The sequence below is a fragment of the Ovis aries genome, chromosome 13 (assembly GCF_016772045.2).
Source record: "Ovis aries strain OAR_USU_Benz2616 breed Rambouillet chromosome 13, ARS-UI_Ramb_v3.0, whole genome shotgun sequence".
NCBI lineage: Eukaryota > Metazoa > Chordata > Mammalia > Artiodactyla > Bovidae > Ovis > Ovis aries.
Window position 1 is genome coordinate 56,727,073 of NC_056066.1, and position 71,931 is coordinate 56,799,003.

General features: G+C 48.4%; 1 protein-coding gene across 2 annotated transcripts; it reads right to left on the reverse strand.

The window, feature by feature from the left end:
* Positions 1-23,420: 23,420 nt before the first annotated feature.
* EDN3 (endothelin 3) lies at positions 23,421-58,980 on the reverse strand. 2 transcript variants are annotated; one of them, NM_001280691.1, is given in 5 exon segments: positions 34,395-34,907; positions 37,613-37,693; positions 38,771-38,947; positions 57,624-57,912; positions 58,503-58,980. In NM_001280691.1, coding segments are annotated over 5 exon segments (639 nt in total). In that variant the 5' UTR covers positions 58,555-58,980; the 3' UTR covers positions 34,395-34,867.
* Positions 58,981-71,931: the final 12,951 nt, after the last annotated feature.

The following is a 71,931-nucleotide window of genomic DNA, read 5'->3' on the forward strand; positions in this document are numbered from 1 at the left end:
TCTGTGCATCCACCCATCTGTGCATCCACCCATCCTACAAATATATCTTGCACCAACTCTGCACCAGACACTGTTCTAGGAGGTACATGCATGCTGAGTTGCTTCAGCCATGTCCAACTCTTGGAAACCCTTTGGACTGTAGCCCACCAGGCTCCTCTGTCCATGGGATTCTCCAGGCAAGAATACTGGAGTGGGTTGCCATGCCCTCCTCCAGGAGATCTTCCCAACCGAGGGATCGAACCCACAACTCTTATGTCTCCTGCATTGGCAGGAGGGTTCTTACCACTAGTGCCACCTGAGAAGCCCTCTAGGAGGTACAGTGGTGAACAATACAGACCCAGCCTTCCTGGAGCTCATTTCCTAATGATAAAATCCCACAGACACTCATTGACTGCCTAGGTTGGCCCTGAAACAGGAGAGACAGATGAAAGTGAGCAGTTGCCCCAGACCTCTAAGAGCTGGGATGGCTGCTACTGCTGCTAGGTTGCTTCAGTAGTGTCCAACTCTGTGCAACCCCATAGATGGCAGCCCACTAGGCTCCGCTGTCCCTGGGATTCTCCAGGCAAGAACACTGGAGTGGGTTGCCATGTCCTTCTCTAATGCATGAAAGTGAACAGTGAAAGTGAAGTGGCTCAGTCGTGTCTGACTCTTAGCAACCCCACGGACTGCAGCCTACCAGGCTCCTCCGTCCATGGGACTGGGGTGGGGAGACACAGAATCTAGGGGGCATCAAAGAGACCCCTGTCTCCAGCTAACATGCTCAGGAAAGGCTTCTTGGGAGAGATGCTCTGTAGGTTCTGGGCAGGGAGTGGAAGAAAACCCAGTAGGAAACACAGTCCATGCATGGGCCCTGCCCTGTCTCCCCAGCATCTAGAACAATATGGAGCATGCAGTAGGAGCTCAAGAAAACCTTGTTGCATGGGTGTCTGGTGAAAGTCAGAGAGAGGGAGAGATAGTGTTTTAGGGAACCAGAGAATCCTGTTTGGCACAGGGCCCCAGATACATTGTTAATGGAATGAAAGGAAGTTAGAGGGTAAAACTGTTAGCCTGTCTCTACAATGAGGATGAAAACAGTGCCTGCCTCACAGGGTTGTGATCAGAGTTACAGTTCTCACTAGTGGCCTGGCCCAGAGTGGTACTCAGTGTTACTGTTAGTGAAGAGTGAAAGTCAGTCAGTCATGTCCAACTCTTTGCAATCCCATGGACTGTAGTCTGTGGATTTCTCCAGGCCAGAATACTGAAGTGGGTAGCCTTTCTCTTCTCCAGGGGATCTTCCCAACCCAGGGATCGAATTCAGGTCTCCTAAATTGCAGGCAGATTCTTTAACAGCTGAGTCACAAGGGAAGCCCAAGAATCCTGGAGTGGGTAGCCTATCCCCTCTCCAGAGGATTTTCCCAACCCAGGAATCAAACCGGGGTCTCCTGCATTGCAGGCAGATTCTTTACCAACTAAGTAATTAAGGTCAATAACGATCATTAATAGCAATAGAGCAAAACAGTAATACTTGGGACTGCATTATAAGCATATAGCTGTTATTATCATCATTGAATACTGTCATCCATTACAGGGTGCTTTTCTGTATCATTTTGTAGGAGGAATTTGCTGGGGAGTCCAGAGCAGGCCCATGGCCTCATCTCCTCTCTCCCTCCTGAGCCCTGAGTGAGAGCAGGAGCTCTTAGTGGAGGATCCCCCCTTGGGCTGGGGGGACTCAGGTTTTCAGGAGGTCCTGCCATAAGCCCGACATCAGGCCATGGCAAGGGCTGCAGAAACGTGTAGGCGAGCTGGTCCCCACCTGACTGGAGCCAGGCCTCGCCCATGGCCCCATCAGTGGTGCATCCTACTCTCTAGATAATGCCATTATGGCGGTCACCCATGAATTTCACTAAAACCTTTTGGAAATTGTTTATATTTTCAGCTGATTGATCTCTTGGGGTAATGAGTTTCCATAATGACTAATGGGTGGCCCACATGCTTCCGCCAGGCAGGGTACTGCCTGCTTGGCGAGTACTGATGGCTCTTCCTGTTCATGTCCTTCTGCAGGTGAGGGTGCAGTGTGGGAAGGGCCAGGGTCTCTGGCTTTACCCCGATCACCCTGTGTAACGTGAGCCTGTCCCCACTTGGGGCTGAGGGGACAGCTGTGTCTGGCTGGAAGCTTGCAGAAAGCACGCCTGGATCCTGACTGGGGGGCTCCAGGGCTATCTCTGCAGCTAAGCAAGGGGGCAAGCTTGCAACGCAAGAAATTGAGGGTATAAATCAAAGTGTCATCATCCATGTCTGGGCTTCTTTCTCTGTCTGCTGTTCCTGGAGGTGGGGGAAGAAGAGAAGAAATTTACAGAGACCCCGACAGACCACCTCCAGTGGAGGTGGGTTTTAAAATAGAATGGGTCACCTCTGACTTGCAGTAAACATGTTGCCAGCCAGCATACCCCAGCCCAAAACCAGGAAGCCCCAGTCAGGCCCTCTCCCAGCCTGAAATTGGGAAGACTGGGGTCAGTTTCCAGCCTGGAGCACTCTCAAGCACAGTGCCCACCAGAGGGCCAGAGGGGATGTGCTGCACTGTACTTGGTCGCTCAGTCATGCCCAGCTCTTTGCCACCCCATGGACTGCAGCTCACCATGCTCCTCTGTCCATGGGATTCTCCAGGCAAGAATACTGGAGTGGCTTGCCATGCCCTCCTCCAGGGGGTCTTCCCAACCCAGGGATCGAACCGAGGTCTCCCCCATTGCAGGCGGATTCTTTACAGATGAGTCACTAGGGAAGCCCAGAGGGGATAGATGATCCTAAATTGTTTTCCACAGGCAGAGGTGAGCTGATGGGCAGCTCTTAATGAAGGATTAAAAGCCCAGGAAGCACCCAGCAGAAGTCCATGGCCTCAGAAAAACTCTCTCTTTCTGTCTTGGGAGTCACATGCCTCTCACCAGAACTGAGCTCCTAGTGCCAGTTTCAGCTCCTCACTCTCAGGGGCCTTGGTCACCGACAAGGTGAGGTGGGCCCATCGACCCTGAAGTCCTTTCTGCCAGAATCAGAGGCCATCGGACACCTGCTACCTCCTTTACAAATCCAGAGTTGCCTGGAGAGTGCCCCCAGGGTGGAGACCCTACTAATAGCTGCCAGGAGGACCCTCCCAGGGCGATCAAACCACTGGGACTTCTGTTCGCTCCCTCGTCTGCAAAATGAGAAGCTCTAGAGAGATGAGCCCAGACTCATAAAATGTCATGGCTAAAAAAGCCCCATGATGATAACTAGGCTCTGCCCCAGAACATCTGAAACTCAGAGAGCGTTCATTCATTCGCTTCAATGATGTTTTTGAACACCTTCTTTGTGACAGACAAGGGGCCAGGTATGCCAATGCAAGGATGAAAGGGCATGTTCTAGTGGGGCAGGAGGAACATAAGCAGGTAAACAAACGGAATAAAATTCCAGGCTATGATAAGGCGTGATGCCGTATGAAGGGAGACAATGTAACCTGGAAAAGTGACCACTGAGTTGAGGATTAAAGAATATGACAGATTGGCCATGGGCAGATCAGAGCATCTCAGTCAGAGGAATCAGCATGTGCAAAGGGCCTGGGGTGGGAACCTACTCAGAGAGTACCACCAGCTAAACAAAGCCCATAGTGGCTTAGGAGAGTGAAGGGGGAAGGGGAGGCATGGGTGCAGGCAGAGAGGACAGGGGAGGACCTGGGCCACTGTCCCCACCCCTGGCTTCATTCCCAGTGAGTTTGGAGCTGCTGGTGAGTTCTAAGCCAGGGTTTATAGTTTAAGGTTCATTTTGTGAAAAGCGTGGATGTAGGAGACAGAGAGGAACTGACCTCTGGAGATGCTGAATCATGGCTCTTGGGCAGAGCCAGGCTGTCAATATTTCTGTAGAGTTAAGCGCTCGGGCAGAGGTGGACCACTCTGCAGGCTCCAGTCCCTCAGCCGTGGACACTAGCAAACTGAGACCCTGAAGGATCAGCAACGCTCTGAAGACAGGCCCAGGGCTGCTGGCTTCTCTGCCTTCCCTAGGCACAGAAGTGAAGCTGTGCCAACAGAGGTGAGAACTCAGATGCAAGAAACTTTCTAAGACTCTGTTAGTCGTGCCTCAAGCAGAAAGGAAGAAAAGAGCTCAGAAATGAGGGAGGGGGGTCGACAAGCCACATAAAATTGGGCTTATGAAAGAAAAATCAATTTGTGCTCCTTTGCAGGAAGAGGGCTGCATGTGGCCCAAATTACTCCTCTGGGTTATTCGGTTTTGCCTTCAAATTAGAAAATTGTAGTTATTACAGCCCCAGGATTGACTGGCACGGAGGCAGCTTCAGGTCAGCACCTCTGGCTTTGTCTCTCCAGGTGCAGCTGGGAAGTGGGTCTCATTTCCTTCCTGGTATGGTCCTCTCCAGGGTGATGAAGAAGGGAGGGCAAAGGCTGGGCATCTCCAAGCGGCTGATGAAGCAGCAACAGTTCCCAGTATGCACTTGGCTGCTGGCTGTGTGGTACTGAAGCTCTGGCTCCTTGGATTTGGCACATGCTGACACATTGCATACCTCTGATAGTCAAAGGGGTGCAGTCACAGCAGCCCCTCTCTGAAGCCCCTGCCCACAAGGCTGTGTGCTGTCCCCCACTCCAGCATGGCAGTAATTGCCCATTGATCATCCACAGGCTTTAACCTTAATTCCCTTAAGCCTCAGTAAATAGCCCTTAATTCACAATCACCTGAAATGCTATTGATTTTTTTAAAAAATTTAACCTGTAGGAAGTCTCCAGCCCACTGCCTCCCAGAAGGAAGTAGATGATTTCAAACCCCTTCCCCAGAGCCATTAAAACACCTCCACTCCACACCCCCATCCCCAAATAAAATCACATCTCTCAAGCACAAAATAGATGTATTTTTTGGTCTTTTTTTTTTTTTTTCCAGAAACCAACTCATTTAAGATTTCTTTACAGTCTTGTGACTCCTTTACCAACAAATGTTATATTATTGCAAGATTGTAGTTCAGTTTTCTCTTTGTTAAAACTGATCTTAGAATATTCAGTCTTTTCCCTAAAATGTGGATGAAATCTTTGTTTACATTGTGGGTTGTCTGCCCAAATAGCAGAGGTCTCATATTTCTTCCAAATAACTTGTGCTTTGTGCTAACGTTGGCGTGTTTTGGTCATTATTTATTGTAGTTCAATGACCTTTTAAATTCCTAACAGCTCCAAGAACAAAGACAAGGGGCTAGAGTATGTTAGTTTTGCAATTTGTTATTAATTTGCAGTCCTTGGATGTGAGCAGCTACCTTCCCTCTGGTGTGAGGGGGGCCTCATTTTTGTTCAGTTGCTAAGTCATGTCCGACTCTTTGTGACCCCCTATGGACTGCAGCACGCCAGGTTTCTCTGTCCTCCACTATCTCCCAGAGTTTGCTCAAAATCATGTCCACTGAGTCAATGATGCCATCTAATTATCTCATTCTCTGCCGTCCCTTATCCTTTGCTGTCAATATTTCCCAGCATCAGAGTCTTTTCCAATGAGTCGGCTCTTTGCATCAGGTGGCCAAAGTATTGGAGCTTCAGCTTCAGCATCAGTTCTTCCAATGAATACTCAGGGTTGATTTCCTTTAGGACTGACTGGTTTGATCTCCTTGCAGTCCAACCCTCATCCTGTGTGAGGTGGGTTTCCATTTGCCAGCGGTTCTCCCCTGACCCTGACTGTCCCTGGTCACTTTTGCCCACCCTATTAGACTAGAGACATGTGTCAAAGAGCCCCTTCTCCATGACACTCCACCTGTTCAGGTACATTAAGGCCATGCCCAGACAGGAAGACACGTGCACCACACTGATTTTTTCCCTAAAGCTCTGTTCTTTTCATATCATCTTTAGAGGAGATAAATTGATAAGAAGACTTTTTTTTTTTTTTTAACCACAAACTGTGTTTGTTGTTCGAGCGCTAAATTCATCCACTAGTCAAGTTCCCACATATTAATCATGTTCCCAACTGGGAGGCGGGTGTATATTGGAAAGCCTAGAGGGGCAGGTAGAGTATGCAGGCATCTGAATTTGATATTGCTTGGCTTGGCCACTTACTAGCTCTATCATCTTGGACAAGTCCCTTTAGCCTCTCTACAGTGTGTTTTCCTCATCTATGAAAAGGATATCAGAGTGACAAAACTGAATAGAACCACACACACATATGCACACACACACACACACACACACACACAAATGGTGCATGAAAAAGCAGTGATTTCTGAATAATGGCTGCAGATTCAACCAGCGTCAAGATTCCTGCTTTCAATACTATACTGTGGTCACATAAGATACCACCCTTTGGGGGAAGCTGGGTGAAGGGTACATGAGACCCCTCTGTTCTTTGTTTGCAGTTTCCTGTCTATTTCAAAATTTAAAGTTGCTTTTCATAAGCAACAAGTTCCTATTGTTTAGTGCATAGCTATATTCAATATCCTATAATAAACCATAACAGAAAAGAATATGAAAAAGAATACACATTTTTGTATAACTGAATCACTTTGCTGTGAGTAGAAATTAACACAACATTGAAAATCAACTATACTCAATAAAATAAAAAATTTTTTTAAAAGATTGTTTTCCTAAGGACATAACAGCATAGATTTCACCAGAGCTGGATGGGATTCAGAGAACTAAGTCCATGCAGAGTGCTGAGTGCCAAGCCTGGCATTAGTATGTGTTTAATACATGGGATTTATTTTTGACCTACCAGTCTATGCATTTAAACCACTGGCGGCTCCTTTTCCCGTTAGGAGTGCCCAGAAAATCAGAACAGTTTGTTGAAAGGGTGTCTGCCCTGCTTGGCAAAAGTGAAACTATTCCTTTTGTGGATTCATTTATTGTCAAGGTTAATTGTTGCTAATTCGCCAACAGGTGTCAAAACACCAGCTCAATTAGATGTGCTGGTTGTTCATTGGCTCCTACGAAGTGAGCAGGGAACAAGCAGAGCCTTGGGGAGAGTTTGGGCTCAGCAAGTCAAGACAAATAAAGTATGAGTAAGGTATGGAGGACCTTGGCTGCTGGCTGTGTGGTACTTGTTGTCCCTCCTACCCTGTAGGAAATCAGGGAGCCCTTTGCAAAGCAAAGTCCATCTCAGATAGAAATAAAGCTCTGCCCTCATTTCCACTCTTAAGTACTAGGCATCACCTTCTGCAGACACCGACAGCTCTGCTCCTAACCTCTGATAAAGACAAGCCCCTGCTGCTCCTTTTTAAGCCCTTCAGTTGTTCACACTGACAGGCAGCTGAAGTGCCACAGGCAAAGCTGCACCCAGATTCACACTCACATCCCATCATTGCTGTGTGACCTTGTGCAGCTTCCTTAACCTCTCTGGGCCTAAACTTTCTCTTAGAGACTGTTCATTAAAAACACTTTGATGTTAACACAAGGGAAAACTGGCTCAGGGGGCCTATAGGAATACTATTTTTGCCACTGTTTTCTAAGTCTCAACTGATCTAAAAATTAAAAGTAAAAACAAATTTAACCTGAGTGCTAATCCGAGCACTAACTTCCTAGGTCGTCTGAGGACTGAAGATGACAAATGTGAAGTTGCTTGGCACGTACTCGGCAATCGCTAGCTTTTATGCAGAAGAAACAAACAGCCCAAACATCGCTTCATCTTTTTTTTCCCCCTCTACCCTCTGCTGTACTCTGTTTCAGATTAGGAAAACAGATTGATCCAGCTCTAAAGGGGTGATGTAAACTAAAGAAGCTGATGGTATACGAAAGCACAGTGGCGATTCCCTGAAGGGAGGCATGTTTCTTCCCCTTGGAGTTACAATCACAACCTTAAAAACAAATTCCTGGGGCCACCCGCTGAACGCACTGCCACTTCTCCCAAATGAGGGATTTAGGCCCACCTTCTCCCCAGGGCCATGCCAGATAGGAGATATAGTGGGGGCTGGCATTAGACCCACCTGGTGAGACTAGGAGGAGGCTGAGCATCTTCCCGTGGCTGATCTCCTAGGCGCTCCTGGCAAGTTTAACGCTCTGTGTTGTTCTGGATCCTGGGGACAGGTGAAAAATGCCCTGTATCATTTCCGCTATTAAAGCAGGAGGGGTCCCTGATTATACTTACAGGGAGAGTTGGCAAGGGGAAGGCAATTCAATTAAACCAAAGGCAGGACACAGGGGAAGTTTGGAAGGAGGGTTGATGGCTGAAATGCTTCATCCACACACAATTCCGTCCCCAACTGGAGGCCGCAGAGAAGCCACGTCCTGCCCAAGATTTACAGCCCAGAGCGTTGCCTCCACAGGGTAATAAACTGTGTCTTCTAATCGATGCTGGCGCTGGCTGCTGTCTGCAGCCTGGCCACCCATTTAGCAAAATCACTGAGTAATGGAAAACGCAATCAAGTTGCATAATGAGTCTGGGTAATTAGATGGACCGGGCCGAATGGCCCAGCTAAATATATTCAGGCCAGCGTATTAATTAAAAGGTTGACACTACAAGCGCCGCCGGAAGTGCCCCATTAATTATTCTTTGAATCCAAAGGTCAGACATAGTGGGAGAATTACAGGACGTCGATCACATTGCTCAATGCTGGGCCTTTGCGGTGAGCATCCACCATCCACCATCCACCATCCACTGCGGCGTGGCCTGGACTGACCTGTGGCTCCCGAGGAGGTGGGCTGCCAGCTCATCTCTGTCACCTGGGCACCCTCACTGCTGGATCTGGTGGGGGGAGTGGGGGTGAAGGGCTGGCACCTGCCAGAAGCACTGACCCAGTTCAGCCCCCACGTGGGCCTGGGGCCACATTCACCCAAAAGCTGAGTCTCCCCAGCATGGGCCCAAGGAGCCGTCTCACCCCATTAGCCGTCTCATCTGTGAGCTCCGCAGGCACACACAGGTGAAGGGACTTGCCCAGAGTCAGCAGGTGAGGATTCAAACACAGGCTGGCTGTCTCCACAGCCATACATTGGTGCCAAGTCACTTCAGTCCTGTCTGACTTACTGCAACGCCATAGACTATACCCCACCAGGCTCCTCTATCCATGCATGAGACTCTTCAGGCAAGAATACTGGAGTGGGTTGCCATGCCCTCTTCCAGGGGATCTTCCCAACCCAGGGACTGAAACTGCGTTTCCTGTGTCTCTCGCATTGCATGCAGCTTCTTTACGGCTGAGCCACTGGGGAAGTCCCCACAGCGATAACGTGGTTCTTCTTTCATATAAGAAAAAAACAGGGATTTTGTGCTCAAAGCAAAAAATGGAGCTTCCCCTGGGAACCTGACAAGCTGGGTGATCTTGGGCAAGTCACTTTGCCTTGCTAGGCCCCTGTTCGCCTGAAAATGAACAGACCACCTCAACTCCGGGACTTGAAACCACTTCACAGAGGAGTGGACCGTCAGGAGGGATGGCCCCACTTAGTGGCTGCCCATGGGGCTTCAAAACACTCCTTAAAGTAAGTACAAGGGCTCAGTCCATGTCAGCTAGAAGAGCAGCAGGCTCTAGAGTCTTCCATCTCTACCATGCTATGTCTCTCAAGCCCGGAGGGTCAGGTGGAAGGACTGTCTGTCTAAGACTCTGGGGAAAACCAAAACCTGTGCCAAGAGTCAAGGATGAGCTATCTCTTCAGATGGGTCAGCAATATGGTAATATCCATCAGAACTAATGACCTAGCCCGTCTGAACTGGGGACTCCTCCTCCAGGAATCCATCCTTCCTATTCACGGTTTATGCATCTAAGAAGCAAGGGGCTGCCAAAGCAGAATTTCTCACAACCCCTATTGCCAGCTCCATAGGGCCCTAAGAACCACAAGAGGGTGTCACATCATGAGAACCCCACAGCCAGCCAATAAGGAAGCTCATCTGTACTCCTTCACTCTTCCCAAATATTTCCTGGGGGCTACTTGGAGCCAGGTGCTTAGCTAGTGAGCAAGGTAGGGCCTCCCCACCTCTGGGCTAATATGGGAAGAAGTCCCAGTAGATTCAGAGGAGAAAAAGCTAGTGGGAACCAGCACACAAGCAGTTCCACTCTAGTTGTTAAAATATAAGATACATACACACAGGTGCGTAGACATGGAAGACTTTCAGAAAATGTAATGTCAGGGTGAAGAAAGGGGGAACATTTTTTCTTTTTATCATATTTCGTTCGATCATGATTAATTTGTTTTTGTACTGTCACGAACACGTATTTTATAATCCTTTGAAAATCAGTTTGAATTTTAAAACTTCCATGACCAACTCAGAAGTCTGTGGATGAGACAGAATTCCTCCCCCCTCCCGGAATGCACCCCCCTCCCAGAATGCACCCCCCACCCCACCCCCTGGGCTCTGAGTGAACCGCACACACATCAGAGTTCAGAAGCCATCAACCCCCAGGAGGGGGCAACCAGGCGGTATTCTGAGCCTGGCTGGCCCTTGAAACCGCCTATTTATTTAACTGATGGCGGCTGTCTTCATTCAAATGATGTCCTCCCCATAAGCAATGAATGTCCCAAATCTGTCACCGTGACAAAGTGCACCTGTGTGTACCCTTCTGCCACCAAGCTGAGAGTTTAAGATTTTGTACATTAATTTTAAACACCTTTTTAAAAATGGATCTTCAGTGAGGACATCCAGGGCACATCACATAGGGTCTCCTCACTTCTTCCCTCTCCCGGGATTCAGCTGGAGGTGGTGGAGACACACTGAGGAGCCCTGCTGTTAGAACAAAGGTCATGTTCCCCCCAAGCTGTGGCCAGTGGGCAAAGAGAGGCAGGTGACCTTCCTAACAGTGAGACGCCACCCCGGCTTATGCCCAGATGCATGTGCCTCCAGGATGAACATCCCACTGTCCTTGGAAAACGCCCAAACCTTGCTGAGGCCCCTGGGCTGCCTTCTCCCCTCACTCAGCCCATGCTGGCCACATGAGCACCATCTCTACTCCTGGTCTTATCCCCTCTACAAATGTTCACCAGGCAAGCTAATTTATTCTCCATGAGTCTCTGACACATCCTGTTTTGTTCAGTCACTCAGTCATGTCTGACTCTTTGCGACCCCATGGACTGCAGCATACCAGACTTCCCTGTCCTTCACTATCTCCTAGTTTTCTCAGACTCGTGTCCATTGAGTCGGTGATGCCATCCAACCCTCTCATCTATAAGGAGGGACCCTGTTGTGTCAGCTCATTCATTCATTCTCAGCCTGTATGAAGCTCCTGCTGTGGGCCAAGTACTATGTTGGGTCTGGGGACCTGGTGATGAACCATCACACGGGAAAGCCCATCCACAGGAAAGAGGCAGTCTTCCCAGGTCTGGTGGGTACTCAGGAATGGACGCCCCCTCCACTACTGCCCCCATGTTGCTGGAAACCAAACAGTGCTCAGGACATGTGAACAGTTGGATTTGAAGGCGAGGGGAGACCGCCAGGGTGCCCACGGAGTTTTCACAGTTTCTGGGGGCTGGAGCTGCACCGACCTCAGTGGTGTGCACCTCACCGTGTCCCGTGCACCTTGGCTCACACTGAGTGGACCTCATCCTTAGACCCTTCCCCACTCACTGCCTGCACAGGCTCCCTTCAGCCCTTGAACTCCCTGCTGCCTCGCTACCTGATTCCCCCAATGGGGACGGGGCAGCTCCTGCATTCAAGTGTGGCTGGCTGCCCCTAAGCCCTGTTTGTGCTGTGTCCCCACTGGTTGCTAGTCAGCCCAGCAACTGACACGGCCAGTTTCAGCTCTGCCTCCACGACCCCGAGGAGGAAACCAAGACTCAAAGAGGCCAAGGAACAGCCAAGGCCACATGGCCACTGAGCAGTACAGCTGGGATTTGAATAGTCACGTCCGACCTGAACGCCGATGGCCTTGACCACCCTGCTTCCCCTGTGGACGGGGGTGGGGATATGCTGGGCTGCTATGTTTGGAGGCCAGGGTTTCATACAACCAGGCTCCCCTTCAGCTTCCTTCCTTCTGTCTGAGGTCCAGCCTGCATCCGGTCAGCATGAAATACACCACAGATGACCTCGTCCCCGTTTCCGGCCAGGATGTGGCCTTGGGGCAGTGCCGAGAGGGGGTCCAAAGCTGGGCCACAGAGGAACCCCTGAGAGCAGGTTTCCCGGGTTTTCCCAGAATTGCAGCTCAAGCTCATGTGAGAGCCCACCAGGCGGAGGCAGGGGCCCCCTCCATGTCTGGCGAGAACTCCTGGCATTTCATCTCAGCCTTTTGTTTCTCAGAGGGCGGGTGCTGTGAGCAGGTGGGGACAGGGAGACAGACGTGGAGAAAGAGGGGGTAGCTGTCCTGGGGACAATGGTGAGCAAAGAAAGAAACCTGGCCCCGATTTCCATGGAGCTGAGTGGGGCGGGGGAGGTGCGCAGAGGTCAGGAAGGCCAGGCAGCACTTCCCTTCTGCTGTCCTGGACTCCAGGAGCCCCTCAGCACACGTCCCTGTGGTTCCCTTGGGGCCATGCCCGAGGCCCTGCATCCCAGTGATAAGTCCGTGATAATGGGGGCTCCCCTGAGGCCCACTTTCCCCTTCCCTGTGTGCACTGTTAATAATAACACTGAGGATATTCAAAATAGCTGCTTCCTGAGCCCTGGCCATGATTCTACCAGACACTCTGGGAGAGGCGCTGTAGTCACACCCATTTTTCAGGTGCATAAACTGAGGCTCCAGGAGTCCAGCAGCCCACTGTCCAAGGTCATCCAGCTGGGGCAGCAACACTGAGCCTGTGACCCTGCCTATTGTTTGCTTCACCAGTCAACTCAGTGATTAGACCCACTGTGGACGAATCTTTCCACTTAGAAAGGATCCCCAGATAGGCCTGCCTCCCCAGTGAGAGCAGGCTCACCCGAACCAAAGGTCCCAGGCCCGTGATGCTGGGCAGTTTGTTGTTGTTCACTCAGTCATGTCTTACTCTTTGCAACCCCATGGACTGCAGCACACCAGACTTCCCTGTCCTTTACCATCTCCCAGAGCTTGCTCAAACTCATGTCCATTGAGTCGGTGATGCCTTCCAACCATCTCATCCTCTGTCATCCCCTTTTCCTCCTGCCCTCAACCTTTCGCAGCATGAGGGTCTTTACCAATGAGTTGGCTGTTCGTATCAGGTAGCCAAAGTATTGGAGCTTCAGCTTCAGCTTGGCAGTTCCAGAGGCCCAAACTCAAACAGTTTATATCCGATCTCAGCTTTATTAGGTAATACCATACATTTGTATAATTATACTTCATTGAAGGGGATCACAGCAAACTGTGGGAAATTCTGAAAGAGATGGGAATACCAGACCACCTGACCTGCCTCCTGAGAAATCTATATGCAGGTCAAGAAGCAACAGTTAGAACTGGGCATGGAACAACAGACAGGTTCCGAATTGGGAAAGGAGTATGTCAAGGCTGTATATTGTCACCCTGCATATTTAACTTACATGCAGAGTACATCATAAGAAATGCTAGACTTGCTGAAGCACAAGCTGGAATCAAGATTGCCAGCAGAAATATCAATAACCTCAGATATGCAGATGACACAATCCTTACGGCAGAAAATGAAGAAGAACTAAAGAACCTCTTGATGAACATGAAAGAGGAGAGTGGAAAAGTTGGCTTAAAACTCAACATTCAGAAAACTAAGATCACGGCATCTGGTCCCATTTCTTCATGGCAAATAGATGGGGAAACAATGGCAACAGTGACAGACTTTACTTTGGGGGACTCCAAAATCACTGCAGATGGTGACTGAGGCCATGAAATTAAAAGATACTTAGAAGAAAAGTTATGACCAACCTAGACAGCATATTAAAAAGCAGAGACATTACTTTGCCAACAAAGGTCTGTCTAGTGAAAGCTTTGATTTTTCCAGCAGTCGTGTATGGATGTGAGAGTTGGACTATAAAGAAAGCTGAGCGCCGAAGAATGGATGCTTTTGAACTGTGGTGTTGGAGAAGACTCTTGAGAGTCCCTTGGACTGCAAGGAGATCCAGCCAGTCTATCCTAAAGGAAATCAATCCTGAATATTCATTGGAAGGACTGATGCTGAAGCTGAAACTCCAATACTTTGGCCACGTGATGTGAAGAACTGACTCATTTGAAAAGACCCTGATTCTGGCAATGATTGAAGGCTGGAGAAGGGGACAACAGAGGATGAGCTGGTTGAATGGCACCATCGAATCAATGGACATCAGTTTGAGTAAGCTCTGGGAGTTGGTGATGGACAGGGAAGCCTGGCGTGCTGCAGTCCATGGGGTCGCAAAGAGTCGGACATGACTCAGCAACTGAACTGAACTGAAGGGGAAGTGGATTTTATCACAAAAGGCATACTTCTGATTTTGCTTTTTCATTTAAAAAGTTCCATTCATTTAAAAAAGCAAAATTAAAGGCCTAAGGGGACAGCGAAAGGGGTACTTTGGCTGAGGCAGGAAGAGCCAGCCAGGTGAGTGTGTTGGGGAGAGCACATCAGGCAGAGGGCACAGTCGTGACTCTCATGTGGGCCAGCAGGGCTCTGGCTAAGGAGACAGGGACCACCAGTCTCTGCTCTGTGCAGGCAGAATGAAACAAATGGCCGTAGCAGTGGCCAGCTGGGGTCAGCGAAATCTGCTGTGGATGACTATTTTAAGAAATGACCAACTAACACTATCTGGGGAGGCCAAGCCCCGTGAAGAGCAGAGAACAGGGTTACCCAAGGAGACCCCCAGAACCATCACTGAAAAAACAGAACCAGCAGAATCCAGCGGGCCCAAGTGAAGGGCAGAGGGCAGCATGCTCCACAAGAAGGGGAGGAGCCCCGCCATCTCCTGGGAACAAATTACTAATGACCCAGATCATTCCGGTGGCACCAGGCCTGGATTCCTTGAACGATTCAGTGCTGAGTCGGGTTGAGGCTCGGGTGGATGAACACCACCCACCTGCCCTGGGAGGAGGCGTAGAGCATCCGCCCATCCTCAGGTGAAGGGTTTCAAGACAAGAGTGGCACAGTTGCTGCCACACTCCACCAGGGAAAGCAAGTTTCAACCACTCCAAGCCCTCCAAGGGATTATGAAATGCCACCGCGGTTCCAGAGGGAGAGAAAGCCATTTTTCTGTTTGTTTCTTTTTTGCTCCTTAAACTTCACTTCACTTGCTAAGGCTTGCACAACAGTCTCCTGCTGGCAGCTGGGGTACCAACTCAGCAAGCTGGCACACATGCCTCACCCACCCCAACATGCTTCTCCCACCTGCCTCGCTCTGCCCCTGCACTACCCTGCCCGCAGGAGAATGGGCCCTCCCTCCCCTGCGTCCCCACGACCTGTTACCACCCTTCATACGACTGAGCTGAAAAAGAGATATTGATTTGATTGTCCTTTCCCACCATGATTAGCGACAGACCTCTCGAAGGATCACCACTGTATTCCTAAGGGCTTCGTGTGAAGATCACACGGAGGTACTCAGTGGTACTGGATGGGTAGATCAAAGGAAGGAAGCAAGGAAGACTTGCTGATAATTAAAGCAGCGTCATCCAATTTTAGTGTACAGATGCCTCATCTCCAACATGGAAATACTGGGATGTCCCTGGTGGTCCAATGGCCATGACTCCACTCTTCCAATGCAGTGGATGCAGGTTCAATCCTTGGTCAGGGAACTAAGATATCACATGCCTTAGGGCAAGGCCAATAAATAAATAAAACGAAAATCCTGCCTCTGAGTCAGGGGCATTGTTGCCTCCAGTTTACTGATGAGAGTGCTGAGGCTTCAAGAACCCAGGATCTATCAGGAGACAGCATAGCCCCAGCCTACCTGGTGATGAGACACACTCAGCTCTTGTGCCCTGACACTCAAGTCTAGGTGGGGAGGGAGCTGGGCTCCTGGCTAATTTGTTCTCTGGCTGCCGCTGGGTTAAGGATGTGGGAGAAGCAGAGCAGAAGGCAAGGGAAGGGTTAAGGAGGCACTAGTAATTGGCAGAGTAAAGAACCCACCTGTCAATGCAGGAGACGTAACAGACTTGGGTTGGCTCCCTGGGTCAGAAAGATCCCCTGAAGAAGGGAATGGTAACCACACCAGTACTCTTACCTGGAGAATCCCATAGACAGAGGAGACTGGTGGGCTACAGTCCTTGGGGTTGCAAGAGTCAAACATGACTGAAGTGACTTAGCATGCATGGACAGGTTACTCAGATAGCTGTAGAATGGTGGCCTGGCCCAGTCAATCTGTCAACACCGTCACCTCTTGGAAGGGCAGGTGGTGAGGAGGAATTCCTACAAAAGAGCTGAGGGCTACTCTGAACTTGCCCCGGGTCGTCTTGTCTTAGCTGACATCTTTAAGAGCCAGATTGTCTTCTGGGTGTCCGGCTGAAGCACAGACCCATAGCCTTTCTGATACATTAAATGGTTCCCCCATTAAAGATGTCAGTTTGGCTGTAGATCTTCAGGGGAGAAAAGGAAAGTTGCATGATGCCATCTGTACAGAGAATGACAAACAGCCCAGCGCCTTGGGCAGGCCACATTAAATGTGCATGTCATCATGCCTTTTTGTTCCTTACATATTTGCTTAGATTACAATATAATCCCTGGAAAAGGTAAAAGGCCGTTACAGAATACATGTTCAAGATCCATTAGGAAAACCCTGCCATATTCAAATAGAAAAATAGAACTTCAGTGAGTGACCGGCTTACCTGTGTTTATTTTATCTTGGTGTCCTAGGGTGCCAGTGTTGGTAGCAGCCTGGATGGCCCTTTCCCTGTGTTTTACAGAGGAGGAAGCTGATGCTTTCTGGACAGTAGATTTGTCACTGTTAGGTGGCATAAGCAAAGAGGGGAGGGAGGTGAAAGTGATCCATGAAGTAGTGGGTTATACTTGGAAATACAACGGGGAATTTCAGTAAACAGCTACCCTAGTTTTTCTAGCAGCTCAGCCACTGTCCATCAAGAGCCTGACACATAACAGGTATGTGCTAAGTGCTGGGAGGAAGGAGGTTTGGTGTTTGAAAGGCCTAATGTAACCTCTGTCCATAATCTGTCGTTTGGTTTTCAAGGTCAAGTGTAACTATCTTCCTTTCACCACAAGGAAAATGAGGCTCTGAAAACTTAACTGACAACTGCCAAGAGGCAGGAGACAACCTGACCTGAAGTCCATGCTCGTGACTTTGAGGCCACACTTTTGTACAGGCCTGTCCATCTTTCTGGACACCATTCCCTTGCTTCTCTGCCTCGTGGGTAAGCAGAGTTATTATCTCACATTACAATGGAAAAGTCAGGACTCATGCAAGTCCTGAGGGTGGCAGTGGGTCCAGGCCAGGATTCAGGACTCCCGACCACATTCCCCCGGACTCCCCTTTGCTTGGCAGAGCCTTGATTTCCAGGGGCCATGTGGACACAGAAGAGCATTCACACCCATTGCCCTCAGTTGCACCTTCTAGAACTGTGAGCTCCTCCCAGCCACGTGCTTCACCAAACGAGTTTTGCTGTTACTCCAATTAGTGCTGCTTTTGGAATCATTGTCTGTGTTGTGTTTCTCTCGCCTCAGTGCAGCCCAATATGTTCATTTCTATGAGCCAGAAGCCCCCACGCAGTGCTAAGAAACAGAGTCTGAGCTACAAACATGCCTGATGTTCTCTCACTGCTCAGCCTGGGAGACAAGGGCCACTGCAGAGACTCCGGGCCACGAGCAGTCAAGACGTGATGCTGCTTCTTCCTCTGGCAAGATTTTTTAGGTTATTGAAACAAACCTCCTATTGACTCTGGTGCTGTTATTACAGGGACTGGCTCCACTGGAGCTGGAGACTACACACGACCCAGCATCCACCAGTTGTGTGATTAGGGGTTGTCACACAGTGACAGTGGTCTCCTCTGTTTCCTGTACATCAGATAGTATTTGCTGCATAACAAACAAGCCCCAGACTTGCTCCCTCTGTGTCTACTTCCTCTCATCTTCCAGGAACACTGGGTCCCTAAATATGAATATGCATCTGGGCCTGAACGTGGCCAGTGCCATGAGGTTCTGGGGTTTGCCTTTACCTGATTGGTGGGCTACCAGTGGGCACTGAATTGCTCTCAACTTTCCATTATTCACCAGGCCTGGGATGGGCAACCTTGGGCATATATGCCTGCACTTCTGAGGGGTTTCTTCCTGGAGGTGAACCACCAGATCCAAGAATACACCAACTCCATGTCTTGGCCCCAGCCATTGATGACCCTCCAGAAAGAAGGCCATCACTCTGGCTTCTCCCAGCTGTGTATCAAGGTGTCTACCTCCTCACACTCTTTCCTATAGCATGCAGGCAACTTTCAAGACCCCTGGGATTTCGCCCCATGCCTGACCTTTTGAACAGCCTAACCTGAATGCAACCAGTGCCTTGATAATGTGGAACAGGAAGGGGCTGAAGGTGTATGGAAATCCCCCAAGACTAACTCAGGCTCTGAGGCAGTGCCAGTGAAACAAAATATGAATCAGAGAGGCACATGCAAGTCTCAACCCTTGGGAGACTTTTGCCCACAGCCTGACCAAGGCATGTCACAGCCCAGCAGGTCAGACCCACAGGGAGGGTGGGTGCTGGGGATGGGTTGGAGGAAAGGGGGCAGTGGAGGCCCTCTGAGGTCACCTTAGCCTCCCTAAGGCATGAGATCTCAGCCAGGATTGATTTTGCCCCCAGGGCACATCTGGCCGATCTGTGGACAGTTTGGTTGCCACAAGTGTTGGGGGGTACTACTGGCATCTCATGGGTAGAGGCCAGGGATGCTGCTAAACACCCTGCATACACAAACAGCCCCACAATGGGGAAGGACCCAAAACAAAACATCAGCAGCAGCGGGGCTGAGAAACCCTGGTCTGCAGAACGGGTTCAAGGTCCACAGTTCAATATTAGCCCCTACCCGTTCTCCTGAATCCCTCTCCTTTCCTGTTTCCTTGCCTAGGAGACATAGATGGGCTTCCAGGTGGCACTAGTGGTAAAGAATCCACCTACCAATGCAGGAGACACAAGAGACGGGAGTTCGATCTGATGAAACAGGCAGCTGGGACCTTAGCCCAGAACAAATGACAAGGACCCCCATCACCAAGACCCGTGTCTCTGAGCAGATGCTCAAGTGGCTGTTCCCAGACAAATGTGCAGTTCATGCTGAGAAGCGAAAACAAGACAGACTCAAAGCAGATGCCACTGCCCTGTGACCTCCCCAGAACACCTCGTCCCCATCTTTGGGGACAAGCATCTTGAGGCCACACTAAAGGCTGCCTTCTCCAGGAAGCTCTCTGGATGCCTTCCCCCAATCCCAGGGCAGAACAATAACCAGGAGCTTGAGGCAGTTTTCCAAACACTTAGATGATTATCTCATTTAACCGTCACAAAAATCACAGATGAGTACACTAGCACAGAGAAGCTGAGTAACTTGCCCTAAGTCACAGAGCCAGTAAATGGGGAGCCCAGCCGCCCATCAGATGGCGGTCACCACGCTGCCAGGCAGCACTTTCTTTGACAAAGGAACTCGGGGCTCTGGAGTTTTCTGGGAAAGAATCTGTATTTCATGTACATCTGAGTTCAGCAGCAGCCAAGCTCCCTCCACATGGGACAGGCCAGGAGAGAGACACATCACACTGTGACCTGTGGACCTCTCTTGAGCAGACTTGCGAGCATGCCAGCAGCCCCCAGCCTTTGTTACCTCGTACCCAGCTGGGCTGTTGTTGCAGTGCCCGAGGGTCTCTGGGGCTCTGTCTAAACCCACCACCACTGGTGAGGAATTCCAAAAGCGCCCCTTCTAGAGTGAACCTAACTTCTCTCCTCCCCCCAACTTTATGGCTGCCCAAGGAGGCTCATCCTTTGAGGCCTCACTACGGGCTGCCTTCCCACAATCCCAGGGGAGAACAATAACAGGGAGCTTGTGCCAGTTTTCCAAACACGTAGATGTAGTACCTCATTTAACACTCACAAAAACCACCAGCTGAGGAACTTGCCCCAAGTCAGAGAACCAGTAAATGGGGAGCCCAGATTTACGCCCTGGCCATTAGGCTTTGGGCTTAAAGGCTTAATGACTATCCTACACTGTGGTCTCCAGAATGCTTATCACCCTGCCCCCAAGTCCGTTGCTGTATCTTAAACTTTGATCATGCTCCCTATGGCTCCTGGATACCTCTAAGGGATTCTAGTAGGCAAGGCCCAGCACCAGAGCTCCAGGGCTGAGCCCAGAGCCTGGCACCCAGTCAGTTCTGAACTGTTTCCACCAGGCCCTTTGGTTTCTGTGTGATTCTGAGTTGTTTGAAGGATGAGCTGGGAGACTCCCCTTTCATCAGCATCCATCTCCCCAGCTGCTCCCAGGCAGGCACCCCCAGCCTCACCACGAGGCTGAAGCAGCACACTGCCCCTTATGAGCGAACCCCAGCGCCCCTCAGGTGAGCACCCTGCCTCCTGCTGGTCTTTCAACACATGACTCTTTGCAGAGATGACCAGTCGGGGACTCCTGGCTGCCCCAGCGCACATTGTTCCCATAATCCAGATCAGGCTGGGGCTTACCGCGGCCAGAGGGGACTTCTCATGCCACACAAGGTGGGCCACCGGATGGTGAAGGGCTGCAAGACAGACAGACACACAAAAGTGCTACAGGCACAGACCACGGCACAGACCCTGCTAAGCACTTACAAGCACCAGCTCCCGTAGCCCTCATAACCATCCTACAAGGAAGTGTCCTTACTGACTCCACTTTACAGATGGGGAAACTGAGGCAGAGAGAGGTCGAGGCACTGGCTGTGGGCACCTAGAGATATGAGGAGACCAGGTTTCTGGTTCTGAGCCCTCGGACCTCCCGGGGTGCTGCTGATTAAGGTGATGCTCGGATGTCCGGGCTGCACCCCAGCCCAGCTTTTGACAGCAGGGCATCAGTGCTGCCTCCCAGCTTCTGCCCCCACCTGCACAGGTAGAATTTCTTGGAGTCCCCACGGCCCTCTCAAGTTCTGCAGACACAAGGCCATACACAGCCTCTAGCAGAACACCGGCCCTGCTTCCTTTCCCTGAACTTCCAGGAGAAAATCCATCCTTAGAGAAAGACCTTGCTGGGCAGATGTTGAAGGTGCCCAGAACCACATGGTGGTTTTAGTAGGTACCAGGCACTTTCTCCTTACTGGTCCCCTTCTTCTACAAAAAAAGTATTGAATAGCATATTTTACAACTGCGTTGGTATAAGGATGAATGTAATCCAGGTGGGATCTGTTATTACTTATTTTCCTAATGTTCTTTTTTATTCTGACTTTAAATGTCAGCATTGTCAAAGGGACCTGGAAGCCCTACATGCCCCTGTGCTCTGCTCACTGCGTCTAGCGGGGGTGCTGGCCCTGAACTCCAGGCTTGAAGCACAAATAGGGTAGAAGCCCTATCCTGAACCCTGGCCCCCGGAGCTGACTCCACAGTCTTGTGAAACTGCAGCTCAAGTCCACAGGCAACAGAAAGGGAGATCAGGGAGACTCCACAGAACCCTCATGCCTTGTCTCTGCCCTACAGGAAAGCCTCTGTTGCCCCAAACTCTTTCATGCACATCAACATTATAGGGAACCCACAGCCCATCAATTCCCCAAATGTGAGGCAATGCTGTAGATTCCAGCCTCAGTTTGGCCAGACCACCGTTTACCCCCACCCTTCCCCTGTCCCCCAGCATTCCAGGATTTGGCAAGCCTGTGACTGCCTTGGCAACAGGGAGCCTCACCCCATGCTGGAATTGAAACCACAAGAGCACCCTCCCAGTGCACCACTGCCAGCCTGACCTGAGCCTGTCTGGAGCCCTTACACCACCTCAGATGTCATTAGGCAAAACTGGTGTTCCTGATGGGTTATTCGTGAAAGGAATTTTCAATGCATTTTATACGTCTCCTAAGACACCAATCCAATACTCTGATTTCATTTCTATGAGCGTAAGTCGCCGGGTCAAGGAATCAGAGCTGATGGTGTGTGAGTGAGCTCTGAACGGTAAAGCGGCCGGTGCGTCTGCAGGAGGAGCCCCTCTGAACATGGACAGTCGCCTCCGAATGTCAGCCCCAGGATGACAACAGCCCAACCAGAAGACTACATGCTCGTTTATTTTTTCTAACCCCACCAAAATCTTTGATAGCCATCATCAGATTCCTTGCTTCTTGCTAGAAAATTTTGGAGGAATATTTCAAATTATGCAACAGGTTCCAACCCTCCCCCCCCCCCACCCGCCAAGGTTTTTTGCTACTTTGAGTAACATAGTGATGAATACCTTTGTGATCAAAGTTCAGGGTATGAACATTTGCAAGTTCTCCTATCATTTCGACAGACTGTTTACAGATGGATCATTTCAGTTTGCACTTCTGCCAGGATGCGATGCAAATGGTAATTCCTCTGTATTCCTGTCAGGTTTGGTAATTGCCAAAGTCAGTTCTATACTCAGAAAACTGCTGTTTCATTTTGTTTTCCAATTAGGGAGTAAAGGGGCTGAACCACACCAGAGACAGACATCTGTTGGAAAGCGCAGAATGAAATCCCCTCGATCTTGGGTTACCAGAAGAAATATAGGACACACAGTTCAGTTTGAATTTCAGATAAACAACCGGTAATTTTTCGGCATAGTATGTCCCAAAGATTGTATGGAATAGACTTCTACTAAAAATGTATTGTTTATCTGAAATTCAAATTGCACTGGGTTTCCCACACTTTAGTTTGCTAAATCTAGCAACCCAAACCCCATTTTATCTGCTCTTTTCCTTCACACATCAGGGCAAAGCTCACTACCTCTAACATTTACGTGCTCTTACACTATGCTAAGACCATCCTAAGCACTTCTCCAACATTGACTCATTTCATCCTCAGACTAACCCTATTGGTCAGTATTACTATTAGCAGTATTTTTTTGGCTTACAATAATTAAGCAGTTTATTATCTTAAAAGTTTCTGGTTAAGAATCCTCATTCTAAAATGCAGGAAACAGAGGTTCCATCCCTGGTCAGGGAACTAAGATCCCACATGGCTTGGAGCAACTAAGCCTAAGAAATGCAACTAAGGCCCAATGCAGTCAAATAAATAAAAACTTTTTAGAAAAGCTTCTGGGAGTCAGGAATGTAGGAGGCTTAGTTGAGTGGTTCCTGCTTGGGGGTCTTTCCTGAGGCTGCCGTCAAGATTGGCCCTGGGCTGCAGGCTTCTGACTCGAGGCTGGAGGATCCACCCCTAAAGTGGTCCTTCTGGCCAACCTGGCATATTGCTTATGACTGTTGGCAGAAGGCCTTATTATTCCCCATTTTACAGGTGGAAAAGTTGAGGCTCAGAAAAGGTAAGGAATCAACCAGGGCAGCAGGTAGCAGAACTGGGGCTGGAACCCAGGCCACTTGACTCTGGACACGAGCCCTAAATTCCTTCTCAGTTTCACTGTGGACTTACTATTCCCAGTGCATCAAAAAGGAAACAGTTGTAATGAGCTACATCAAGTGCTTCTGTGTGTGACTCAAGGCACAACCAAAACCAAGAGCATGTTGCCCACCAGAATCCTGATCAACTTGGAAAAGACTCATCAGTAATTACCCTATTAATTTACAACACAGTAACAGATGTGCAGAAAGGGCATGGACTTTGTTTCTATAGGCATGTCCCATGCCATCAGGATTATGCTCTTTATTTGCTTTTTCACAGATAATTGGAAAATCCAATCTGTTCCCTGCTAGAACAATTACAAACTCGAAATTTATGGAGCCCGCATTACCCAGTGTGGGCCACACAATTCTCCAGGTGCAGAAAATCTGACGTCAGGAGATGATTTAATTTAAACCTGAGTTCGAAATAGTGCAAATTCTCCTGTTCCGGACCTTATTACTAATTAACCCTGAGGCTCTGGGAGGCTTGCAGGCTGAACATCCATCTCCCTAATCCTTTCAACATACAGTTGTTTTCCAGCTTCCTCCGTATTCCCCCACAACTCCCCAGTGGGAGATGGTGGGCCACTCCTCCCCAGCGAGGTTGGGGTAAATGTGAGAACCAGAGCAGGTGGGCACCGCTTGTGGTTGGCTCCAATTCCAGGCGCACAGCTGCCGCCCAGCTGCAGGGAGCCAAGTCCCAAAGTTTTCTGAGGATTTTCCCAGCATCTGGGTTCAGGAACACCCCGGCCCAGAAGCTTTCTCGTGAGCCAAAAGGGTCCGAGTGTCCCATTTCGGATGTAACCAGTGCCATTCCCTGCCCATTCCTGACCCCAAGAACATTTTAATCCTCTCCCACCAAGGCCCCACCCCCTCCGCCTCCTCCTGTAGCAGTGAGGCCCCATCTGTTTTTCAGCAAGGGCTGTCCATCAGAAGACAGGCTTCTGCCCAGACCTTCATCCGTGCCTGGTTCAGAAAGAGCTTGGAACCTCTCCAGTGGTAGGTTACCCTTTTTATCACCGTGGTTTTTCATTCTATCAGAGAAAAGAAGAGCTGACTCGTTGGAAAAGACCCTGTTGCTGGGAAAGATGGTGGGCAGGAGGAGAACGGGGTAACAAAGGTTGGATGGCATCATTGATTCAATGGATGTGAATTTAAACAAACTCTGGGAGATGGTGAAGGACAGGGAAGCCTGGTGCGCTGAAGTCCATGGGGTCATAAAGAGTCAGATATGACTGAGCGACTGAACAACAACAAGAGATAAGCATCATCTCAGATTTCTCAGAAAAAGTCCTTTTCCCATCCTTAGAAGCCTCGGGTTATTCACCCATTAGCTTTGTAGCAGCCCAGACATTCAACACGCAACAGGGTGCCAGGGCTCTGTGTCGTTCCTCAAGAGACCCCCGGAGCCTGGCCAACCGTCCTTGCCTTCTTTTCCTGGCCTGCACTCCATTGCTCCGCTCTTGAGGAGCAGGTCTCAAATCATTTGCTCATTCATTCAGCAGACCTCCTCAGGCACAGACGTGGTGCTAGGCTCCAGAGGGGGCCTGCAAAACAGCAAGAACAGTTATATTTATTGAAGACGTTAATGAGCATGTCAAGCCCTCAGCATATATCACCCAAGTCCACATGGCAGCCCTCTGAGGGAGACAACACTGCCACTCCATCTTGAAAACAACCGGAATTCAGAAGATTGATTCATTGGCTCAAAGGCAGACAGCTAGTGAAAAGGAGAGGTACAAACCCCAGAGCCCAAGTCCTCTGCTAAGACTTCGGAATCAACATTAACGCTTGACCACCACGCCACTCAATGCAGGCAAATGCACATTTTGCATCTTTGCCACTTGACATAAGGTCCAGGCAACATAAATTGCATCATACGGGACAGACAGAATTGGGGTATAGTGAAGTTCCATTTCTTGCCAGAGCTAAAGGTTTCGTTGAAATATGAAACATGAATGAGGGATTTGCTGTTCATCTCTGATAAATACAGAACTGTAACTCCAATTTTCCACCTCTCTCCATATCCACGCCCTTTGCAACAGGATTTTAGAGCCCCTAATATCCAGAAAGAGAGATCGTTTCTGGAATCCTTGAATCCAAGCTGCCTTGTACTTTGCTTTCAGGAGCTGAGGCACCCCCAGATACCCTGCATCACCCCTCTCTCACACTCCTGCTTCCAGCAGGAGGCCAACCTATGGAAAGACAAGTGACCACATGGAAAGGAGCCAGGTCAGCTCAGCCAAGGCCATGCTAGCTCAGCCAGCCCCGAGCCAGGCCACCAGCTGATGGAACATTATAAGCCAACCTGCAGACAGCAGCCAAGCCTGGTCAATAGAACCACACAGATGGTTTACAGACTTGTGGGGAAAATAACAAATAACTAATTTTTTAATCCAATAAATTTTAGGATGATCTGCTACAAAGTAGGCTTTCCTGGTGGCTCAGACAGTAAAGAATATGCCTGCAATGTGGAAGACCCGGGTTTGATCCCTTGGTTGGGAAGATCTCCTAGAAAAGGGAATGGCAACCCATTCCAGTATTCCTGCCTGGAAAATTCCATGGACAGAGAAGCCTGGTGGGCTACAGTCCATGGGGGTCGCAAAGCAATGGCTAACTGAACTGTTCACAGAAGCTAACCAAGAATCATGTTGCTTTATTTCCCAAGACAGATAATTTGAATGTAGGCAGTTCTTGGAGCTGTAATAATTAAGAACCCAAGTAGCAAAAAGAAAAAGAAAAAAAGAATCCAAATGGCAATCTGGAGCCATTTTACCCTGAAGCACTTCCTTATAGGAGCAAGGCTTTGAGTGAGAAAACTTCCAAGGGACCGCATTTCAGGGCTGAAAACAAAATGAAATCTACTGGCTCAAAAATACAAACAAACCTTGCAAAACAGAATTGATAAATGCTTCATTACATACCTTCAAAACATAGCATTGTGTCAACTAGTAACTGCAACTCTACCATATCCACACGTAACTGTGAGAATTAATTCAAATTCAACACACCCAAGCCTAATGAATAATTGCTTCTTAATAAAATCCAAAATGCTGAAAATCATGAGAGTTTACATTGTGATCTTTTCCACCTCCACTGAACCTAATTCCAGATACCTGTCCAAAGAAAAACAAACCTTTTAGGGAATTTTACAGCCCCCGTAAAGTCATCCTGTGTGGCTGCAGGCGCACTTTCAAGTAGTCGGCACAAAGTAACCCAAGACTGTTGACAGTGACAGTGACCGAGGCCTGTGGAAGCCTATGAACAGCTCTGGGAAAGCACCCTCATTTTTCAGATGAAAAAAGTGAGAACTTAAGAGGCTAATTGCCCCTAAGGGGACATTAGCACTGATCTGAATCAATTAACATGCCAGAATGTGGGGACTCTTGGTGAGAGAGTGGAAGAGCCCCGCGGTTGGCAGGTACCTGTTAGGTGCCCCGGAGAAGAGGTCTGTTTGGTCCTTGCTCCTGTAGCATCCTACAGGTCACCGAGCTCCCAGGCTGATCATGCTCTGTCTGTTGGCTTGCTTTCTGCTGGATGGTGGTGCACCCTCCAGGCAGGGACCAGACAGTGCTTCCTGTGATCACTAAGTGGTGGTCTGAGTGCTGTGGTTATGCCGTGAACACAGCAGACTTCAACTCTACCTGATGAAGGCGACAATAAGCAAAATGACAAAGGAAGTGTGTGCAGGGCAAAGTACCCATGAATGAACAAGGAGCCCTGCACCCTCAACTTTACTTCTCCCTCTGGCTCCTGACCGACCCGCCCCGAAGGGTGAACCCTTCATAGGCCAGCTGTCTGGGCCCTCTGGGGGATGGCCCTGGGGAGAGGCTCTCAGCTCATGGGGGATGTAGAGAAGGTGAGAGCAGGTGCAGGTGTGCGGGGAGATGCTGACAGGTGTCGATCTGCTCAGTCTCCCTTCCCCACATCTGGGAGATTCAAGTAAAGGACTCAAGTCTTTCAGATCACTGAGTTGTGCCTCTTTGTAGCTCCCTCCTGAGACAGGACCATGTGGATGAGGACTTGGTGTGCATAGTGAAGGTCACTAGCAGGAGAGGAATTTAGGAAGCTGCAAGGAGTCTTTTGTGGCTGGAGCATCAGGAGTAACTGGGCAAGATGAGCTTGTTATATTAATAGATAAATATCAGGCATTTGCTATAGAGCACAGGGACCTATAGTCAATATCTTATAATAACCTGTAATGGAAAATGATCTGAAATTATATACCTGAAAGTAAGACTGTGTATGTTGTCCATCAATGATAGTTAAATTTTAAAAATAATTAAAAAGATGACAATGTGGATGAACAAGGGCCAGATGAAATATGGGCTCACAGCCACATGAAGGATCTGCACTCACTTTACCTTAAGAGTATCTGGTAAATAGTGCATTCTTAGGAACTGACTTTTTCCCCCCGAAATACTGACTTAATGTTTATAGAAACCAAGTCAAAAGTGAAACTGTTAGCTGCTCAGTCGTGTCTGACTCTTTGCGGCTTCATAAACTGTAGCCTGCCAGGCTCCTCTAGTCCATAGAATTCTCCAGGCAAGGATACTGGAGTGGATTGCCATTCCCTTCTCCAGGGGATTTTCCCGACCCTGGGATCGAACCCAGGTCTCCTCCACTGCAGGCAGATTCTTTACCATCTGAGCCACAAAGGAAGACCAAGAGAAAAGGTAAAAACCTCTAGAACTCATCCTATCCCAATTCTAAGCTGGGATCACAATTAAACTTCCTGAGCCAGTCGGAAGTCCCTCTGTTACCAAATAACTCTGAAGAAGATTCAAGAGTAATTCTGATTCATACTGCTGCTTTCTTATCTCTAACCTCTACCTGCATTTAGGACTCCTTGATCCCAAGTAAATCTATTCGTTATTAGGAAAATGTTTCCCCTGATTTTTGGTTCAAGCAACTGAGTACACAAGTAATTAAAATACGAAAGGTTTGACTTTTGAAACTCGACATTCTGACCCTGCGTATGACTTGGGTATGGTTGTAGGTGATAGTTTTTTGGGTAACCCCGTAGAGGTTACACATACATACATACTCATTGATTTCATTGCTGTTTGAGAGGCAGTCTCCTCTAATATACTTTTCTTAAAAAGAAGGCATATTTTCCCTTTGAGTTTTCTCTTTCCTCCAATTAAAGTCTAAGGCTCTTTCTTGGGTCACAGGGCATGGCGAGAAATAAAGATGGCACCAGGTCTCTTCTGATGAGAAATGCTAGATGTGCCTGGAAAGAAGTCCCTGAATAGGATGGGGAACACATGTACACCCATGGCTGATTCATGTCAGTGTATGGCAAAAACCACTACAATATTGTAAAGTAATTAGCCTCCAATTAAAATAAATAAATTTTAAAAAATAAAAAAAGAAGTTCCTAAATATGCCTGTCAAGATGCATTTCACATGGGCAGGCTGGAAACTGATGAAAACCATAGTTTCTCTTGCAAGCACTTAGTTCCCTTAATTCAAGGCAGACATGATGCCTTAATCAACACCCTTGGGTTATAGCCCCCTGCAATAGAGCCCTATGCATTTAGCTGCCCATATCTCATTTCCCTCAACTTCTGAGAAGAGCATCTAAACTTCCTTCGGTCCCTGAGCAGAGCGAGTATCAGAGCCCAGGCCAATTCTTATATTGTATCCTCTTGACCCAGTAACTGGTTCAGCTATAGACCAATGATCCAATTTGGTCCAGTCCCAATGGATGCAAGACTTTATAGGACCAATGGGCTCAAAGCTCTCTCTTTTCCCTTAGACTTGAAGCCATAAGAACTGATAATTACTGGATCCTCTTTGGAGGAGATGCCCAGATTAGAACTTGTATCCCATTACATGAGCTTCAGGAACTGGGGGGATTTTTCTAAGAGAAGAACATGCTATTTTATAAAATCCAAGTGTAAAATACAGCCAACCAGTGATCACAATAAGTAGAGCCAGAGACAAAGCATCACCAAGAACCAGGCTTCATGCTCTCATGCCTCTTGCTAAGGACTTCATCTAAGGGAAAAAAAGGGAGCCCCTCTTGAGAATATCATAATTCAAGAAAATACATGCACCAAAGAACTAATGCTTTTGAACTTTGGTGCTGGAAAAGACTCTTGAGAGTCCCTTGAACTGCAAGGAGATCAAACCCGTCAATCCTAAAGGAAATCAACCCTGAATATTCATTGATAGGACTGGTGCTGAAGCTCTAATACTTTCACCACCTGATTTGAAGAGCTGACTCATTGGAAAAGGCCCTGATGCTGGGAAAGATTGAGGGCAGGAGGAGAAGGGGGCCAAAGAGGATAAGATGGCTAGATAGCATCACAGACTCAGTGGACATGAGTTTGAGCAAACTCCAGAGACAGTGAAGGATAGGGAAGCTTGGCATCCTGCAGTCCGTGGGGTCACAGAGAATCAGATTCAACTTAACAATTGAACAACAGCAACAACAATGGTCATAGCAGCACTATTTACAACAGCCAAGACATGAAAGCAACCTAATTGTCCATCGACAGAGGAATGGATAAAGATGTGGTCCATACATACAATGGAGTATTATTCAGTCATAAAAAAGGACGAAATAATGCCATTTGCAGCAACATGGATGGACCTGGAAATTATCACACTAAGTCAGTCAGACAAAGACAAATATAGTATATATTTGTCTTATAGTATCATTTACATTTGGAATCTAAAAATCATGATACAAATGACCTAATATTCAAAGCAGAAACAGACTCCCAGGCTCTATGAAAAAAAAACTTGTGGTTACCAAAGGAGAAAGGGAAGGAAGGGATAAATTCGGAGTTCCGGATTAATGTATACATACTACTATACATAAAATAGATAGCCAACAAGGATCTACTGTATAGTACAAGGAACTATACTCAGTATTTTGTAATAACCTATAAGGGAAAGGAATCTGAAAAAGAATATATCTATATATATGTTATATATAGATATGTGTATATAATGGATGACTGAATCATTTTACTATACACCTGAAACTATACAACATTGTAAATCAAACTATACTTCAGTAAGAAATATACCTTAAAAATGAAATTCAATTAAGAGGCACTCCTGAGAGATAGAATGGCAGAACAGCAGTATTGGGGGCAGAGCAAAAAGCCTTCCAGAAACTTTAAAAACAGGAGATGGATGGGAGAGATCCCCAGATTGGAAATAGATACCAAGTACTAATTGATACAAACTGGAGGGGGGAAAAAATCCCCAGCTTGACCCTTGCTACTGAAACTGCAAACCATCAAGGATAAGGAGAAAATTCCTAAATCAACAGAGAGGAGAGACAAATTATGTACACAAGAAAGGCACTCTTAGAAATTTTCCACCATTAATAACCGACGCCAGGAGAGAATGAAATAACATCTTCAAGCAACTGAGAGAATACAGCTGTCAACCTAAAATTCTATCCCCAGCCAAACTATAATCTATAAATTCCAAAATAAAGACGTTTCAGATGGACAAGAACATAGAAAATTCACTCCTCATGGAGTACTCCAGTGCAAGGGTTGGCAAACTGCAGCTCACTGACTGTTTTGGCAAATGAAGCTTTACTGGAACACAGCCAAACCTTCTCGTCCACTCACATACGTATTATCAGGGGTTGTTTTCCAGTTAAAACAGCAGAGTAGCTGCAACAGACACTATATGGCCCAGATGGCCAAAGGCATTTAGTATCTGGTCCTTTTCAGGAAAGTTTTGCTGATCCCTGCTCTGTAAGACTCAATATTTACATGTGTATTTATTCATCCAACACATGTTAGATAAGCACCGGCCATGTGTGCCAGACCCAAATGAAGGATGGCAGGTTCATGGTCCAGGCAGACAGAAGCTTAGCAACTGCTGTGCTCAACAGCCACCCCTCTTTTCTGGGAGATGGTGCCAGGGAGCACCTCAGGAGGTGGAGCCCACAGACATGTCTGAAAACAGCAAAATAGAGAACTGTCTTGACCTAGACAACTCAGTCCCCTTTGAAGCTCATGTTTCAGACAGGGAGCTGGCACTCTGAGATGGCTCAAGGGCCGTGGAGTTTGCTTTGCTGCCTTGTGTCATGGACATGGCCACGAATTCCTCATCTCTCTCTTTCCAGCAACGTCTGCTCTCTCTCACCTCACCCCAGGGCACAGCTGGTGCTAGAAGAGCCCAAGCTGCCTGGCCTTTCCCCAGCACAGTGCCCCACATGGACCTTCCTTCCCCAAACCTCTGCTGAGGCTCTACCCATCACTTGGGGTGTCTGTACTCCATTGCCTGGCTTGGCTTACTCTTACTTATCTCCTCCCCAAGGAAGTTTTCCTCACCTGCAGGCTGAGTCAATACCCACTTCTTCATCCCATTATATATTACATTATAAGCAGCTCTGAAGTGCCTCTATTGCTTATCTCTGTGTCCAGGTGGGCTTTCTCTCACTTTCTGAGACTGATACACATCTAACACCACAATAGCCAAAGGGGACATTCACACTATGCAATCTACCGTGGAGGAAGACATGGAAAGCCTTTGCTGTGAATACCTTACATGAGATGAACAGAAGTGTGCTAGAGAAAGTTCTAATGCTTCTGCAGATGGTACAAAATACCTCCCCTCACCATGCCAGCTCCCTCAGGTGGTGTTGGAGGGGAGCTGATGCTGGGCACCAGACTTGACCCTGGTGGTTCTTGCCAGTTGTATAGATATATAGGAATTGACATACTCCATAATGGAGGTCTGTTCAAAGATGAGAGAGGAGAAGGGAGGAAGGAAGAGAGGGGAGGTGATGAGCTTGTGTTCGATACACGACCTCCCCAGTCCCAAGGGGCTCTTTCCCCCGTCATGAATTCTTGATCCCTCTGCCTCTTCCGTTCCTCGCCCACCTCTTGTCACTTAGAGCATCATTCTGGAATGCTGCAAGGATTAATGACACACGCCTGGCAGAAAGTTGCTTGCATTCATTCATTCCAGCCCCCCGCAGTTATTAATTCTTACAATTTCCCCGCACTCAATACCACTCAGATCTCAACAATTCTGAGCGTTCCTGCCAGTGAAGAGAAAAGAAATCACATCTTCAGTGACAGAAGGACCCAAGTGGATTCATAATGGTGTGAATAACAGGTAACTTGATTTGCTTCAGCTTTGAGATACTTAAGAATTCATATAAAAGGATTTGGGGCTTTAGAGAATACATGTCTTCCGGGGGTGGGGTGGGATGATTGACTATCCTGACAATTTCTATAAGTCAAATTCCATTACTTTGAAGAACGTTCAAAGATACACTTCCGTAAGAAACTTTTAAGTAAAAATAGGAGTGACTAAAGTTCAGGGCAAACTTTGAAGACTCTATCTTTTTCCTTGTGTGAGATTAGGATTAAAAAAATAATTGCCTATGTACATCATTTCTTTCCATTTGGCCTCCTAATAAGGCCGATAGATAAGCGGTGGCCAGTGATCACATCCATTTATAAATGAGGAAACTGAGACTCAGTATAAAGTTTGTTCCCTGTGGGGATTTGGCAGGCAGCAAAGGCAGGTCTCCAGCTCGAAAAGCCCCTTATGCTGGACTTCCCAGGCCTGCAACCTGGCCAGGTGATGGACCCCATGCTCAGAAGGGCTCCTAGTTTGGGTCCACCATCGCCATCTTGAAATTCTCAGTAATTTTGAACTGTGTTTGTTCAGTGTTGCTGAACCAGTGTCCGACCCACAAACCAAAACGCTAAGATGCAAAGATGCAGCAAAGAAAGTGTTTACTCACATGGCAGCCAGGTGAGGAGATGAGAGACCGACTCCCAGGCGACCCTTTCTGGAGGCAAGGGGTTTGGGGTTTTCATGGGATAAAAAAAAAGTGCAGTCTTAGGCGAGGGCAGCATGGGGAAAGCTGGTTGGAAAAAGGTGCAGTAACTGTCACCTGCACAGTGTAACCAAGCTTCAGGCCTCTGCATGTTAACAGGTGGAGGTGGGCTTTTCAGCTTCCTGACATCACAAGGTCACCAGGCAGACACTCACACATAGCCAGTTGGAGGGGTGGTGTTCCCATCCAGTCTTAACCGACTTAGCTTGAACTAGACACAGCTGACTCCAAGTTCTTGGAACATATGCAAATTTCTTGTTGTTTAGGCTCTGTGCCCCTTGGAGGACAAGCAATGATTTAAATGACCTTGATGTGTGAAGGCAGGTTACAGGTGTAATGGATTTAACTAATGAGTACCTATGGTTTCACAAGGAGTCCTGCATGGGTGTTCTGCACTGGATCCTGCAAGCCCTGTAGCCCATTTCACACACAACTCCATGGACTCTCCTTCTAGACCTCCACACAGATCCCGGGAGCACTGGGACTCTCTCTCCCCCAGCTCCTGGGACTCCTTGACCCTCCTCCTCCTCTCTGGGTCTGCAGCAGCTACAAGGTCTCAGAGCCCAGGAGGAGTGCTTCCCATGAACACTGACAGCTCCTCCTGTGCTGCCGAACAGCCTGAAGGGTAAATCAGTGCCCAATTCTATCAGTTCATCAAAGTCGAAACTCTCTAAAGTTTGTCTAATTAAAACAAGAAGCTCCTGGGCTTTCTCAGGTTAGATGTGCTCAAATCCCAGAATACTAGATTTCTCCTGGCTCTCTGGCTAAGTGTCTTTGTTCCATTCCCTGATGGTCTCCAACGCTTGACTCAAAAGAAAGAAGGAGGGGAAGAGAGAAGAGCCTAGCACTCCCACCCGCACCCCTCCGCCAGTTGTCTTTTAAGTCTTGAAGGCTTAAAAATATTGTAATTGATAGAGTAGATCAACCAAACATGGTCACTTCTGGCTTTTAATTCTCAAGAATCGTGAGTAGCAAGGCAAAATAAAATGTGAAGATCCACTGTTGGCTGTTGGCTACGACTGTCCTCTCCCTGGGATCCTGCTCAATACCTCTGTGCCTGTGGGGCCAGCAGACAAAGGTGTGCACCGCTAAAAGCTGACAAGGGTGGCACCAGGGGAAGGAGCCATTGCTCCCCCAAATCTCTCTTCCCAACCACCTTGAATGTTTTACCTTCCTCAGACAGTCCCCCAGATCCGCTCCTTCCTTCCAATTCCAGCAGCCCCCTTGCTCATCTTGCTCCATAATTGACTTTAGATGAACCTACTTCTGGAACTGGAACTGTTTTCTGTCCTCTCCCAGGGCCCACAGAAAGCAGATGTGTAACAACGCATATCACACCAGCCAGAAAAACCCACAAATCAGAGCAAACTTTCAGATTTTTTTATTTTGCATTTTACAGGATTTTCTGAGTGTTAGCACAATGAATGCGTTTCCGAGATACCATCCTGCCACAGAGCCAAACAGTGCTTAGGCGTTTTAAAAAAAAATGTAATTCAAGCCCTAAGGAACATGAGCTGGGATTCAGAACAGAATTTAACATCTCTATGTACAGAGATTCTGCTGCAAACACATCCACTGAAAGGAGTTGATGTAGAGACCAGTTTCACAATAAATAATTGCTTCTCTAAACTGTATACCATCTCGCTGGCACATCAGTCCTTTCCATTTCCTTATGATGGATATTCACACTCGTACCTTATAATACTCATTGAGAATTTAGCATTTGGTCAAGGCTAACACCTCAGCATCCACCATTCAACACCTTGGCAGGGGAAAGGGGAGGGGATGGGCGGCCTCTCCCCATCCCTGCTGTTGAAAAACACCATCTTCTTCAGCTGCTCAGTAATCTCAGCGTAGCCACTAGAGCGCAGCTGAAAGAGATTGCGAACTGTCAGGCATTACAATTCCCAGTTGTTGCCAATTATATAGATAAATAGAAATTTACATAATTTACAAAGCGCTTGTGTCTGCGGCTTATTTTGAAGCCATTCCCCAAAGATCCACATTTCTTCCTGAAAACAAATATCACCCTAATAGCCTCGCGCTGGGGCTGCCTTCACAGTGGCTTCCAGGGAACCAGGTCTATGGTTCATCTGTGTGCCTGTTGGCAAAGGGCACAGAAGTCCCTCTGCCACAGGGCCTGGGGTCCAACACCTGAGGGTATTCATTTCCTTATCACAAACATCAAGAATCCTTTCTTTCTTCCTTTCCTTTTCTTTTTTAGATGTATTCTTTTAGTGGGTACCAAGCACAGCTGAAAATGTCTGTCTAAATCCCATAAGCTTCAAACTCATCAGCTCCTGTAGAGCTGTGATCTGCTGACCCACCCCTGGTGCCTGCCCCCTGTGATGGGTTGGACGTCGACATGCTCCGACGGAGCCTGCATCTGTTCCCAGATGGACATGGGTTTACATTTGCAAAGAGTTAGCTTGGGGTCCACTCACTCCCAGAGAGAAGTGGCTTTGCGACGTGCCATACCTCTCCAAAAACAATTTCCTGAGTGAAACCCGAGCCTTGGGCTGCGGGCCCTGAGGCACAGCTGGGATCGTTTTACCCATTAGGGAAGCTGGGGTCTTTGGATGGGGCATTCTTGGGAAAGGGCTGTATTGTTAAGTGAGGACCCTTTGAGTGGGTTTTCTCTCCCAGGCAAAACTCGTTTCTTGTCCTCAAAGAGGTGGAAATGTGAGCCAAGGAGGAGCCGTAACTGAGGCCTTCCTGCTGCAGGCCCTTCTCCCCAGGGAGCTCCCGAAGGGCCAGTGGAGGGGCAAGCAGACTGCGGGGCGGGGACGTCCACTTTGATGGAGGTCTAAAGCCTACTTGCTTTGTCTGGCCTTGACTTCAGCCTACCTCAGAAAAGGCGGGAGGGATATGCAAAAGAGAAGAAAGAAGCCTATAACAAAAGCCAACCTCTCTACTACCTGAAAGGGAGCCACCCCATCCCTCTTCAGCCTATTCCTTGTTTTGGCAGAGCTTCTTGGCAATTTCAGAGCCTCCCATTTGCCTGAAGGTGTACACACAGTCATCGCTGTCAACAGAGCCTTAGGAGCTCTCCTCTTGCAGCCTAGTCCCATCTTTGAGGATCACAAGCTCAGGACGGGAGCAAGTTCCACTCTGAAAATGTCAATCTAGGGATGGCTAACTCCAGTCTTGCAAGAAAGTCGGGACCATGCTTATAAGGAAAGACTTTTCCTTTCCAAGTAAAGCTTCTTACAGGAGCTTGACATGCAACATTGTAAAGCCTAGAAGCAGATCCTTTCCAGGCCCGGGTGGAACATCTGTGCCAATGTCCTCACCTCCTGAACATCAACACAGGATAATGACAACAGCACTGGCCTCCCCTGGCTTCCCAGAACGCGCCCAGCACAGCACGTTCCTACTGCAGGGCCTATGCACTTACCCTGCCCTGTCTGACACCCTCTTCCCTTCCTCATCACTCTGGCTCACCCCGTCCCACTTCCTCTAGGTCATTATGCCACTGTCACGTGGCCAGTGAGACCACCCAACCTGCAACCACCCCCAAAACTCCCTACCCCCAGCCTGCTTCCTGCTCTCCTTCACATGCCCTGCTTTACATTTTATGTACTGGTTTGCGATCTGCTTCTCCCACTATTTAAGTGCCAGGAAGGCTGAACTTTTGCCGTATTCTCGGTAGTGTCCCCAGCATTTAGGATGGTGCCCTGTACATCACAGGTGCTCAATGAATCCTTGCTGAATTGAGTAAACGACATGATAGGTGGATGGTTTAATCACACTACTCCCTCACTGAGAGTGGTTTGGGTTTGGGGTAAGGAAGAAGAGGCAAAGCGGGGACTGGTGGGGGCCTAACTCATCCTCTCCAGGGTCTGCCTCTGTCGCTCCTCTGCGTTTTTATTGTGGATGCTGACAGAGTCCTCTCCAGATGACTCGAAGCGATCTGCCACCAATTTGGAATGTCTTGTATATATCCAGAAGGGTTTAACCCTTCCTTGATCAGACCATGTAGGAACCCAAACCCCCTTCAGGCCACTGCTATGAACATAAATTACCATCCCATTGCAGATGTGTAGACAACTCATTAATAACAGTTTCTGATTGATAGAATGACAAATAAACCCAGTTGGACTGCTGGAAGCCCACAGGATCATACAAAAACCACAAACGGGTTAAAAAAACTTATGAACTGGAGGACTTGGAGAACCTGGCGCCCAGCTGCTATAATTCATCTCTGTCCAGAATCAGCTGCTGAAAAGAAGAAATGATTCTTTTTCTAAAGATCATATTTTGCTATGGGAGTAGAAGCACAACATGGGCTCTAGCAGATGAGCCTGCAGGGGTTCCAAGAAGCAGTGGTTGGTGAGCTTTATCCAGACCTGGTGAAATCCAGGGCTGGACATCACTGCTCAAAAGCTATAGGGAATGCAGGGGTCAGCTCCTAAGACAGGGGGCAGGCTGTCCACAATTTTGGCTGCTCTGACCCCAGGGGACAAAGCAACCCCCCACATGCAGTGGGGTTCCTGCTAGCCACCTGCACAGACCAAATGCGCCCCGCATGTCCTCCATGCCGCCCAAGGGGCAGCAACTCAGAAAGCAACTTCACCTCCTCGGACGCACACCCCCCAGGGCACCACCAGTGTGCTTTTCCACTTCTTTGTCAGGTGTTTGTGCCGACCTTGAATTCCTGTGGGGAGAGAGCCAGTTCAAATGAATCAACCTGCATTTCCATGTGGCTGGTTTTTCAGCATCCAGTAAGGCTTGTCTTTCCACCAGTATAAGCATGGTCCCCCAGGACCGCCTCTCAGATATAGTTTCCGAAGGCTGAGCACGCGGGGGTGGAGTCCCACTAAAATCCAGCCTCCACCCACACTCCTCAGTTACCCACTGGACATTAAGGAGCCAAGAAGAAAAATGTGGTTGTGCTGGTGGTTCCAGACAGCAGGCCCTGGGTCCCTGGTTGGGGTGGGTTGCCGCATAGAGAGCCCCTTTGCTGGCGCTTACTTGCCCAGGAAGCACCTGGAGGTGCCATCCCACCAGCGACGGCTCTCAGAAGAGGCTCAGCAAGGTAGCTCTGACTGGCAGGGTCTTGGTCCAAATTAATGAAAAACAGGAGCGAGGAGCATTAATAGGAATGGCTATTAGGTAAAACCCAACTTAAATGGCCACCACAAAGCAGACCTAGGGCCTGCTGATTTATCTGAGTCCACACTGACTCACAAGCTTCTCCAGATGCTTGTAGGAGACTACAGGGTCTCCAACTCAGGGACCGGGGAGGGAGCCACAAAGTAAGACGATGAGTAACGCAGGTGAACGGACATTGCACATCTCACTCATGGCCTTCACTCGGTACCAGCCTATCTGGCCACGCGGGCATGTGGGCTGGTGAGACCAGATGCTCCCATTTGTTACTTTTGAAGAAGCTAAAAATGTGCATTTGTGGGAGTGGTGGTGGTATTCTTCAATTTTTAAGAGTTACCAACTTACTCAGATTTTGGCGAATTGCTATGCAATCCAGAAGAAATACCTCTGGAGACCAGATAAGGCCACGGCCATTTAATAGTCTCTGCTCTGACAGGCAGTGAGGGGATGGGATACCATGCCCACGGCCCTCCAGGAGCCAGGGCTCCTCTTCCCCTCTGCGCAGTCCCCACCCTCACCACGCATCAGATGGTATCCCTCAGGATAAGCCGAGCCCTCCTGTACCCACACTGCCTAGGGCAAGGATCTCTGGAAGTGCGGAAAGCCAGGGAGGGGGTCATACCCGCGGGCAGCCAGGGACCAGGTGCAGAACTGCAAGCAGGCGTCATCATCGCTCTCCGTGCAGGCACAGCGCAGTGTCCCCTTCACCGGCTGTGGGCTCTGCGGGAACTGCCCAGCCGACCTCCTGCCCCTGCTTCCGCTGCCTCTGTAGCTGGACAGTCCATAGGGCACAGTCCGTCTGCAAAGAAAAGAGCAACGTCAGGGCCACTTCTGGGCGAGCCGCCTGGGTCTCTCTGCTCTTGGACGCCAGCAGGTGTGGAGTTGGCAAAGGGGTGGAAGATGGTGGACGCAAGGTGGGTGAGGCAGGCCATGCAGCCACGTCCCAGGATCTGGTGTCCACACCCTCCCCACACTTTGAGCCTTGGAAAGGTTCTAGAGTGAACCCTTCACCCTGTTACCCCCACTCCCTGCCCCCTGCTCCCCCCTAAGCCCCAGGCAGTACGCTGGAGCCTCAGGGTTGGAAAGATGGGAAGTCCTGGTGGAGGATGGAGGATGGCCTGTTTGCACCCTCCCAGCAGCCAGCCCTGTCTGGGCGGGAGCCAGCAATGCCAGGTGTGTGCGTGTGTGCATTTTCCGTCTTTTCAAGACCTAACCTCAGCAAGCATACCTCCCGTCCTGGATCCTTGCAGGGCAGTTCTGATTTCCCCTTCCTGCATCCAAACCCTTGACATGGACATTCCCACTGGCCCAAATGCTGATCCCAGTCTTCATCCTTCAGCCAGCAGCACCTGAGCCTGGTCATCCATACCAATAAGATGCCTTCCTACCCCGCAGCCCAAGGCCTGGTTTGTTCCTGCCCCGCCAGCCACCAAATTTCTTCTGTGCATACATCAAATTTGTAGTCTGTGCTAACTGGAATACAAATTCAGTTATGGCCATTGAAACACATTGTGGCCTTGGAACAAGACTTCCTTAAAGACACAGACATGGAAGCCTCTGTGCCCTGAGAGATATATAGCTGAAGACAGAAACGGCCTTGGGAAAAGTCTTCTTATGAAGAAATAAATGCCTGAAACTATTTACCCATTTCATTTTATGGTTGGAGCTGGCATGAGGGTGGTGGTGTCACTTGAAACAATAAATGTTTAATCTGTTTCTTATGCTCATGTCCATCCAAACCAGTGCTCTCCAGGGATGGGAGGACACTACCAAGCAATTCAGTGGGAAAAAGTTAAAAGCAGCTGCTTAATTCATTAGCACTACTGAATAGGATTGGGGGCAGATTAATAATAGCTAGAGGAAACACACGTGGCCAAAAGTTACTTTTCCAATAAATTCTGGCTTTCCTTCCAGTCCCCAAGATTAACCACCTTGGTTTCTGGGAGCCCCATGAAGTATCACCAATCAGCCACCTCAAAGGGGGTTCTGACATCCTCTGTGTGCTTTCAAAATAACATCAAATTGAATTTCCTTTAATTTAAAACACATGCCATGGTGCCTTTTGGGGGTGGTGAGGACAAAGTGGGGGGGTGCCTCATCCTGACCTGATGCTTGGGAGAAACCTGCTCCCTGCTGGACTGGAGACTGGAGCTGAGAACATAACCACCCCCACCCTCTTTCTCTTCCCCTCTCCCCACTCGCTCCTACCCGAGTTAGTTATGAAATGGTTCCTGGATCCAGGCAGCCCCAGTACGGAGCAGTCTGTGCTCACAGGATGGAGAAAGCAAGCAGGGGCCCTTCCCATTCTTAGCTGTGCATGTGTTTTCAATCACTCAATTGTGTCTGACTCTTTGTGACCCCATGGACTGTAGCCCACCAGGCTCCTCTGTCCATGGGATTCTCTAGGCAAGAATACTGTAGTGGGCTGCCATTTCCTTCTCCAGAGGATCTTCCCGACCCAGGAATTGAACCCTAGTCTCCTGTGTCTCCTGCGCTGGCAGGCAGATTCTTTACCCCTGAGCTGCCTGGGAAGGCCCTGTTCTGAGTGGAATCTTTGCTAAAACCTCATCTTTTCTCAGGAATAGGAAATGGTGGGGGTGGGATAAAGACAATACCGACATTGTAGGGAGGCAGGATTTGGCTAAAGGTATAGATTTCCAGTAATAGGGCCACATTAAGTCTCTAGGTGTTGACATTAAACCCAGGCCCCCATTCCTTGGTGAAAATTACACACAAGGATTAACAACCACGGCTCCCATTTTTCCACCAACAGCAAGACCTGCAATTTTGAAGTTGCTGTCAGCTGATTAGGAATTTGTGTGCTCAGAGCCACTCAACTTCACAAAAAGTGTTTTAAGTGAGGAAACAGGGCGACCTGGTATTCTTTAACAGAACTGCTAAGCACTTTCCCAGCAGCCTAGTGGGAGGAGCTAGTATGCAAATAAGCCCTTGAAACTTTCCAGGAATGTTCATGGAGGGAGAAAACCCTGCTCCAAGCCTGGGTGTTCTAGGTGTGCACTCTGCTGGCTGACCTGGGAGCCAGTAGCAGGTGATGCAAGCTGAGAACCAGAGGACTTAGGATATAGTCCTGCCCACCGAAGGCCTACCCTCTGCTCCCCTCCTTCCCACAATAACAATTCCAGCTCCAACGAAGGCCCACTTCCAATAGGTTGAAAATTTAAAGGTTTTTAAAATCTGATAAGCGCTTAGTGGCTCAGATGGTAAAACATCTGTCTACAATGCGGGAGACCCGGGTTTGATCCCTGGGTCGGGAAGATCCCCTGGAGAAGGAAATGGCAACCCCCTCCAGTACTATTGCCTGGAAAATCCCATGGATGGAGGAGCCTGGTAGGCTACAGTCCATGGGGTCGCAAAGAGTCGGACACGACTTAGCGACTTCACTTCACTTCACTTCAAGCGCTTAAATAAGAGTTTGGCTTCAGAATACCTTGGAAATTAGAACTTGATTTTAGGATTCTGAGGCTCCTTGGAGTTCTGTGTTGCAACATGGCAGCACTGGGAGACTCGGCACTTCAGCTTCCCATCCTGCTTGCTCACAAGTGCACCCCAAGCTCCACCCATCCCCACCCCCCAGCTGCAAGCAGCTGCGCCTTGGCTGCCCTGTAGGCCTTGGTAGATGTGCCCTAAGCCCTGTTCTGTCCATAGATGTCAGACCCTGAAGTGGGCTCAGAGACACCTGAGGAGGGGGCGATTCCAGAATCATAAATACTCGGTGTATGGCCTAGAAGAAGGAGCATATGGCTTTCAGTCCCATAGACTCCTTGCAGTGGGTAGGAGATAGGGCCAGAGGAGGGTCAGAGATGCCCTCTACCCCACAAAACCAGGGCAGGGGTCTTTCTTGTCCAGCTCTTACAGTGGACACCAGCTCCAAGAGAGTAGAAGACAGGGCTCCGTCTTTTGCACCTGCTGTGGACCCAGCACAAGGCTGAAAACATGAAGACTATTAATTAAGTAACTGGCTGTTGAGCGTGAGATAAACTAGACCAGTAAGACTGGATTCTCTCCAACCTACAATGTTCAACAACCACAAAATTCCAACATTTGCCAAGCATCCACTATATCTGGAAATACCTTATTTTACTGCACTTCACAGATAATATGAATTTTACAAATTGAAGTTTTGTGGCCACATGCATTAGATGATGATTGGAATTTTTAGCAATAAAGCAGTTTTAAGGGCTGTATATTTTTTAGATACGCTGCTGCTGCTACTGCTGCTAAGTCACTTCGGTTGTGTCTGACTCTCTGCGACCCCATAGACAGCAGCCCACTAGGCTCCTCTGTCCCTGGGGTTCTCCAGGCAAGAATACTGGAGTGGGGTTGCCATTTCCTTCTCCAATGCATGAAAATGAAAAGTGAAAGTGAAGTCGCTCAGTCGTGCCTGACTCTTAGCGACCCCATGGACTGCAGCCTACCAGGCTCCTCTGTCCATGAGATTTTTCAGGCAAGGGTACTGGAGTGGGGTGCCATTGCCTTCTCCTTAGATATGCTATTGCATACCTAATATATGGCAGTATAACATAAACAAAAGTTTCATAAGTGTTAAGAAACCAAAAAATTCGTGTGACTTGCTTTTTCACTTTGTTGAGGTAGCCTGGAACCACATGTGCAGTATTTCCAAGGTCTGCCTGTATCTCCCTGGTATTATGCCAAGTGTGATGAGGATGCAGAAAGGCCTTCGGGCATTCACACACTACTGGTGTGTGAAAACAGTACAGGATAAAGAAACCCTATAAGCCTATATGCACAGGTATGTACAAGGTACACAGAGCACAGAGAAAGGTTACCTGGTGATCCCATTATTATGCTGTATAGCACTTACATGATGATCACACCACCTGTTCCAGTTTCCTGATTTACAAAAGTCGCTGGACTGAAGGATACACTGCACTGCATGAAAAGTACTTAGCAAAGAGCTCCTAGCAGTGAATGGATGTGGCTTCTGCTGTTGCATTTTTGGTCTGGGAATTCAAGCGAGTTGTACCAGGCATAAAAAACCCTATCTACCAGCCCTGCATTTAAGATGTGTGACTAAGGAAGAAAGACAAGTAAGAAGGAACCAGAATGCCACCTGACAGAGCAGTGCCATTCTTTGTCAGGCTTCCTTTGGCTGGGCCATCTCTCTACACTGTCTGCCCAATAAGCACTCATGTTTTAGTTATTGCCTTGGTACACTTGTCATTTCTTGAATGATAAAGAAACGAAAGTCTCTTGAATGGTGAATTGGGAGGAACTAATGAAGGAACCCTGAAAATGAAGTTAAATTGGCTGAGAACTTTGACCAGCACACCGTCTGACCTGTGGTTTAGCCTCCTGTTCTACAGTGGGGCTTAAAGAACAAAGTTCTTTGTAAAAGTAGGCAGCATTTCAACCTGCTAATGTTCCAGTTGTAACACAGAGCTCCATACAAAAGAGAAGCAGGTAAGATCAGTACAAATGCTCTTAGACAAAAGAAAACACCCCAAAACAATCATATTGACAATGTCTAGTGTTGTGTGTCTTTGTATATTAAATTGTCCTCAGCTTATACTCAGAACATTCATTATTTGATCAGTGATGGTGATGCCAAGATCATACTTATCACAGTGTTCCTTAGTTCCCATTTTCTCCCGGCTGTCATACATAAACGTTAGTAAATACTAAACTTTCAAATCTCCTGTATTCATTCTCCATCTGCATCATCACCCAGCCAGACTCTAAATTCTCAGCAAAGATGATCGAATTGTCCTAGAAAGCCCAGTTTTCATAACCCCACCTACCCACCCTGAACTGAATAGCACTCAACAAATATTTGCAGAGTGGTTTCCAATGTACGGGCCTGGACTAGACTTCTGATGATTCATGATGGGCCCATGGCCCCGTACACACACAGTTTAATCTAGTACAGAGGTTAGAAAATTGGCATTTCTGTAGGCTTCATCCAATCACAAGAGGGTGGTGTTTTTGTTTTTGTTAACTTGAAAATTTCACACAAATATCCCAATTTCCATCTTCTCTCAGTTATACTCACTCCAGTCCCACACTCCAACATAGCAGCAGCTGTCTGAAGCTGAGTGGTACCATCAAAGCCTGGCTCAAACACTCTTATTTGGCCCCAGTCCCTACGCCTGTCCTTCTCTGCTTGCTTTTCTTACCTGTCTGGCCTTCATGGGTATCTCAGGGTACAATCCCTGTTCTAGTGGCTTGTTCCATAAAGCAAAGCCAGACAGATCATGTGACATGGTGACAAAATTAGCACCAGCTACTATTTTTCCAAACTGTTGTCATTTTCAGTTTTAAAAAGCCCAGGTTCTGGTGAGTGTCTTCCCAACAAACAGAACATTTTCACTTCACACTCAGACATCAAGATGATGCTGTCTCCTCCGCTTCACATTTTCCTTCTGAAATGGAAGAGCAAGATCAGGACTATCTTTGGGACACATCGTACAGGAGGCACGATGCTGCTGACCGGTCCTGCAGCTGAAACGAAGAGGAACAACTGTTTGCCAGTGGCAGGCAGACGGCAGGGCCCCCCCAGCTGCCAGGCACCAGCGGTCATTAGATACTGCCCCTCACAACTCCCCGGAGAATCAACTTCTAGACTCCAACAGGCTTTCTAACTAAGGCTCAATTTCAGATTTTATTGGGCAGGGAAGAAAATGTGGATCAACTTCATTGACTGTCTTTGTAAAACTTAATCAGAAAAAAGTGTGAACTAAGAATTATGTTAGAAGAATGAGACAGAATGAAGTAACTACAGAAAGTGACTGAATATTCAAAGGCCTGTAAAAGCATCCATTCACCTCAAGAAACATCTAGTGGACTGCCCCCTCCCCACTTCCACTTTGCACAAAGACATAGAGACAAGGAGGAAACAATAGCTCAGACACAGAAATACCCGCCTTAAAAAACTTAAAAGCCCAGGATTCTCTAGAGCCTGAGTTCAATGCTGGCTGTTTTCATCTCCTGGAATCAAATCTCTTGTCTTTCCCCTGGGGAATGGTCCCTCTTTCCCTGTGTGAGGTCTTGATGAGACTGTCAATCACTGTATCTCACCTTCCCACACCTTAAGACTCATCAGGTGACCCAAGCTGGCTCATGGCACCCTCTCCTTCCCAAGACACCTGAGAAAACCAATTCGAGGTCGGAAAATAGTTTGGATGGGAATTCCCTGATGGTCCAGCAGTTGGGACTCTGAGCTTCCCCTGTAGGGGACACAGGTTCGATCCCTGGTCTGGGAACTAAGATCCCTCATGCCACATAGTGCAACCAAAATTTTTTAAAAAAGAAAATAGTCTGGAGCTGCTACTAACCATCCTGCCTTGTCTGTTTGTGCCCTGGGACCCGCAGTCCTGTCCTGGTTTCTCTCTCTTTCTAAGCTTGGTCCTGCCTCCTATGCTGTGTGAGCTACATTTAAGTTTCTGTTGCTTGCAACCAGTGACCTCAAGCTGACCCTGGAACTCACTCAAGACGGATGCAACCATGATCTCTTGGGTTCCATAGAAAGACCAGGAGTCTCTGCAGCTGCCAAGGACAAGTAGAGATTTTCTTCATTGCAACAAAATACAAAAGAATGTGTTCCAAGTCAGGACAAACAAAGCTAGCTTTCTTCCCAGGTGTGCCCACTGTGAAATGTTTGGTTTGGATCACACTGTCCTTTGGGCAGGTGGGAGCAAGCATACAACCTCATGATGCTCAGAGATACTTGGCTAACCACCTCAAGAGGCTTATCCTACAGTGAATTTACTCCTTGTCCACTCATCAAATGCCTGTGAAAGTTGGCTTGGGACAGGCCTCATGCCAGACAACCACTGGGTGCCCTTCCAACCTCTAGGAAAGAAAATAACCAGGAAATGCATCTCCTTAGTGACCTCATTGTACAAGCAGAAACACAAGCTTTCTGGTTCTAAAGAACACGACATGAACTTCCATGAACTTCCCAAAACAAACAACATAAAGGGAACTGGCAATCTACAGCTTTGCTTCTGCAGAAAATTGCTGCATCTCTAAGTGGGAGGCCCCCAAGGCAGACTGTTCCTCCACCAGCCACCAAAGGAGGAAGTCCTCCTGCAGCCTCAGAAATAGCCAATGACCAGAATATTTAGAATATCAAAAGAGTGAGCAATGTGCTGTGAGTTGGTAGTTAACTTTTTAAAAAAAGATATCCCCCCCCACCCCCCGCTCAAAGAAAGCAAACCACAACTTATGAGTTTACCCAGGACTTGGTTTGGGGGGAATTTTACCAGAATTACATGTATTTTCAAAGAAAACATTGACCCCCATCAGTCGGACCCAAGAAGAAGGGGTGTTTCCTCACCTGGGCTGCAGGTGTGGCTTCCTTCCTGTCCCCTGGGGTAGGTAACAGCTGACCTCTGCCTGTCCACCTCAGCATCCAGGGAAGCCCAGGCAGTGCCTGGCTCGGAGCAGGTGCATAATAATACTGCTGCTGCTGCTGCTAAGTTGCTTCAGTCGTGTCCGACTCTGTGCGACCCCATAGACGGCAGCCCACCAGGCTCCCCCATCCCTGGGATTCTCCAGGCAAGAACACTGGAGTGGGTGGCCATTTCCTTCTCCAATGCATGAAAGTGAAAAGTGAAAGTGGAGTTGCTCAGTCGTGTCCAACTCTTAGCGACCCCATGGACTACAGTGCATCAGGCTCCTCCATCCATGAGATTTTCTAGGCAAGAGCACTGGAGTGGGGTGCCATTGCCTTCTCCGATAATAATACTAATCTCAATAACAAGGGTCTGCTATGTGAAGAAAGGAGGGAGGGAAAGTGAAGTGAAAATTGCTCAGTTGTGTCCGACTCTTTGCGACTCCACGGACTAAACAGTCCATGGAATTCTCCAGGCCAGAATACTGGAGTGGGTAGACTTTCTCTTCTCTAGGGGATCTTCCCAAACCAGGGACTGAACCCAGGTCTCCCACATTACAGGCAGATTTTTTACCAGCTGAGCCACAAGGGAAGCCCAAGAATACTGGAGTGCATAGCCTATCCCTTCTCCAGGGTGTCTTCCCGACCCAGGAATTGAACAGGACTTCCCTGGTGGCTCAGAGGGTAAAGCATCTGCCTGCAATGTGGGAGACCCAGGTTCGATCCCTGGGTTGGGAAGATCCCCTGGAGAAGGAAATGGCAACCCACTCCAGTACTCTTGCCTGGAAAATCCCATGGATGGAGGAATCTGGTAGGCTACAGTCCATGGGGTCTCAAAGAGTCAGACATGATTGAGCGACTTCACTTTCACTTTCTCCTGCATTGCTGGTGGATTCTTTACCAACTAAGGTATCAGGGAAGCTATCAGGGAAGGAGAGAAGGAAGGAGGTCTTAATTGGCCGTTACTTCTCATCCAAACCCAATCTCCCAAATGCTTAGAATTCTTAGCTGATGTATTGGATTTCTACTATCATTGTCCTAGAGGGAATATGGTCTCTAGATCACTTAAAATGGAAAAACCACATCTTGATAGCAACTTCTGCAGACACATGAGGAAAAAACAGGCTGCCTGGAAGGATGAATCTCAAAGACAAAACCAGGGGCCTCTCTAGGCTGACAGACCTAGGATATTGGTCCAAACTGAAGACTAGCTCCCAGAGAGGCCCTGGCTGAGTGGTTTCTTTCCAGGGCTGAGAAATGAAAGGGCTGGACCTTTGGAGACTCCGTCCAACTCCAAATTCCATGGAGAGATTCCCAAATGCCCTCACTGTTACACCTGAGCATCTCCGAATAGCACATATGCTAGCGTAGGGCTTCTCTCCAGCAATGAAACCACAATGAAATGTGGGGTCTTTACCCACCCCTAAGTGGAGAGAGTCCCAGGATCTTACCAATTGTTTTCAGAAAGCTTCATCCAAAGAGTAGGGCTCTTCCACATCCTACCGCCATATAACTGAGCTTAGAAATAACCCCAAAGCCAAAGATTGAATCGTGCCATCAGGTCCCTGAACACAGTAGCCTCCTCCCCTCACACAGGCACATGGGCTCTGAATGAAGTCTATTTAGAGGAAGCACAAGTGGTCAAAGCAACAGAGAGTAACAGAAACATCCTTCTGCGTGTGTTGTGTGTGGGGTGGAATTTCCAAGACTGACAGCTCAAAAAATAACCAAGAAGTTAGGGCAACAAATGCCTGCAATATTTGCAACTGAAGCCATTTAGGGAATCCGACAGGTTAGCCGGTTTCCCCCCTGTCTGCTACAACCCAAATGCGTCCATGTGAGTTAGGTTAGAGTTTCCCTCCCCAACCCCCAGTGACCCTAACACATTCCAGGTCAAATGTAGGCATGAGCAATCCACGTCTGTCTGGCACAGGCTCATTATAACTTTATGCAAAGCTGCAGACAGATGTGGCTCAAAATAGTTACCAGCAGTGGAAACAGAAGGAGTAAAATAAGGACCAGGTATTTTTTTAAGGATGGGGGTATGTGTAGGGGGATTAAAAAAAAAAAGTTCAGACGCCATCACACATCCCTTTAAACAACCCTCAGAAAGAAGAGAAGACACCCTCACTAACTTTCAGAAGATTTCATCTTTAGGATGGAAAAACCTTACTGAATGAAGACATACTTGCCATGGCAACAAAAATAAAGACACCCATTTCCTTCCTAATCTAATTTTTTGCATTGTTGTGGTCACTCTGATCACTTGATTGCTTACCTCAAACTAAGAAAACTTAAGTCCCTCTAGAGACACAGGCTCTATCCCCAAAAGAGAACCAAGCAGAGTCAGATCCTGTCTTTATCAGAAATGTTGGTATTTAGTTGATTATGATACTTCTGCACTGATTTTCATTTTTAAAAAACATCGCATTCCCTTTTATTTAACTTCATGGCATCCCCTTCAAGTTTGCACCTGAAAGAGTATGTCATGAGCCTCACCCTATCTTGCCACCCTACAAGAAATCTGCGGAAATCAGATGTAGAAAAACCCGGAAAAGCTACAGACACCTCTGCTCTCTCACAGACTTGCTTCTGGCTTTTGGCAAAGCTGTTCACTGCTCCCCAAGTTGTGGGCCAGTCATGTCATCACCAAGCAACAGAGGACCGCAACACCTCAGCCACATCTGACAGCCTCTGAGCCTTTCTCATAGGTGCATGAATCCGTTTCTGTTCTTTAAATTACTGGGCCAAGCACAGGGCTCGCTGGCTGCCGCATCCTAGTGTTACTGTTTATTAAGGCCTCCTGCTAAGTTGGCCCTGAGAGGTCATAAAGTAAGGGAAGACCTGTGCCTCCAGGGCTCTGAACATCGCTAGGTTCTCCAAATGCTCTTGGCTCTCCTGAGACTCCAAACTGGGGCAGATGAGAAAGGATGGGGATGCCCTGTTCTGCTATCTGTTCCTGGGGGCTTGGTGGGGCAACAGGACTCTAGAAGCCCCTGGAACCCTGTCTGGACCAGCAGCTCATCTACATTGTGGCCATTCCCTGGATTTATTTTCCTTCTAAATAAAATTGGTTCCTGTCCCAAATAGAGGGAAATGGTGTGCGCGCACGTATGTGTCCCATTTTAAGGAATTCTGTTTCCACTGAAACATGGCTTAGACTGAGAGGGTTTCTTTCTGTTAAACAGTGAATCTACTAATGTACTCCAAAGCTGAGCAATGGTTACAGGGAACTACCTGGAGGGAGGAAGTGGAGCACAGGCAGCCCCCATCAAACTTGCTGAGATGCTGTGGATCCGGGACGGGATTGCGATCTGGCGCTACAAAGCCTGTGAGTTCCAACCGGCTGTGGGGCCCCCCTAAGGAAAGCACTGTTTGCTTCCCAGCTTCCTTTGTTTTAAATTCTTGCAGGAACAAACCACACCAGAGATGTCACAGCCTTTCATCTGCCTTCAGATTTAAGGCCAAGTTCCTAGTTGCAACATCCTCTGCATCTAGCAAAAATCCAAGTTTTCCCTTCGGGGGCACACAGGGTCATGACCTTCTCGATGCAAATCAACCTGCTTTCCAGCCTCAAGTCTCTTTCTTATCCAGTCGGGATCAGCTGCATTTCAACAAACCCATCTTTGCCCCCAGACATCTCACCTCCTCACATCCATTCTGGGGTAGAAAAGGAGACTTTAGGTCCAGCTGAACCCAGCCAGGAGGTCACCTTTCGTGAGCTGACCTTGCCAATAAACTCTGAAATTTAGCCCCAGGGCTATCAAACTTTAAAAATGCATCTTGCCGTGAAATGTTCTGAGCTACTGCTACCCAGACTCAAAACTGGAATGTAAACATGTACAGATTTCTAAGCGGGAGAGGGTTACATGGGAGGGAAATGACTCAGAGTAAAAACATGATCAGTCAGAAACCTGAGTTCAAGATCACTTTTAGTCTGGCTGATACTGTCTTCTCTTTCTATTATTATTATTTTGGCTGCACCCCACGATGTGTAGGATCTTAGTTCCCTGACCAGGGATCAAACCTGCAACCCTTGAATTGAAAGCGGGAGTCTTAACCACTGGACCATCAGGGAAGTCCCAATAACCATCTTTTTTTATGTGTTCTTATTTATTTACCATTTTTGGTAAACAAATTCTGTAGTTATTTCCTGGGATCCCTTCCTGGTGGCCCACACTCAGGTCTTGGGTACTGAGACCCAGGTGCTGTGTACAATGAGAAATGACTGAAAGGCATTGTGTTTACTCTGTTGGGACTCAGCCTTACTAAGATTTCATCATTTAACAAAGGGGTTCCAAACAGATCATTCAAATTATCCTGACATGCCCGGTGGCTCAGATGTAAAGAATCTGCCTGCAATGCAGGAGACCTGGGTTCAATCCCTGGGATGGGAAGATCCTCCAAAGGAGGGCATGGCAACAAAGGAGGGCATGGCAACCTATTCGAATATTCTGGCCTGGAGAAAAGGAAGAGGAACCAGTGATCAAATTGCCAACATCCGCTGGATCACCAAAAAAGCAAAAGCATTCCAGAAAAACATCTATTTCTGCTTTATTGACTATGCCAAAGCCTTTGACTGTGTGGATCACAATAAACTGTGGAAAATTCTGAAAGAGATGAGAATACCAGACCACCTGACCTGCCTCTTGAGAAACCTATATGCGGGTCAGGAAGCAACAGTTAGAACTGGACAAGGAACAACAGACTGGTTCCAAATAGGAAAAGGAGTATGTCAAGGCTGTATATTGTCACCCTGCTTATTTAACTTACATGCAGAGTATATCATGAGAAACGCTGGACTGGAAGAAGCACAAGCTGGAATCATGATTGCCGGGAGAAATATCAATAACCTCAGATATGCAGATGACACCACCCTTATGGCAGAAAATGAAGAACTAAAAAGCCTCTTGATGAAAGTGAAAGAGGAGAGTGAAAACGTTGGCTTAAAGCTCAACATTCAGAAAACGAAGATCATGGCATCTGGTCCCATCACTTCATGGGAAATAGATGGTGAAACAGTGGAAACAGTGTCAGACTTTATTTTGGGGGGCTCCAAAATCACTTCAGATGGTGATTGCAGCCATGAAATTAAAAAACACTTACCTTGGAAGGAAAGTTATGACCAACCTAGATAGCATATTCAAAAGCAGAGACATTACTTTGCCAACAAAGTTCCATCTAGTCAAGGCTATGGTTTTTCCAGTAGTCACGTATGGATGTGAGAGTTGGACTATAAAGAAAGCTGAGCGCCAAAGAATTGATGCTTTTGAGCTGTGGTGTTGGAGAAGACTCTTGGGAGTCCCTTGGGCTGCAAAGAGATCCAACCAGTCCATCTTAAAGGAGATTGGTCCTGGGTGTTCATTGGAAGGTCTGATGTTGAAGCTGAAACTCCAATACTTTGGCCACCTGATGCAGAGAGCTGATTCATTTGAAAAGACCCTGATGCTGGGAAAGATTGCGGGCAGGAGGAGAAGGGGACGACAGAGGATGAGATGGTGGATGGCATCACTGACTCAATGGACATGAGTTTGGGTAAACCCTGGGAGTTGGTGATGGACAGGGAGGCCTGGAGTGCTGCAGTTCATGGGGTCTCAGAGTTGGTCACGACTGAGCGACTGAACTGAACTGAACTGAACTGGAGAATCCCCATGGCAGAGGAGCCTGAAAGGCTACAACCTCAGACACAACTGAGCGACTAAGCCCAGCACAGCCAGACCCGCTACCACGCTGCCACATCACCCTAGCCCTCCCCCCACCCCCACTGTCACTGTACCCACCTGCTTATTTAGCACAGGGAGCCCCAGAGCAATGCCTTCAGAGAACACCATGCCCCTTTCCCCAAACATTCCAATTATTCACCAGGGAAGCAAACAACAAAGGAGGGGCAGAAAAGGGCAGGACCAAACCTCATCAAGCCTCAACAACCTTTGGCCACCAGGGTGCTTATCAAGCTGCTTATCAGCAGGGCAGTCAGCCAGACACACCTTTTCCCAGGGTCTGTAAACCTGACGCAGAACAAATGCTAAGAGATTGCCCACCAAGAGGCATAGCGCAGGGAAAAACTGGGGTACCCGGGTGCAAGCTCCTCAGTGTCACTGCAGGAAGCTGGGTAAGACCATGGTTTAAGGGTCCAAGGAAGCCAACTTCAGCAGGACTTGAGCTTCTTCATCCCAGGCTCCTCCAATCACAGACTGTGTGGAGCGACAGGGAAGGTTATGCAGCCCCCAGGGTTGTACACTTATCCACATGGTCCTGTGGTCCTGAGGTACGGAGCCCACTAGAGTGGGCTGTGCTCAGATACTGTGCTCAGATACTGTGCTGAGAACACTCCACACACTCTCTCATGTCATCCTCACATGTCTTTACTCACAGGAGTCATGGTCAACATCAGTGTGGACCATTGCCTGCAAGATCATGATCATGCTCAAAAGACTATCCCTCTGCCTCAAAAGCTGTATCTCCAGCAATGGTACTCCCAGTCCTGACTTGCGGGTCACATGATTGTTATTGGGATCCCTGTGATCACACAGTGGGTGGACAGCCAGTCCCACATCAGCGGGAGGCTGGAGAACCAGATCCATCCCTTCCACTGGGATGTTCTCAAACTTAAAATGTCCCCTCCCTAGAAACATGTGGCATACCTCTCTTGAACAACAGGAGGGGCAAAGATGACTCTGTTGAATTGTTGCCTTTTTGTGGTAGAATATATTGAATAATTATTATTATTTTTACACCACTTCTTTGGGGAAAAATATCATTCCTACTGGCTGAGTCAGTGTGGCCAGGCTGGTCACCTTGTTAGGTCACCATCCTAGAGTCACACTTTTGCCTGCACCTTACCTGGGGGCACGGGGAGAGGGCGGTACCATCCCCAGGCCATGCAGCGAATCACAGACAGGACACCGGGCAGAGCTCCTGGGGCTGGAGTCTTCTCAAGAGTCTACAGAGCCCAGATTTTCCACCATAGCCGTGACTCCAAACATCCTGCACTGCTCTTTCCAGAAATGCATTCCTGCTTGTCAGACCATGTGGCTCAGACTTTTGTTTGGAAACACTGTCGCTGCCACAGCATCACAGTGCCTCTGTCATTACATCCTTGGAGGGATTAACAGATGGCAGGGCCACTCAGCTCTCAGGAACGAAGTGGGACAGACTGAGCAGGGCTCCTTGCTGGGGGCCCTGCAGCTTCATCGGCTGTCAGAGCTAGTGGTTTCACTCTGCGGCCAGGTGGATGGATGGTAGCACGGGCAGAGGGGCTGCCCTGCTGAGGGTATGGTTAGCACTGAGAACTCTGTGATGGTTAATTGTATGTGTCAACTTGACTGGGCCACAGTACCCAGATCTGTGACCAAAAGCCAGTCTAGATGTTGCCAGGAAGGTATATTTTAGATGCAATTAACACTTAAATCAGTAGATGTTGAGTAAAGCAGATTACCCTTTATAATGTGGGTGGGCCTCATCTAATCAGGTGAAGGCTCTGACAGAGAGAAATGAGATGCCCTAAGTAGGAAGGGAATTCAGCCTTCAGGATGCCTCAGATTGCAGACTGTAACATCAGTTCCTCTGTGTGTGTGTGTAGTGTGTTTATATACACATAAAGATCTGTATATACACATCCTATTAGTTCCGTCTTTCTGGAAACACCAACAGAGACAATCCTTCACCATGTCACAAGACACTCCTGTTTTTGAACTATTCTTGTGGAACAGCCCCGAGTGCACAGGGATTTAAGTATGTGGCCTGCTGCTGCTGCTGCTGCTGCTAAGTCACTTCAGTCGTGTCCTACTTGTCCCTATTTCTCTCCTTATGATCTTATTCTTGGCATATTTTCCATGACCATGAGATGAGATGAGTATTTCCTCTGAGGTGGGGCTTTGTTTTCATTGGCAATGGTGGGGTTGCTGGGGATGGGGGAAGGCACAGTGGCTTCCTAACAGGACCAAGGAGAGCCATGAACATCCCTCGCCTCGTGGGCGGGCAGCCGTCTCCGCTGCCTCCCCAGGTCTAAGAAGGCAGCTGCCTGAGATGCAGTTGGCTCATTTCTCTTTGGGGCCTGAGATCTTCTGGAGGAAACAATGGAAGTTATGAGCAACAGCCCCGGAAAAATCCACATTCCTGCACATGTCTCTAGGGATGTAAGACCTCTGGGACAGGACACCTCATTCGTGGGAGAAAGTCCTGCAGATAGAACCTCAGTGACAGCAAAGACCAGCATTACTGAGCATTTACTATGTGCTGGGTGCAGATCAAGCTCAGATCTGGAAAAGCTAAGTGCTTAGAAGGATGCGAGGAAACCAGAGAACTTGGATCTCATGCCTGGAAAACACCTCTGGGAGCAGCTACTCTCTACTCTCTACAGCCTTAACTTTCCACATGACATGCAAGAACAACATCCCCCCTTAAGCAGCCTGCAGGTCCTTAAACGCAGCTGAAATGACCTTCTCCAAGAAGGCCTTACAACTTCTCGAGCATCATTCTGAGATAAAGCAGGATTGTTGCCTCTACCTCCGTGCAACTGGAAGGCAGAAGAAGGAAAGACACCGGAAGCTAAAAATCACCCAGCGTTCCAGACTCTCAATTTAGGCATGAAGACCCAGACTCCTGTGGTCTCCCAGCGCAGCCAGTGGTGGGGATAGGATGAAACTCATACTTGGAGAAGTCTCAGGAGATGAGGAAGGTCTGCTGAAGAAGAGGGATGACAGCTAAGAGAGAGGAGCCCTCAACATAGGGCTCTGATGGTAGGTTGGGGAGGGAATGGGAAACAGAACCTGGAAAAGTCCTGGTGGGTCACCCTGCCCTTTAGTTCAATCCAGTCATTTTCAGATGCTTCCATTTCTCCGAAAGCCCGAGTTCCCTAAAGCCCACCCCTCACTTTGCAATCTTGTCCAAGATGTTTTAAAGTTTGCCAGTGAAGTTGCCCATACAGGAACAATTTTCAGAAGGAAGGAAAGAGCGAAGGAGGGAGGAAGGGAAAGAAAGGAAAGCAGAGAGAGACCATCTGGGAACATCTTCCGTATAAAGGTTACGTTGCTTGTCTGACTTTAAAATGCTCAAGTCTGGCTATTGTCATTTTCTGTTTCCCAGGGTAGCTCATGAAACTCCCAAACACCATATTTAATCCTTCCCTCTTGTGTTTAAAATGAATCAGGGTCTGGGAAGAAGGGAAGAGGTAAATCAAGCTGTGAGGGGAACATTAGCAAGTTGGATATCCTGGGAAAAGCCAAAGACCCATGGCTTCATCCCAGGTCATACATGATAGCTCAGAATGGGGAGACAGGATTCCCACCAGGTCATGGGGACGGAGCAAGTGCTTCCATGCAGCGAGTGCTCAGAGCTTGGCAACAGGCAGAAAACTAAGGTGGTCTCCCAATATCCTCTCCTCTCTCCCCTCCTATCCTCTGCAAAGTCCCCTTCCCCTAACTGGCTTTGCTTTCTTCTTTCTCCTTCTAGAACCACAGCCTGGGATTCCTGCCAAGGTTGCCCAGGGTTCTGTGAAGCTAATTTAGTCAGAGGACGATGCCAGGAGGATAAGAATCAGAGAGGACAAGTATCAGGATGATGGAGACTGCAGGAGAAGCTGGCCCTGACCGCTGTCTGGGAATAGAAGGCTGTCAGTGGCAGCCTGTCCAGGAGTCCCTCCCCAGCACACCTCTCTTTTTAAGATCTGGTCTGGTCATCCCTCTGTGTGCTGACCAGACATAACCCAGCAAGCAAGTTCTGGCATCGGGGTCAGCTCTCTATTGGGTGGCCTGGGATAAAATGCAAATGTAGAGCCCTTGCTTCAAAGAATATTAAGCATTTCATTGTGCTGTACACCTGAAACTAACACAATACTGTACATCAACTATACTTGAATTTTAAAAAGTATTAAGCATTTCAAGACATCAACTCTATACACTTTATACTATGAGGGTCCTTCTGAGCTGGGACCTTGTACACGTGTCCAGGCTCCTGGGTGGAGCCAGTCCTGCCTGCCATGCAGGACAGCAGGGTGACTTTCCAGACCAGATGCACTCAGAGGACTCACGACCTGGTTTTGAAAGATATCTGACCCCCTAGGTTCAGTCTCCTTTGCACTTCATCCTCAGGGTATCGGTAAAACAAGGTGGCTATGTGCGGCCCATCAAGCTGTCACCCAGGGTGCTCAGAGGTCACATGGCTCAGGGACAAAGGAACCCCTGGATCAAGGGGACCCAAACACCGAAGCAAAGTTGCCTGTCCAGGTCCAGGGCTCTGGAAAGGCTAAGCAGGATGCCCAAGGTATCCCAAGAATACCCAGAGACACCTAGAGACGTCTGGTCCAAGTCCTGGAATTTAGAGACCAGGAAAGCAAATTCCAAAGGCTAGTGATCAGATTGAGGTCAGGCACTCTTCACAGTTTGCAGGAGGATGTTTCTTTAGAAGGGGTTCCTAAGCTGAGTCATTACCCACGGCCTCGGAGAGGGGGTACTTTACATTAAGGAGACTCCACGAGGGACTCAGGTGGCACTGTCTCAGTTTTGCAGTAAGAGAGTTCTTACCGACTGGAGGAGAGAAGGGGAGCTGTTGGGTGCAGGGGTGACATGGGAGAGAGGAGGAACTGTGGGTTCACCACCCAGGAGGTAAGGAGCCTGAATTCCACGGAATTTCACCCCGTGGGGGAGGTTTCACTAGGCCCTGCCTAGCCCACCCCTGCACTCCCCAGAGAACAGGCTGCTTTCAAGGAATTTGAAACTCCTTGGAGCCTGGCAGGGTCAGCAGAGGGGCAGGACCCACATGGCCCGGGGGCAGGAGTAACTTTCAAGGCTTCCTCCCCCCAGAGGGACTTCTCAGGTGTCTAATCCCTCTGGCTGGTTCATTTCAATCGCCCCTCCACCAGTTCAGACACTCTGGGCTTGGGTTTCTCCCAGGCCAGGCCCTCAGAGGAGATGAGAGTCACACCCTTGACCTGCAGAGCCAACCTGGGTTGGCAGGAGGGCTGAAGGCTGTGCCAAGTGGGCTCTGGGCTGACTGGGCTCAGAAGGAACTAGGTCCTCCTTCAGTGTGAAGAGAGGTGCCTAAGCCAGGAGCCCCCCTCCCCTCCCCCTGGGACAACTCCCCCACCCCAGGGCTGACTCACTCAGGAGTGTTGATCCAGATGATGTCCAGGTGGCAATAGTAGACGCACTCTTTGTCCTTGTAGGTAAAACATGTACAGCGCCGGGCTCGGTGGTGCACAGGGACCCCCTCGGCCCCCTGCTTCCCAAACTGACTTGGTCCCTGCTCCCGCCAAGGGCTTCTGGGGCTTGGACCCCGGACTGCCATGGTGGCCACCGTCTCCTTGGTGTCCCCCTCCGATCTGGCTGCAGAGGGGGCCCGGGGCATGCTGCTCCTGCCAGCATCCCCAGACTGGGGGTGAGGCACCCATCCTGCAGGAGGCAGATGGAGGGGCTCCTGAGTTCCTAGGAATGCAGACCCTTACACCCACCATCCCATAGAACCTGGGGAAGGGGACAACCAAACTTTCTGCCAAGTCTGCAAGCTAAGGGCACTTTTTGTTAAGTCTCCAAGCTACTCCCAACGTTTGGAAAATTTTGCAAAGCTATGTGCAGCAGTTTCTCAAAAGCTTGCAAGTTGTGTGCACACTTTGTGACAATCTTGGGAGCTCTTCTCACTTACTCCACAGCGTGCAAGCAATCTGCACCCGCTGAAAACGTGCAAGCATTGTGCAGGCTTTCTGAACACTTTGCAATCATTTTGCACAGTTTCTGAATCGTTTGCAAACTTTTGGAAAAGTTCCCGACTTCATGAAAAATTGACCAAGTCGGCCCCGGGCCCCAGGTCTGCCTGCGTGTGGGCTGCAACCTCCCGGGCCCGCGGGGTGGTCCGTGCCCTCAGCTTCTGCCCTCTAGCCGGCCCCCAGGCCGCTCCCCTGGGGAGGCACCCTCCCCGCGCCCCCGATCCGGGGTCCTTTTGTGTGCGCTCGCGCCAGGAGACGCGCGCCGCCCGGCCCGCTTACCTGCGGCGGAGGTCACAGCGAGCCCGAAAAGGAAGCACAGCCCCAGCTCCATGAACCCGGATCGGGCGCGGGCGCACCGCGCCGGAGGACTGGCGCCTGTGGCAGCCAAAGGGCGCTCGGGCCGGGCACAGCGGGCCTCACCCTCCAACTGCAGATGCTTCGAGGCGGGCCGCTGGCTCGCCGCGTCCCAGGCTGCGGCCAGGAGTCGGTTGCGACCGTCACAAACTTCAGAGCGCGCTGCCCATCCCGGCTCAGGGCTGCCGGCTGTGGGTTAGGGCTTTTCTGGCTCCCGCACCACCCCTTTCGCCTCCCCGCCCCCCGGAGGGGCTGGAGTTGCAGCGCGGGGGCCTTTGAACCCAGGGCTCACGGGGGTCGCCTCCCAGGCGCTGGGGAACCAGCTAGTCGCGCAGCGGCCCGCGGCGCACCCAGCACGGCGAGGGGTGGGGGCGGCGCCCAGGGCCGGGTGCGATGGGTGGGGTGGGGTGGGGGCCGGGACAGCTGCCGGAAGGCCACGCGCGCGCACACACGCACATGCACACACGCACACGCGCGCACTCCTGCTCGCACCCCTACCTCGCTGCCTTGCTGCCCCGCTGCCCGGGGACCTGCAGCTCCCACCCCAGCACAGTGGGAGAGATAAAAAGACTGCACGGGGAGCCTATCTTTTATCTCCAGAGTTCGAGAAGGCAGCATTTGTCAGCGTTCACCTAATGACACCTTACCCTTGCACAGACCTGCCTGCCAAGGCCCTGGGCGTACTTTACACTCGTGACTCACGGGCACCGGCAGCGTCTCCCAGCCTCTCCCAGGAGCTCACAGCCGGTGGGTGTGGGCAGCAATCAAGAGCAAAGTCAACCGAGAAGTTGGGTTAGCGGTCCTGGGGTGTCCCAGCTCACTCAGAGCCCCTTGTGCAGGGGAGGTGGCTCCAGTGAGAGGCAGGTTCCTCTCTTCAGCGCCCAAGGTGGTCTTCTGGGCCTCACGTATAGGGCATTCTCCCAGCTCCCCTGAGACTGGTCCCCTGGGCTGAGCAGCACAGGGGAGAGGGTCGGTTAATCTGTTTAACACCCTCTGTGCTGAGAACGGAGCTTGGAAACTGCTCAAGAAAGATTTGTGGATGAATGAATGAATGCTTCCTGTGGACTCTGCCCTGGACTACTGACCTCTGAGCACATCGGGAGGCCCTTAGAGCCCCTCCCTGGCCAGAGTTCCCCCAGCAGAGGGAAGAGAGGCAGCACTCCAGGTGGCATCAGGCACTTCCCTTTTGGCTGCTGGCTGTTCCATCTGCTTGACTGGTTTGTAGTTTGCTTTCCCTGGGAACCTGGGGCAGGGCAGGGAGTTGCAGGCCACACAGGGGAAGAAAAACAGGTCTGAAGTCATGAAATCACTTCTCATATCTCAGGACACTTGGGGTGACTTGACAATGTCCACCAATCCTTTAACACTCCTCCCCGAGAAGACAAAGCTGAATACCACCCCACTCCCCTTTAGCCTGAATGACCCACTTGGGAAAAAGTAGAGAGTAGCAGAAGTGACTTGAGTGCCTTTGGAAGCAGAGTTGTGCAAGTTGATACAGCGTGCACGTGCTCTTTCTCTCAGGATTCCCGTTCTCTGATACAGCCTCCATGTTGGGAGGAAGCCCATGCAAGCCTACAGAAAGAAAGCCCATGAGAGTAACTGAGGCCTTGCAGCCAACAGCCAATACCAACCACTATGTGAGTGAATGAGCCTTGAGGTGACTGGCGCCTCCAGCCTTGAAGATGTCCAGCTGGGGACTAGCTGTCCCCTCCATGCCCTGTCTGAATTCTGACCCACAGAACCCATGGGCATAATGCATGGTTATTCTACACCACTCTTCAGTTCAGTTCAGTTGCTCAATTGTGTCCAACTCTTTGCGACACCATGGACTGCAGCACAACAGGCTTCCCTATCACCAATTCACCTATACCACTATATTTGGGGTAATTTGTTATAGAGCTGCAGTAACTAGAAAAGTACCCAACCACCCAGAACTGAGCTGATGCTTAAATTTCTCCATCACCCTATCTTCCTTTCATTCTACCCAGTCCCTGAGTTCAAGTCAGGGTGTGGAGAGGGAAAGACACCATCATTTAGGGTCATGTGTGCATGCTAACTCGCTTCAGCAGTATCCAACTCTTTGCAACCCTATGGACTGTAGCCCACCAGGCTCCTCTGTCCATGGGATTCTCCAGGCAAGAATACTGGTGTGGGTTGCCATGCCCTCCTCCAGGGGATCTTCCCAACCTAGGGACTGAACCCCTGTCTCTTATGTCTCCTGCATTGGCACGAGGGTTCCTTACCACTAGCACCCACCTGGAAAGCCCCTCTTGTAGGGTCATTTGTCACCAAACAGGGCAAATATTCTGTAGGGCCCTCTGCTTCATTTTCTGTGTTCCACGCTTTGAAAATTAGAAAAACCCAAGACTAGGATTATCTTCTGCTCCTACCAGGCTAGGATCTGTATCACCTCATTATATCTCTCTCCTTGGACTTAGAATATCCATCACCTACAAAATAAAAAAGTCTTGGATTGTAGGATGGCTGGAGAAATAGAAAATATATTAATCAGCCAAAAAAGAGAAAAAGGGAAAAAGGTGGTTTCCTGGTATGTTCAGACACAGGAGCTCTTGGACCACTCACTGCGTCTGCTGCCTTCCACAACTTGGACTACAACCAACACACCCTGGGTGCCTGCCAGGTACATGCAAGCTACAGAACACTTGCATGGGGCTGGCCCTGCCCTCAGAGTTGAGAGAGGGAAGTCCAGGGATAAGAGGGCCAAGGACACAGGACTAAGGCTAGGAGTCATCACCCAAAGTTGAGAGAAGTATGATGAGACAGAGGGTCAGGAGAGGCAGGTCCTTCAGCAGCTGAGGACCACGATGCAGTGTGCCCACCATGACGCTCCGCAGCATCCCCTTTCTTTACTCCTCCAGTCCTTCCGACTGTGCCGAGGATAACCCACAGTTGGCTGTGTCTTTAACATTCTATCTCTCATTTTCATGCTTAGAGTCTTGGGCAGGCCACAGAATCCAGATAGGAATTTTTCCCCAGATTTTTTTTTTAATTGGGGTAAAATATGCATAACATAAAATCTACCATCTTACCCACTTTTCAGTGTACAGTTTAGTGGCATGAAATATATTCACAAGTTTGGGCAACCATCACTAGCACCCATGTCCATAACTCTTTTCATCTTAGACTAAACCTTGATCCCCATTAGACATTAACTCCTCATCCTCCCCTCCCCAAGCTCCTGGGAACCATCATTCTCCAATGAAGCTGTCTCTATGATTTTGACTACTCTAAGTTCCTCATATAAGTGGAATCATACAATGTTGGTCTTTTTGTGATTGGCTTATTGCACATAGCATAATGTCTTTAAGTTTCAGCCATGTTGAAGCAGGTGTCAGAATTTCCTTCCCTATTAAGGCTGCATGATGTTCTATTATATGGATAGACTGCTTATCCATTCATCCTTTAGCAGACTCTTGGATTCCATGTTTCAGGCAATGTGAATAAAGCTGCTATGATCATGGTGTACAGACGTCTCTTTGAGACCCGGCTTTCACTTCTTTTGGGTGCATACACAGAAATAGAACTGCTGGATTATTATGTAATTCCATTTAAAATTTTGTGGTGGTGGTGGTGGTGGTGGTGGTTTAGTTGCTAAGTCATGTCCAACTCTTGCGACCCCATGGACTGTAGCCTGCCAGGCTCCTCTGACCATGGGATTTCCCAGGTGAGAATTTTGGAGTGGGTTGCCATTTCCTTCTTGGGGGGCTCTTCCTGACCCAGGGATCAAACCCATGTTTCTTTCATTATAGGCAGTCTCCTGCATTGCAGGCAGATTCTTTACCACTGAGCCACTGAGTAACTACCATATCATTTTCCACAATGGCTATACCATCTTAGACTCCCACTAACAGTGCACAAGAGTTCCAATTCCTTCATATTCTCCCCAACATTTGCTAGTGTTTGTTTGTTTGTTTAAACAGTAACCATCTAAATGGTTATGAAGTGGTCCCATAAGATAATATGGAAAAACCCAAATCAATTTTTGGCCAGCCCAAGAGTTTTGACTTGCATTTCTTTAATGATTATTGATATTTAGCATCTTTTCATGTGCTTATTGTTTGTAAGTATATATCTTCTTTGGAGAAATGTCTGTTCAAGTTCTATGCCCATTTTTTAATTGCGTTGAGGTTTTTTTTGTGTGTGTACTTAGGACTTTGTGACATTGCTTTCATTGCATTTAACTTAATATTTATCTTTTGTTTATGGTACATGTGGTAGCAATATAAAATTCTCTCTAAATTATTTTAAATTAAAAAAAAATGGAGTCAAGAGCTGGAGAAGCTGGGTGGTGACCTGATTTGAGCCCCTGGATCCAACTGGGCCTAAAATCCACACCATCCCTGTACTTTCCATTTGTAAATAGCTCACAGTTTCTTGTTTTTTTGTTTTTTTTTTTAAGTTCATTTGAGATTCTGTTGCTTTCAACTGAAAAATCTCCGGGCTGGACACCACCAGTCTTCCTGGGCTCCAGGCTATACTGTGTGCAAAAGAAACATATAATTCACAAACTGGTGGTGAGGGCTTTAATTATTGTTTTGCCTAATGCTAACTTGTAAATGCTAATGCTAACTTGTAAATGCTAATGCTAATTTGTACCATCATTAATTCTCCTTTTACATATTAAAAATGAAGGCTCAGAAAGGTTAAAGTGATTGTTCCACAGTTACACAGCTGTTAATGGAAAGGATCAGGATTCACATTCAGTTCCATCCAGTTCTGGGGACAGAGTTCATAACCAGGCAGCACTGCCTCCAGAGCTCATACCATGCATGCCCTGGGCTTATAATCATACTCATTTCCTTCTGTGCATCATCAGCAAGTCACTGCCTCTCCATTCAACTTGTTGCTTTATTCCCATCATCTCTTGTGAAAGGTCATGGAAGGAGTGGTGATCGTGTGCTTCCCCTGCAGAGGATATTGAGGAAGAAGGGTCCTTCTCCCTTTCTCGAGTCCCCAACCCTCCTTGGTCATCCTTTGCTGTCTCTGCCATCAGATGTGCTTCTAAGAGAAGTGATCTGTCCAGACACTGCTGAGCCACGGCCAACTGCATGGCTAAGGTCCTTTGGTTTGTTTTTCGGCTTTTTCCAAGCTGGTAGATATGCAGTTAGATCTTTGAGACTGTACCTCTCACTTAAATTTTGACTCGAAATCCAGCTGCTAAGAATATTGTGATTTATCTAGATAAGCCTCCCCTCAAGATGCCTCTTCATGTGCTTTATGACTCTTTTGAAGATTGTTTTCCCTTAAAATTAGTGGATTTAACTGAGAGTAACATAATACGTTATGTATTTTTCCACTATCCTGGAGTTTCTTCCTTTCGCCTGGCCTCACCAGCGGAAACCTTGAACTTGTCCAGAAGTCAGATAATTAAGTGCTTTTTCATGCTGTCCAAGTCTTCGCTGTGTACCGCCTCAGCTTCATGTGGTCACTGAGACCCACTGGTGAGGGTACCAAGCTCTAAATTTCTTGCTTTAAAAGTGACATAAAGTTCTCAGTGAAATAAATTGATCACAATGCATTCCAAACTTTAGCCCTGCCAACTCTATGGGCTAAAAGGAATCTGATGGCAAGTATAACAAAAACTTGTTCAAAAGAGCACCAGAGTCTTTCCTTTGTTTCCTATTATGGACGCTTGCTGTTGCAGCCCCTTGGTCATCCCATCCCTCAGCTCTGGTTCAGACTACATCTTCCCCTGAAAAACAGCCCCTCCAACACTATATGGTTTGGGTCAGGCTCCAAGGCCAGGCTTCTGTCTCTAGATTAACCAATGAGGGCAACACATCATGTTTGAGACAGGCAGATCTCCAGAATTATAAGATCATAAACTTGGTTTTTTAAAAGCCACTCCATTTGAGGTAATTTGCTATAGCAGCAAGAGGAAATTAACTCTTAAAATACAGAGATTTGTTCAGATACTGGCCCAGGAGGTAAACCCAGTCCTATAAGAGTCAATGAGATACAGTTCTGGGACTTTGAGTGGAAAACTCTTCTCTTTTTCCATGGACTTGCTTAAGAGGACCAGATGGAAGCTGGGAGGTGCTGGCAGCCATCTTGTCATCATGAGGGGGAAAAAAAAAATCTGTCCGAGAACAGAGGCAATACAAAGAGAGAAGAAGTACAAAGCAGAAGTAGGGAGATAAGACTAAGTCTTGAGCCCCTGGATCCAACATGACTCCTTGGACTTTTTACCTACATCAGCCACTACATTCCCATCTTTGTCAAGCCAGTTCAAATTAGATTTCTGCCACTGACAGTCACAAGCATCCTGATATGTTTTGTCTCAAGTCATGTGACACTGGAGTAAGTTGTCAAGACAACTGGTACAGGGGTGAGGGGTCAGGGAGTAGCAGCTGGTGATAGATATGGCTACTGGTGGTTGTCTCAAGAAAGAGTAGCATATATATATAATGTATAATCATCAAGGACAGGGAACTCTGCTCAGTGTTATGTGGCAGTCTGGACGAGAGGGGAGTTTAGGGGAGAGTGAGTACATGTATAGGTATGGCTGAGTCCCTTTGCTGTCCACCTGAAACCATCACAGCATTGTTAATTGGCTATACCCCAATACAAAACAAAACAAATTTTTAAACTTAAGAAAAAGAACGTAGAACATTATGTTCGTTGACTGGTTGGGGACAAGAAGAACTATCAAAATAAATAAAGCTTTTCTAGAACTTCTGAGGTTCCATACTTCCCACAGGCAAAAGACATGAATGCCTGCTCAAAATCCATTTCTTGTGGTAGCAGACACTACACAGGATGGGGCGGGGAACTATGTGAACCATGAAGCGGCATGATATATAACCATAAAATGCAACGCCAACCCAGAGCTTCATGGTTGCCTGGCACAAGCGTCAAGTTGTATTGCCTGATGGAAGGGTACAGAGACTCCACCTTCTCCAGCATCTTCTCGGCAGAAGTAGATTTAGTCTGGGAGTGTCTGCTCAACATTTCAGTTCCTATTTTCCTTCAGCAATGCCTCCAACTCATGCCTTTCCCACCCTCTCCTAGGAGCCCCTTATTCAGACCACTCACATACACACACCCACTCTCATCTTATCTCCAGCACCTTACCTAAATGTGGGAATTTCAGGCATCCCAGCAGATTAATGGGAGAAAGATTTTTGAGCAAGTTAAGTCAACATGCCACAAACACACCTGTTCCTTTTAGCTACCTTGAAGTAGCCTTGACTTTTATCAGAAGAATTTCTTACAAACTGTATCCTTCTAAAGCTCAGATAGGGGCAAATTCCCGTGTGCGGCAAAGGCAATCAACCACTGCATTTGGGAAACTTGATTCTAGCAGCTGTCAGAATGCCTCAATCTGTTTGCAGAATAAAAACATTCACAAAACACTCACGAATCCTGCCCAAAGCCACTTCAAAGCCCAAATGTTGCCCCTTCTAGAAAGTTCTGATTTGATTGTTTAAAGGGAGTACCTTCCAACTCTTTTAGAGCTGCTGAAATACTTAGACCTGCAGTTAAGCAAACTCGCAGCACTGTGGACATGGGGTTGAACAGAACTGAATTGAAATCCTGACTCCTCCTAACCTCGCCTAGCTATGTGACCTCAGCCAGTTCACTCCATCTCTCTGAGTCTCAGCTTCCATATCTTTGAAATGGGAATAAGAGTAGTAGCTACTTAGTGGATTCAGTGAGACTATAGGTGAAGTATTGAATAATGGGCTTGAGCAAAATAAATAAGCATTTAATATATGCTATCCAGCCATGGAGTACTTATAATGGTTACAGTTGTGTGTAGAATTTTCTTTCCTGAGCCATTGGAAGTCCTTTGAGGGTGGTTTTTTCATTATCTAGTGATACAATAGCATGCATAACAAACATCCCCCATACTGTAACACTCATTGGCCAAGCAGCTCTGCAATCTTATTGGGCTCACTCATCTATCTGGGGGTCATCTGATTGCTGGGGAGCCAGCTTGACTTTGACTGAGACAACAAAAATGACTCAGCTCTGTTCCCATAATCCTTAACGCCAGCAAACCAGCCCCAGCAGGTCCTTCCCACAGCAGCAGACAGGATTCCAGAGAGAGAAAACCCAACACACTGAGCCTTCTCAAGCCTCTGTTGATGCCATGTCTGCAAGCATCTCATTGGCCAAAGCAACTCCCTTGGCCAAATCCCAGGACTGGGGAGGAGGACACAGCAAGATCACAGGGTCAACGGCGTGAAATTGGGCCCATCTGCAACCAACAGCAGACAGGAACTTAAGCCCTCTAACATGCTTAAAATGGTAGGTAAAATTGACCCTGAGAAATCAGCAAATGTTGGCTGAGTTGATCACAAATTTGGGCTCCAAACCCAAGTTGCCAATATTGCCAAGCATCAGAATCGGCGATTAAAAATACAGGAATTTAGAGTACAGGCTTCCTAGTGGCTCAGAGAGTAAAGTGTCAGCCTGCAGTGCAGGAGACCTGGGTTTGATCCCTGGGTTGGGAAGATCTCCTGCAGAAGGAAATGGCAACCCACGCCAGTACTCTTGCCTGGAAAATCCCATGGACTGAGAAGCCTGGTAGGCTACAGTTCACGGGGTCGCAAAGAGTTGGACACAACTGTGAGATTTCACTTTCTTTCTTTTCTTTATAGAGTACAGGTGAGTCACTGTTTTGTTTTTTTTTTTCTCCCACAAACAGCTGACTTTATTTCCTTCCATGGGACTCTTTTAAACTTTTGTTCCTAGGGTCAGAGGGAAAAAAAGACACATTCCAGTTGCCTAAATTCCCTGATTTGTCACACTTTTCTTCTCATCTAGGTCTCCCACACACCTGGGGAATGGTCCAGACTCTTCAGAGAAGGAAGGAGATCAAGGGTGAGAGGGCTGTGAAAATACATGGGGGGAAGAAGAAATTTTGGCGGGGGAGAAGGGGTCGCCTGATTCTGGAACTTTCCAAAGTTAGAATAAAGAAGGGACTCTACAGAACCCCTCAGGTTATGGCATGGATGCATTTTCTTCTGAAAGACATTTCACAATCATATTTTTAATGAGCTCCATATTTTCTCCTATAAAAATGATTTCCTTCTAAAAGACTAGAGAAAGCTGCCTCAGCAGGACACCAGTTAAACAAAAGAGTTATGAATTGAGTCTCGAAGTTATAAGTCAAGTTCAGAAATCCAGAGAGGCCAGGATTTGAGCTGATACTTTCTCAGAGCCAGGGAGCCCTGAGTGGCAGCAAATTCTCCCATAGGGAAGGGGTGATGGATTAGGGGAGGAAAAAGAAATAGTTTGCCTTTTTTAAAAAAGCCTTTTGGATTTAACTCTTAGTTTCCAGAGATGTGCACAAGCACTACAATGCAATTGCATTTAAAAGGGTCCTGAGTGTGTTTCTTTATTCATTCAACAACCATTCATGAAGAACCTGTCAGGAGCCAGACACTCTTCTATTAGGTACTAATATTAGGACTTGAGTGAGATGGATGCCTCCGTGGTGCCTGTGGGCTATTGGTGAGAAAGACAATAACCAAGAAACATAAGAGACAATTAATTCACATGATTTGGGGTTGGGATAAGTGCCATGAAGAAAAATGTATAGCCAAAAGAGTAAGAGTGACAGAGCGTAGGGAGTGGGCCCTGATTCTTTTATTCTTTTTTCTTAAAAAAAAATTTTAAGTATAACTGATTGACAATATTGTGTTAATTTCTGCTGTGCAGCAAAGTGACTCAGTGATACATAAATATACTCTTTTCCATTATGGTTTATCAGAGGGGCCCCTGTTTTGAGCAGAATAGAAAGGGAGGTTGTTTTGAGGATGGGACTTTTGAGTGGAGACCCAGAGCTAAAGGAGAAAGCCAGGCCATACAGAGACACAGGAGAACATTACAGACACACAGAACGGCAGGGCAGGAATGAACACAGCTCTTTCTGGGAAAAGCAGCAAGACCAGTCTGTTTGTTACTTCCCATAGCATCATCTGATCTACCTTCTGACCACCTCCCTGCTTCTCAGGCTGGGTGGGGGTCTCCCTTTCCTGATGCTCCTGGGGAGACTTCGGGTTTGTCCCTTTTAGTGTTTTTCAGGGCTGTGACCACATGCCTGTTTCTGTGACGATCTGGTGAGTGATTGTTGCCCCCGCAACCTTACTAGAAGACATGGACCACATGTCCTTATTCACTGCTGGGGCTTCAGTGCCTATCCCAGGGCCTCCTGACACTTAGTGGCATCTTCACAAATGCATTCAGCTCCTTCTGTGCATTCTCTCCTTTAATCCTAACAGCAACTCTTCCAAGTGGGTACTGATGGTCCACATTTCAAAGATGAGGAAGCTGAAGACAGAATGGGGAAGTGACTTGCCAAGGCTCTCACGATAGCAGGTGAGAGGGGGCATCAGGATTTTAATCCAGGTGTGTTTGACTTTAAAACCCAAACATTGCACTCCCACCCTCTGGATGGGTGATAAGCTCTGGGATGGGCATGTGACCCCAAGCAGAGACAGTGATAAGCTGGGCAACACTGCTGGGGCTTCTAGAGAAGAGAAGCCACCTCCATGGAAGACAGGATGGGGTCATGGAGAGAAGAAGGTCCACTGTGACTTCTGAGGCCCTGGGTCAGCCTCACCTGAATCAGACCTGCACCTGGATGGCCAAGACTTCCTGTTTGGAGGCAGCGTGTCTGAGTCTTCCCTCGCAATATCAATGTTTACTAATTGGTGAAACATTGCAGCAACAGTCATCACTATCCCTACTGGAGTTATTATTCTATAGAAGAAATAAGATACAAATACGTACTTATTTTACCAGAGCTGGTCACACATCGGGTTTTCTAGGAAGGCTGCTTCCCTCCCATGCAGTCTAACCTCAGCAGCTCAAATTTCCCCATGGCAGACCAGCTGTCCCTACTCCCTGCTGTGGCCACCACAGACCTAGAAGGAATGAGAGCTCTGGAGAGTCTGATGGTAAGAAAATCCTGAGCCCTGTCTGCCTTTTCCTCAATACCATGAATAAATGATCAATTTGTGTCAAACTCTGAAGTCAGGTAGAGTCATGTGATCGCTGTTAAGCCCACAAGAGATGAATCCATCAATCACCTGGCAACTCAGGACCATTGTGCTCGGACCCAGGGGCAGGCAGGAGTGTGACACAGTCTCTGCACTTTAAAAGCCAGTGATTTGCCAGGGAGATGAAGGAAAAGACAGGGAATTGTTCGAGCACAATGCAAGACAGATGCGATCAGGGCTGAGTGGTGTCCTATGGTCTGCACGGGGGATGGGCATTCGGAGGAGGCAAGACCAGTTCTCAGGGAGGTCACACACTCTTCCACCACGGTTCTCCCCTGCCATACCTACCCTACTGTTATTCACTTCAGCTCTTCCTTTTTCCCTGTAACTTTTTTTCCTCAAAATTTTTACGCTAGAAAGAGATGACATCAGCTACATGGACACCAGTCTCATGAGCCATCAAGAGAAAAGAACTATAAAATTAAACCTAACAAAAGCACAAAACAGCATCATCCAACGTCTAACCAGACCTCCTGGTCTTGTGCCAAAGACCCTCAGCTCTTTGGCTGGCCCTCTCTTTCTGCAAAAAAAAGAAAAACAGGAAGTGAGAGAGTGTTAGGGAGGTGCTCAAGCTCTGCTGTTGGTAGAGGGAGACTGACTGTCCTGGAGGCAATCAGGATTGAAACAGAACTCGGGAGTGTCCTTATCATGAGGTGATCGGTGTCTGTGTTGTGTTCCTTGTACCATCTGGAAGGTGTGAGGAAAGTGGGGACACCTGCAGGGCAAGGGTGTCAGCACCCCAGCTCTGGTGAAGATGCCACTCAGAGTGTTGGTTCTGAGCCCCTGACCCGTGTCATCCTTGAAAAAACTGAGATAAGAATGACCCCTAAGTGGTTCACAGCATGATCAGGAGGACTTTATGTGAGGTGACTTATGTGCAACGATAATACAGCACAACTCGACAACTCTAAGCTGCTTTATTTTTGCTGAGATGATGATGGTGGTGGTAACACTGAGCCCCACCTCCTGCCTGCCAGGACAAGTGGCTCAAAGTTGATTTCTCCACCACTCACTATCTTCAGACACTGTCCCTTTCCCCCTAGAGTTTAGACTTCAGTGGGGCAGGCAGTACCAGTCTCACAAAAGCAAAATGACAACTTTGATGACGGCAGCCCAAGGTGCCGTCTGGGGAGTCAGAGAAGATCTCTGGGAAAGCACCAGTGCTGGTGAGGGGAAAACAGGTGAGAGGGAACACCCCTGCCATGGAAATAAGCAGGTCCAGGCAGCCAATGGGAGAGCAGCTCCAAGCACCTGGCTGAGACAGATGGCCCTGGGAATTTCCACCCAGAGTCTTTCTGGGCAAAGGCCAGGCTGGCTTCACCAGGAGCCGATTGATCCTGGATGAGGGTGTAGCCGGGAGGCCTGCAATGTGTCCATTCCAAAGGGCTGCCTGGGTGTTGTCTGGCTGCTGCCAGGGTGAAGTACTGCCACCACCCTCCATTCCCATCGCCCAGCAAACCTTGCCTCCTCACAAGAGCTCCTCGCCAACCACCTAGCAATGGAACCTGAGCCAAGCACACTCAGATATCAATGCAAAGTAATGTAGGAATCACTTCTTTTGCAAAGTATAGGAATTATTTATAAAGTTGGAAATTTTGATGTATCATGTCTGCTTCCAGGAGACCTAGGAACACCTCCAGGAGACCTAGGGACATCCCCAAGAGATCCAAGGGTACTTTCAGAGACCTATGGGCACCTTCAGAGACCTAGGGGCACCTCCAGAGACCTAGGGGCATCTCCAGAGACATAGGGGAACCTCGGAAGAACTAGAGGGCACCTTAAGGAGACCTACGGATATCTCCAGAAACCTAGGGGCACCTCCAGAGACACAGAGGCACTTCACTCCAGAGACCTAGGGGCAGCTCTAGAAGACCTAGGGGCACCTCCAAGAGACCTAGGGGCACTTCCAAACACCTAGGCGCACCTCCAAAGACCTAGGGACACCCCCAAGAGACCTAGGGGCACCTCAAGGAGACCTAGGGGTACCTCCAGAGACCTAAGGGCACCTCCAAAGACCTAAGGACACCTCCAAGAGACCTAGGGGCACCTCAAGGAGACCTAGGGGCACCTCCAGAGACCTAGGGACACCTCCAAGAGACATAGGGGTAGCTCCAGAGATCTAGGGGCACCTCTAAGAGACCTAGGGACACCTCCAGAGACATAGGGCACCTCCAGAGACATAGGGGCACTTCCAGAGACCTAGGAGAACCCCTAGACCTAGGGATACCTCCAGGAGATCTAGGGGCACCTCCAAGAGACCTAAGGACACCTCCAGAGACCTAGGGGCACCTCCAGAGACATAGGGGTATCTCCAGAGACTT

Coding starts and splice junctions, on each gene's coding strand:
- EDN3 (XM_042229603.2), bottom strand. CDS start 58,554: ATGGAGCTGGGGCTGTGCTTCCTTTTCGGGCTCGCTGTGACCTCCGCC. Junction 38,948..57,623: donor ATCTGGATCAACACTCCTGA/GTGAGTCAGCCC, acceptor TTTTCTTTGCAG/ACGGACTGTGCCCTATGGAC. Junction 24,749..38,770: donor TGGTCCCTGGCTGCCCGCGG/GTATGACCCCCT, acceptor GCTGTTTTGCAG/GCCCCCTCTGGAGCCTAGCA.